Genomic DNA, 70,365 nt, shown 5'->3' on the forward strand with positions numbered 1-70,365 from the left:
CAATCATCCCTTCTCCTTCCTCATATTCTTCCTCTTCAACAATGTCATCATTCGCAAACGAAGATCCAACATTCATTGCCTCCATGAAAGCCGCGTCATCGACTCTACATTGCAGTCAAATTCATGGCTATCTGGCAATGTATGCATCTAAACTAAGATATAGATAAAAAGAAATGTCCTTTACCTCTCCGGCACTTCATCGAACACCATGTGCGCGCCGAAAGGGTTGGCGGACGGTGGCGGCGTATGATTGATTGATGGAGCCGGCAGCGGATGCTGCTGCATGCGCCGAGTAGCGGTCGCCTTCACTTTCTTCGGCGGCGACTTGTCTGCACCCGCCGCAGGCGACGGGCGTTTGGCCGCGGGCACCTTCCTATTGGGCGACGGCCACGCCTTGTGTAATGTCCCGAAAAATATTCCATATTAGATTTGTTGTTTTGTTTCTCGCGTCATCGTGACGTCATCATGCATATTTTTCTGGCATATTTTCAACCGCGAAAATTATTTTCCGAAAAACCCTAATTTGTTTTATTAAAATACCCGACGAATTATAAAGCCATCCCGCTCTTTTCTTAATTTCGAAAAATCAAATCCAAATCTATTTTCCGGTCCATTACTTTAACTAAAATGTTTTGCTAAAATTGTTTTATCGTTTGCTAAATAAAAGACGGCGAAAGCTGACAAAGTTTTGGCCCAAAACTAGCCCAAACCCACCTAACCCTTTGGCCTATTTAAGGGCAGCTCTCCCCTTCTTCCTCCTCCACAAACCCTAGCCCCTAAATCAGATCTAAGATCCCCTTCTTTTGCTCCAAAAATCCCCACCCAAAATCATCCTTCTTTTTCCTCCCCAAATTCTGTCCATATTTTCGTCATTCTTTTCGTCGCCGGCCGACACGCTCGCTGCCCCGCCTCGTTTGTCGTGCGCGCCTGCCGCTCCCGACCGTGGCCGCTCGAGACGGCCCACGCGTGCGTCGCCTGCAAGCCGCCACCAGCTCGACTCCCGCCCGCGCGTGCAGCCCGCGCCCCAGCCACTCGCCCGCGCCCGCTCTCGCCTCGTCGCGCGCGCGCATGCAGCGCCTGACCGCTTCTTTTCCCGCGCGCTGCCGAGCCGCTCGCTCCAACCGCTCAGCCCGCCACCTACACCGCCCTACGCGCGCCCACGCTCGCGCCAGCCCGCGTTTTGGTCGCACGCCACCACCTGCCCACTCCACGCGCCAGCCACCAAACAGCCACGCGCGGCCACTCCTTTTTCTTTCCGTGTTGCTCCAGCACAGCACCACATCGCCCGGCTGCTCTTCTTATTTTTTTCCCCCGCAGATCAGCAACAGCACTCAGTGCCGGCCGCATTCTTTTGCTCAATTCGTGTCCCGCGTTTTGGTCATCCGCCACGATGCTCGATAAAATACCCACATGATACGTTTCAAACGTATCTATAATTTCTTATGTTTCATGCTACTTTTATGATGATACTCACATGTTTTATACACATTATATGTCATTATTACGCATTTTCTGGCACTAACCTATTCACGAGATGCCGAAGAGCCAGTTGATGTTTTCTGCTGTTTTTGGTTTCAGAAATCCTAGTAAGGAAATATTCTCGGAATTGGACGAAATCAACGCCCAGGGTCCTATTTTTCCACGAAGCTTCCAGAAGACCGGGGGAGAGACGAAGTGGGGCCACGGGGCGCCGCCACACTAGGGCGGCGCGGCCTAGGGGGGCCGCGCCGCCCTAGTGTGTGGGCCCCCCGTGAGCCCTCCGACTCCGCCCTTCCGCCTAATTAGCCCTTCGTCGAAGATAGTTCCAGTACCGAGAGCCACGATACAGAAAACCTTCCAGAGACGCCGCCGCCGCCAATCCCATCTCGGGGGATTCAGGAGATCGCCTCCGACACCATGCCGGAGAGGGGAATCATCTCCCGGAGGACTCTACACCGCCATGGTCGCCTCCGGATTGATGTGTGAGTAGTTCACCCCTGAACTATGGGTCCATAGCAGTACCTAGATGGTCGTCTTCTCCTCATTGTGCTATCATTGTTGGATCTTTTGAGCTGCCTAACATGATCAAGATCATCTATCTGTAATGCTACATGTTGCGTTTGTTGGGATCTGATGAATATGGAATACTATGCTATGTTGATTATCAATCTATTATCTATGTGTTGTTTATGATCTTGCATGCTCTCCGTTGCTAGTAGAGGCTCTGGCCAAGTCATTGCTTGCAACTCCAAGAGGGAGTAATTATGCTCGATAGTGGGTTCATGCCTCCATTAAATCTGGGGGAGTGACAGCAACACCTAAGGTTGTGGATGTGCTGTTGCCACTAGGGATAAAACATCAATACTATATCTAAGGATGTATTTGTTGATTACATTACGCACCATACTTAATGCAATCGTCTGTTGTTTGCAACTTAATACTGGAGGGGGTTCGGATGATAACCTGAAGGTGGACTTTTTAGGCATAGATGCATGCTGGATAGCGGTCTATGTACTTTGTCGTAATGCCCAATTAAATCTCACACTACTCATCATAACATGTATGTGCATTGTTATGCTCTCTTTATTTTTCAATTGTCCAACTGTAATTTGTTCACCCAACATGCTATTTATCTTATGGGAGAGACACCTCTAGTAAACTGTGGACCCTGGTCCATTCTTTTACATCGAATACAATCTACTGCAATACTCGTTCTACTGTTTTCTGCAAACATCATCATCCACACTATACATCTAATCCTTTGTTACAGCAAGCCGGTGAGATTGACAACCTCACTGTCACGTTGGGGCAAAGTAATTTGGTTGTGTTGTGCAGGTTCCACGTTGGCGCCGGAATCCCTGGTGTTGCGCCGCACTACACTCCGGCGCCATCAACCTTCAACGTGCTTCTTGGCTCCTACTGGTTCGATAAACCTTGGTTTCTTACTGAGGGAAAACTTGCTATTGTACGCATCACACCTTTCTCTTGGGGTTCCCAACGGACGTGTGTCTACACGCTATCAAGCACTTTTTCTGGCGCCGTTGCCGGGGAACGAAGGAAAGCTACACCATTTCCTCCCTCGTCAACCACGCGCCAGTCCTGGGCAGCAAATACTTTTTTTGGCGCCGTTGCCGGGGAGATCAAGACACGCTGCAAGGGGAGTCTTCCACTTCCAATCTCTTTACTTTGTTTTTGTCTTGCTTTACTTTTATTTACTACTTTGTTTGCTGCACTAAAACAAAACACAAACAAAAAATTAGTTGCTAGTTTTACTTTATTTACTATCTTGTTCTCCATATTAAAAACACAAAAAAAATTAGTTACTTGCATTTACTCTATCTAGTTTACTTTATTTACTATTGCTAAAATGAGTAATCCTGAAGTTGAAGTTCGTTCGTTTAAACAACAAGGGGGAGAATGTTTAAAAGATGCTTGGTATAGAATTAGTGATGCTCATAATAGGTGCACTAAGAAACACTCCACTATTATCCTACTCGGGAATTTTTATGTTGGTATCTCTAGCTGGAATAGGTATGTTCTTGATTGTCTCGCGGGAGGTAATTTTCTAGGCACTCCTGCTTTAGAAGCTAGTTGCATTATTGAGAGTCTATTTGGAAAACCACCTGTTAATGAAGTTAAAATTGAAATCTCTCTTGAAGATGTCATGAAAAAGATGGAGACCATAGAGCAAAATGTTCCGAGCATTGAGACTAAATTGGGAATACTATTTAATAGCACTGATAAACTTAATAAATCTCTAGGAGGAATTAATGAGAGAATTTCCGTCTTAGAAACTTGTGCTACTCATGGTAATCAAACCCATAGCATTAGTAAACTTGAAGAAGTTACGGGAATTTTGGGTTCAACTTTTTCTTCTCTTAATTATAGGGAGAAAGCTTATGTAGGTAAGGAGCAAAAGTTCATGTATGTCTCTAAGGTGCCTAAGCCAAAAAACTATTATAGGCCTAAAATTGACAAAGCTCTTAATACCACTATAGATAATGGAGCATCCAATGCTTCATCTCTTGATTACACTTGATACACACTTTCTGCGCCTAGCTGAAAGGCGTTAAAAAAAACGCTTATGGGAGACAACCCATCATTTTACTACAGTATTTTTGTTTTATATTTGAGTCTTGGAAGTTGTTACTACTGTAGCAACCTCTCCTTATCTTAGTTTTATTGCATTGTTGTGCGAAGTAAAGTCTCTAATCGAAGGATGATACTAGATTGGGATTACTGCGGAGAAACAGATTTTCTTGCTGTCACGAATTTGGGTTGAATTCTCTGTAGATAACTCAGAAAATTATGCCAATTTACGTGCGTGATCCTCAGATATGTATGCAACTTTCATTAGTTTTGAGTTTTCTCATTTGAGGAAGTCTAGTGCCCCAGAAAAATACGTCTTTACGTACTGTTCTGTTTTGACAGATTCTGCCTTTTATTTCGCATTGCCTGTTTTGCTATGCTTGATGAATTTCTTTGTTCCATTAACTTTCAGTAGCTTTGTGCAATGTCCAGACGTATTAAGAATGATTGTGTCACCTCTGAACATGTGAAATTTTTGTTTATGCACTAACCCTCTAATGAGTTTGTTTTAAGTTTGGTGTGGAGGAAGTTTTCAAGGGTCAAGAGAGGAGGATGATACAATATGATCAAGGAGAGTGAAAGCTCTAAGCTTGGGGATGCCCCGGTGGTTCACCCCTGCATATTTCAAGAAGACTCAAGCGTCTAAGCTTGGGGATGCCCAAGGCATCCCCTTCTTCATCGACAACATTATCAGGTTCCTCTAGTGAAACTATATTTTTATTTCATCACATCTTATGTGCTTTACTTGGAGCGTCTTTATGTTCCTGTTTTTGTTTTGTTTGAATAAAGTTGGATCCTAGCATTCATTGTGTGGGAGAGAGACACGCTCCGCTGTTGCATATGGACACATATGTCCTTAGGCTTTACTCATAATATTCATGGCGAAGGTTGAACTGCTTCGTTAATTGTTATATGGTTGGAAACGGGAAATGGTACATGTGGTAATTGGTATAATATCTTGAATAATGTGATACTTGGCAATTGTTGTGCTCATGTTTAAGCTCTTGCATCATGTACTTTGCACCCATTAATGAAGAAATACATAGAGCTTGCTAAAATTTGGTTTGCATAATTGGTCTCTCTAAGGTCTAGATATTTTCTAGTAAGAGTCGAACAACAAGGAAGACGGTATAGAGTCTTATAATGCTTACAATATGTCTTTTATGTGAGTTTTGTTGTACCGGTTCATACTTGTGTTTGCTTTAAACAACCTTGCTAGCCTAAACCTTGTATCGAGAGGGAATACTTCTCATGCATCCAAAATCCTTGAGCCAAACACTATGCCACTTGTGTCCACCATACCTACCTACTACATGGTATTTCTCCGCCATTCCAAAGTAAATTGCTTGAGTGCTACCTTTAAAATTTCCATTCTTTATCCTTGCAATATATAGCTCATGGGACAAATAGCTTAAAAACTATTGTGGTATTGAATATGTACTTATGTGTCTTATTTCTTATAAGTTGCTTGTTGAGCGATAACCATGTTCCTGGGGACGCCATTAACTATTTGTTTGTTGAATATCATGTGAGTTGCTATGCATGTTCGTCTTGTCTGAAGTAAGGGTGATTTATCATGATCAAATGGTTTGAGTATACATATTGTTAGAGAAGAACATTGGGCCGCTAACTAAAGCCATGATCCATGGTGGAAGTTTCAGTTTGGACAACAAACCTCAATCTCTTATGAGAATATTATCTGTTGTTGAATGCTTATGTATTAAAGAGGAGTCCATTATCTGTTGTCTATGTTGTCCCGATATGGATGTCTAAGTTGAGAATAATCAAAAGCGAGAAATCTAATGCGAGCTTTCTCCTTAGACCTTTGTACAGGCGGCATAGAGGTACCCCATTGTGACACTTGGTTAAAACATATGCTATGCTATGATAATCCATGTAAATCCAAGCTAATTAGGACAAGGTGCGGGCACTATTGGTATACTATGCATGAGGCTTGCAACTTGCAGGATATAATTTACATAACACATATGCTTTATTACTACCTTTGACAAAATTGTTTCTTGTTTTCAAAATAAAAGCTCTAGCACAAATACAGCAATCAATGCTTCCCTCTGCGAAGGGCATTTCTTCTACTTTTATTGTTGAGTCAGTTTACCCATTTCCTTCTATCTCAAAGCAAACACTTGTGCTAACTGTGCATTGATTCCTACATACTTGCATATTGCACTTATTATATTACTTTATGTTGACAATATCCATGAGATATACATGTTACAAGTTGAAAGCAACCGCTGAAACTTAATCTTCCTTTGTGTTGCTTCAATACCTTTACTATGAAATTATTGCTTTATGAGTTAACTCTTATGCAAGACTTATTGATTCTTGTCTTGAAAGTACTATTCATGAAAAGTCTTTGCTATATGATTCAGTTGTTTACTCATTACATTTACCATTGTTTCAAATCGCTGCATTCATTACATGTGCTTACAATAGTATTGATCAAGATTATGGTAGCATTGTCACTTAAGAAATTATCTTTGTTATCGTTTACCTACTCGGGACGAGTAGGAACTAAGCTTGGGGATGCTTGATACGTCTCAAACGTATCTATAATTTCTTATGTTCCATGCTACTTTTATGATGATACTCACATGTTTTATACACACTATATGTCATTATTATGCATTTTCCGGCACTAACCTATTAACGAGATGCCGAAGAGCCAGTTGCTGTTTTCTGCTGTTTTTGGTTTCAGAAATCCTAGTAAGGAAATATTCTCAGAATTGGACGAAATCAACGCCCAGGGTCCTATTTTTCTACGAAGCTTCCAGAAGACCGGGGGAGAGACGAAGTGGGGCCACGGGGCGCCGCCACAGTAGGGCGGCGCGGCCTAGGGGGGGCCGCGCGGCCCAAGTGTGTGGGCCCCCCGTGAGCCCTCCGACTCCACCCTTCCGCCTACTTAAGCCTTCATCGAAGATAGTTCCAGTACCGAGAGCCACAATACGGAAAACCTTCCAGAGACGCCGCCGCCGCCAATCCCATCTCGGGGGATTCAGGAGATCGCCTCCGGCACCCTGCCGGAGAGGGGAATCATCTCCCGGAGGACTCTACACCGCCATGGTCGCCTCCGGATTGATGTGTGAGTAGTTCACCCCTGGACTATGGGTCCATAGCAGTAGCTAGATGGTCGTCTTCTCCTCATTGTGCTATCATTGTTGGATCTTGTGAGCTGCCTAACATGATCAAGATCATCTATCTGTAATGCTACATGTTGCGTTTGTTGGGATCTGATGAATATGGAATACTATGCTATGTTGATTATCAATCTATTATCTATGTGTTGTTTATGATCTTGCATGCTCTCCGTTGCTAGTAGAGGCTTTGGCTAAGTCATTGCTTGGAACTGCAAGAGGGAGTAATTATGCTCGATAGTGGGTTCATGCCTCCATTAAATCTGGGGGAGTGACAGCAACCTCTAAGGTTGTGGATGTGATGTTGCCACTAGGGATAAAACATCAATACTATATCTAAGGATGTATTTGTTGATTACATTACGCACCATACTTAATGCAATCGTCTGTTGTTTGCAACTTAATACTGGAGGGGGTTCGGATGATAACCTGAAGGTGGACTTTTTAGGCATAGATGCATGCTGGATAGCGGTCTATGTACTTTGTCGTAATGCCCAATTAAATCTCACACTACTCATCATAACATGTATGTGCATTGTTATGCTCTCTTTATTTTTCAATTGCCCAACTGTAATTTGTTCACCCAACATGCTATTTATCTTATGGGAGAGACACCTCTAGTGAACTGTGGACCCCGGTCCATTCTTTTACATCGAATACAATCTACTGCAATACTCGTTCTACTGTTTTCTGCAAACATCATCATCCACACTATACATCTAATCCTTTGTTACAGCAAGCCGGTGAGATTGACAACCTCACTGTCACGTTGGGGCAAAGTAATTTGGTTGTGTTGTGCAGGTTCCACGTTGGCGCCGGAATCCCTGGTGTTGCGCCGCACTACACTCCGCCGCCATCAACCTTCAACGTGCTTCTTGGCTCCTACTGGTTCGATAAACCTTGGTTTCTTACTGAGAGAAAACTTGCTGCTATACGCATCACACCTTCCTCTTGGGGTTCCCAACGGACGTGTGTCTACACGCTATCACTACTTCACCGACTTCGGCGCCGAATTCAAGTTCGACATCGACAACCGCGCCGAGTCCGCCGACGCCTCACCGCCAAGGTCTACTTCCCGGCGACCGACGCATCGACTACTTCCACTTCGACACGGAGACGACGATATGGATCGAAGACCCCAACTTCGACTACTTCCTTGACGTCGGTGACTTCCCCCACTTCCACTTTTGTTCCGGTACCGTGAGACCCCGACCATAAGCCCTATTTTCTAAATGTGCTATTTTGATCTTGTGGCATGTTTCATACATGTGTGCATCGCATATCATTTTGTTGCATCGCATCGCGCATCTTGTGGTTGTTCCGGGTATATAGCGAATCACCTAAATAAATATGGAATTATGCGGGACTACTTCTCTCTTATCCCGGTTCCATTTAATTCTGCCGTAGATCACCCATGCCATGTGTTGCCATGTTAATCAACATTTAATTTGCGGGGTAGATAAACAACTCGAACCTAATAATTGTTTGCCGGAATTCCAATTCCGTTTAAATTGGATATAAGTTGCATCGCCGCATCATGTTTGCCATGTCATGCATACCATCTTGATCATGCTGGTTCTTCTTCCGTAGTATTAAGACTTGCATCCATTCGTTGTCCAGCATTTGCTTCCTCCCGGATAGGATCACGAAGTGTTGATGTGAGATACGACGAGTTCTCCGACAAGTTCTTCTGCAGCTTTCCACAGGCGAGCCCTCTCTCTTCACCTATTTTACTCTCTCCCTCGCACTGCTACCCTTATGTTGCGATTCTGTGTCGAGTCACGTGTCCTATTCCACTTGTTTACCATACAATCCTATATGCACCATCCTTAACCATAGCCGTGGCTTGATGTTTGAGCCTTGCGAGTCGTAGGCGTGTTTAGGCTCTGTTGTTTATCTCGATCTGTTATCGGGATAGGTTGGGTCGTTGGGAGGTTATCACATGCTATATCAGTTGTTGGAGATACACATGCTTTTCTTATTTGTTAACAACTAAAATTGTAAGCCTCTGTGAGCCCCTTTGCGAAAGCATCGGAACTTTGACTTGCTAATGTCCCCTAGGACCCGAGTTCTTGTTATCTGTTCCGAGATTGAGCGCTCTACCCATGCGTGGGGACGATTATCGGGACCCCCCCTCACCCATTACCTTTTCTCAAGTTAGTTGAAAAGGGGGCCACAACCTTGGTTGTATTTGGCGCATGCATGTTTATATATTGTTGCCTTCGGGTGTTTACTTCCTGTTGCCTTCGGGTGTTTATATTCTGTACTGTACCCCGCGGGACGTTTAGCGAAGCGTGTGGTTTGCACGCCTAGCCGCCGACGCAACCCCTGAGTCCGTCTCGGAGTACGGCCGGGCTTCGTCACGGGTAGCTTAGTCGGGTGGCCCCCCTAGACTTTCTTGTTGAACTGGGAACGGTCTTGTTGTGAGACATCCACCTGTCGTAAGTGGTTCGAGCATGCGTATGGTCACATTTGGGCAACCCCTGCAGGGTGTACATCTTATCGATAACCCGTGTCCGCGGTTATGGACGACTTGGAATTGTATAGCTTGATCATAGAACAACTTACACCTTATACTTGTTGTTAATAATCTGTTAATAACTTGCGTAGTAATATAGCATTACTTCAACCGATACCTAATAAAACTTGTCCACCGTTGAGTGCCTTTTACATTGCCTCTCCGCAATTGTTGAAGGGGATATGTGTAATCGGCTGGGTTATGTTTGTGTAGTATTTTACCTGTTACCTTATGCGCTCTCTTACCTTCTCTGATTAGACGGATGTTGTAGCGTGTCTCTATTGGTTATAGTTTTGCTGCCGCTAAACCTACCATATAGCCCCAGGCGATATATATTTATACTCGCCCGGCGAGCATAGCCATTTCTAGTCTCGCTAAGTACGTGTCGGAGTTCGTTCCTTGGTACTTACTCTCGCCTTTTCCCTTTCTCTTCTGCTTCCTCCCTCTTGTCGGCAACCGATGGCCCGACTTTGATAGGTACGAGATGATGACGTTAGCAAGGTTACCCTTCCGGCTTGGCCTGGGCAGGGTTATGGACGCCACTGTTTATCTTCAGGACTCTTAGTCCAATTTGTATCTTGTCCGTACTCGGATGTATTCGATCTTCTGTATGATTTGGATCTTTGTATTGTATATTTGTATCTTGACTCGTTGGAGTCGTTGTTGTAACATATGTTTCTTGTGGGCTCTATTGTAATCATGTTGTAATGTTACCGCTCGTGTTAATTCCTCTGGCGTCACGTGTGTGATTCGTCGCGCACGTCATGTCGGAGGGCGTCTCAGAATCGATATCGTGCGGATTTTGGCGGGATTGCTGGAATCCTCATGGTACCGGTTCCGGGGCGTCACACCTCGCTGGAGGCCTGCGCAGCGGCGGCGGCGCTTGTGTGCAGCGTCGGGCGCGGTGGGACGAAGAGGGCCCGGGTCGCGGTGTTCCGGCGTCGGCGCCACCGCTAGGGTTTGGCGCATGGGGCGGCGCCACGACGGAGGCGGTAGGTGGAATGGAGTATGGAGGGGTCGGAGTGGTGCCGGAGGTCGTGTCTATTGCTGGAATTGCGCCAGCAGCCGCGCGGAGGCGAGATTTGGCAGTGGGGTGGCGACGCGCGGGGGAGTTTCTTGGCGGGTTTTCTTCGCGCATGGGTGGAGTGATGCTGCGCGCTGCAGCCGGAGCCCAAAGTATAGTGCTCAGATAGTGCAAAACGGCCCGCATCCAAAAAAAATTCGGAGTTTTCTGACTCCGGCACTGCATATCAGCGTTTTTTTTTGAAACACCATATATTAGGTCAGCAAGCCGCCTCATTAAAAACCTCCTAGTCCCCGTAGGTACCCTGGTGAGGAAAAGAGTGCGTAAGAAACTTGCTGCCATGAAATCAAATGATTTTTACATCATGCGAAAGCCTATCCAAAAGAAAACTAGGGGGATCATCGTCCCAATTACAGCACAAATTATTAGAATAGCAATGCTTAGCTAGCGAGTGAGCCACTTGATTGGCTTCCCTGGAGCTATGCCTTACAGTAACTCTGGTAATGGATTGTGCTTGAAAAAGACAGTCTGCCAATATTGCCGCATATGGACTCCAAAGCTCATTGTTATCATTAAAAGCAGTGACTATTTCTAAACAAGCATATCGGCGGTTAATATAGCGCGCGGCTGATATGGCGCCTGTTGGAGATGCTATGAGTAACTGAGTATATTTGTTATTTTTCTATTTTTCCTTTCCACGGAAGAAAAGCCCGCAAATCGCAAAAAAAAGAGCCCGCAAACGTGAGAGGGCCACGTTTAATTTGTTGCTGCTCCTGAACGTCGCCTAATACACTGTCAAACGAGATCTTTTACGATGTCGTTCTCAGCCAGCTAAAACCCTAGCTATATCCTCCTTCAACTTTCCACGTTCTGACCCGTCGCATCCATGGATCTTTCCCCGGCTCCCGGCGCCTCCACGGCCGCCGAGGTCGCCGCCGCCGCGTCAGTGGACCCTTCCCTTGCTCCCGACGCCTCCTCTTCTGCCAAAGCCGAGGACGAGCGGTTCGCCCTGCTGATGAGCATCGGCGAGGAGTGCATTCAGACCGACGAGCTCAGGCTGCTGCTGCAGAACAAGGAAAAAGCCTTCCCCATCTGCTACGACGGGTTCGAGCCCTCCGGCCGCATGCACATCGCCCAGGTTCAGCCTTCCCCCGGCATCTGTATGAGCAAATTGTTTCAGATCGTAAGACCTTAATTACCAGGACTTGATGATTATAATGATAGACATTCTCGTGTACTGTATTCACAGGGTATTGTGAAGACAATCAACGTTAACAAGATGATCAGAGCAGGATGCAAGGTGAAAATCTGGATAGCAGACTGGTTTGCTCAGCTAAACAACAAGATGGGTGGCGACCTAGAAAAAATCCAGACAGTCGGACGCTACATGATTGAAATATGGAAAGCAGCTGGTATGAATCTCGATGGTGTTGAATTCTTATGGTCTTCAGAAGAAATCAACAAGCGTGCAGATGAATACTGGACACTTGTGATGGACATTGCCAGGAGAAATAAGGTCAAGAGAATAACGAGGAGGTATGCCATTTGAATTGCACATGTATTCAAATGATTCTTCTACTTCCAAACCTCAAATTCGAACATAGATTAATTAATTATCTTATTTCCCTTACTGCACAGGTGTTGTACGATCATGGGCCGTGCTGACAACGAGGAATTGACTGCTGCACAGATATTCTACCCTTGCATGCAGTGTGCTGATATATTCTTCCTGAAGGTTAGTATCTTTATATTGCCAACATCTTTGAATTATCTCCATAATGTAGATCAGGTTATGGATATATTTTTTACTTCACTTCATAATGTAACTAAGTCTCTCTGAACTGTCTCCTTGTGTAGGCTGACATATGCCAGTTGGGCATGGATCAAAGGAAGGTTAACATGTTAGCAAGGGAATATTGCGATGACATAAAAAGGAAGCACAAACCAATTATCTTGTCGCATCGTATCCTTAATTCCTTATTTGCCACGGTTGTGCTGTTAATGTTTGTTCTTATTATCGTTGATATATGTCTCAATGGTTATGGTGTTTGAACTGCTGAATAGTGGTTCATTGCCAGGTTGTACAAAATAGTTGTTCCTTAACGTGAATGACAGATATGCTCCCTGGGTTCAAAGAAGGTCAGGAGAAGATGTCAAAGAGTGATCCATCATCGGCTATCTTTATGGAAGATGACGAGGTTCTCATAATATTTTCTCTTCGGTAACAATAGTTATTTATCTGCAAAGCTTGTGTGACCTAATCAGTCCATGCAACCTCATCCGGACACGTTGGAGTATCGAAAGATATTATACAGCTAGGATATTTTTTGTTATGGATATGCCATGCAAGAAAATGAAGCCGTAGCCACTAAACTTACATGCTAGGTCTGGCTATTTCAGATATGGCTTGAAATGCACTTTCTAGTATTTAAATGTTCAGTTTGTATTTATTGTACTTATTATTTTCCTATGTTTTGCCTTTGTCTTTCAGTAGATCTTTTAGATGACATGCATTTAGCTATTTATCATTGTATCAAGCTGATAGTAAATTCGGAACTTTTGAGGAACGTCTATTTGTCTAGGTTTGGCTCTTTTTCTAAGCTGATATTGTACCACAATAAAATTTATTGCAGGCTCAGGTAAATTTAAAGATAAAGCAAGCTTTCTGCCCATCCAACATTGTCGAGGGTAATCCGTGCCTTGAGTACATCAAGTACATCGTTTTCCCTTGGTTTGAAAGGTTCGAGGTGGTTCGGAAGGAAAAAAATGGCTGTAACAAGTAATATTCTTATGACTACCAAATGTTTCTATTGTCAATTATTTAGTTATTTTTCTGTTGAAAATTGTTTACTACTGAGTTTTCAGTCTCCGATATGGAAGACTTTTTGCTTGTGGAATCTAACAATGATTGCTTTTAAACAGGACATTTTTAAGCATGGATGACCTCATTACTGATTATGCGAGTGGTGCTTTGCATCCTACCGATGTTAAACCTGCTTTGGCCAAAGCGATTAACGAAATATTGAAGGTGTTGTTTTTCATAGTTTTTAATAATGTGGTGATGTCTTTGAGGAGCCATAATTTTTGCTTGTTGTTTTTGTTCATTCCACTACTGTGTCTCTCATTATTCATTTTTTAGTCGATCGTGTTAGGATTCTCAAAGAAAAGTGCAACTCAGTCCAGTTGCACATTTCTAGCGGAAAAGTACAATTGCATTTTTTTAACAGAAAAGTGCAACTCAAGTACTTTTTTGTAAGTGACTTAGACTTAAGAAAATCTCAGTTGACTGAGACATAGCAAAACCGTTTTTATTTTTGAGTTGTCAATCTTGTGTCGTATGAATGCAATTTTGAATTAACTGTCGTGTGAACACCTATGGGTTGTTTCAATCAAGTTCACATCTTATACATATAATCTGAATGTCTCATATTTATTCATAAATAAATTTTCTTGGCCCTAATACCATTTTGCTTGTTCAGCCGGTTCGTGACCACTTCAACACTAGCAAGGAAGCTAAAAATCTCCTCAACACTGTTAAGGTAAGATATTCGTGCCCACTTCCATGGATGGATGTAAGATGAGGACTGTGGCTGTTATGTTCCCATTGTAGTTTTGTTTATGTTGCTCTCATGATAATTGTGACTTCAATATTTCAGCGTTCTAGATAAATCTTTCACTGGCTGTGAGGAACTTAATCCATATATTAACTCTTTTGCAGATGTACAGAGTAAGCAGTTGAGGAGAACTATCTTCCTGATCACTGTATGGACAAACCAACCCTGGAAGCATTCTTTCTTGGGAAGATTTCTTCTGTGTTCCTGCTCTAACTACTCCATAATTTTGTTCTATACATATAGACTAGAAATTTGTTCATGGATAATAGGATGTAAAATTATATGTAAATTAGGATGTGGGGTGATATTATTCACATCAACACACATGTGACTCCATAATTGGGTTTTTTTGTCGCATCAAGTTATATTTTAACTCATACCCACACATTTGTTTGTGTCAAATCTGGCAAATGTGACTTTTAATCTTGTTTCTGCTGAATTGTATGTCACATCTAGCGACATGTTACAAAATAGTCACCGAATTCTTTAAATCATAGCTAAATATGACTTATATATCAACTATTTCTTTCTGTCACATCTAGGATCAAGTTACAAAATGTTTGCCAAGTTGTGTAACATCTAACTAAATGTGACTTATATATCAACAGTTTCTTTCTGTCACATCTAGCGATATGCGACAAAATATCTGTTGAATTCTATAATATCTTACTATATGTGACTTATATATCGACTATTTCTTTCTGTCACATCTAGCGACATGTTACAAAACAATCCACTGAATTATGTAACACCTAGCTAAATGTGACTTATATATCAACTTTTTCTTCCTATCGCATCTAGCAGGAAGTTACAAACCGATATGCTGAATTATGTCACACCTAGCTAAATGTGACTTCTAATCTCACTTGGTTTTTTTTCTATCACATCTAGCGAGATTTTGTTAAAACTATTTGATGAGGAATTCTGTAACATCTAGCTAAATGTGACTTTAATATAAACTAATTTTTCTATCACACGTTACGAGATGTTCCAAAACTATCCGCTGACTTTTTTTTATCACATGTAGCTAGGTGTTATTTTTATTTTCACTAAACTTGTCATATTTAGGTAGTTGTGATTTCCATATCCGCAAGTTTTTGTGTCACATCTAGATGTGACTTTCCATTTTCCGCTGAACAAGTGTTATATATGTGTCAATTCCATGTGACAATTAACTTGTAGGCAGATGCTATTTTTCCATATGTTCTTTGTCCCGTAGAATCATAAATGGCCCATGTGGATAAGTATATGAGGCCAGCCTTGTTTATTTTTTGCTGGAACACCTAGGTGTTAAAGCATGCCAAGTGGATGACATGTTCATGGTCAAAACTATGTTTTGAAACACAAATATTTACGAGGCAGAACACGTGTTTAGCTATCTAGTCAGTAGGGCTTGAAATGTGTTGTCAACCAGTCTGTAGAGGCGCAACTCATCGTTAGGTGCTACATTCCCAGCGGCCCTGAGAGGTGGGGGATTAAACATAAGTTCAAACAAGTTTGCCTTCAAGAGATCTGTTTCAAGTGGTCAAATCAACATGAAAATAGAGTCCTCACTAGAGAAATTAAGTTGAGAAGTTCAAAATCATTAAAAGTGACATGGAGAGTACAACATCATCAATATGTCTGTTTATAGTGGGTACTCTGTTGGAGTTTTTTTTTTTTTTGAGCCGACTCGGTTGGAGACTTGATTCGCTTGTTGGAAGCAGATATTGGTTTTGTTGTTGGATCAAGCACAACCTTGCGAAGAGTGAGCAAACCCTCTGTTGCTTCTTTTGTTCCATTTCTCCCTGGTTTGGTAGAGATGCAAAGCGTCTGCAGAAGCAATAGGTGTCCGTTTTCAAGCCTGGTCTGGAGTTCTTCATATAGTTTCAAGAGGGTCAGAGAGGTACAATCTTTCATTATGGGAAATGATTTCAATTGATTGTTGCTGGCTGCCCTTGTCGCTCTTCTTTTTTCCATTAGCGAAGAAGACCTGTACCAGCTCATGCACACGATACGCAAGATCCCCAATTCACCGGCTATATTAATACCCCGTGTTTCGCAATGGTTTTGTTTGTAAGATCAATGTGTCATTGATCACACTCGAGTTGTCTTTACGTTTCGGATCATTTCTTATAATTTTGTGAGTGTTTCCTGTCATGACATTGCAACAGAACAAGTCACCAGGTGTAGCTGCAGAGATCCTTTTTGCCAACAATGTGCTTGCTTGTTTGTTCGGCACTCCCATGCAAGAAAACGATCGGACACATAATTTTTAATAAGATATAGAAACCATACAGATGATCGCTAAGCAAATTAGTTACCTGGTTATTATTATCTATCGGCCTTAATTTAAGGATAATGATGTAGATCGATGCACCATTTTTCTGTCGACTCGTAACCGTTAAGTTGGGAAACATGCAAGTGTCGTTATTTCCTCCTACATTCTTCCTGTTGTCAGCAGCGTGGAGGGAGCGAGAAAGGCGATACGAAGCGAGCGAAGAAGGTGACTGCTGGGTTTGTCTGTATTTCCTCAAGGGGATTTTTGCAAAATGACCCATCCAACATATTGGGTGGGACGGAAGAAGTACTAAAGATATTAAAGTAAATTCATGGATCATATGGTGATGAAGCGTCTAAATATATACTACTCCCTCCGTTCTTAAATAAGTAGATATCTAGCTCTAAACTTTGTCCACAAAAGAGACTCCTATCTTTCTAATATATTTTAATTGCTTCTCTCTCATCACATGGAAATCAACTCAATAATATTGAGTATATGTTCTCCTTGTTTTCTACATGCACTTAACTCATTAGAGGTGAAATAATTAAAGATAAGAGATGCATCTTTTCAATGCATTTTTTACTCCACTTCATAATTTGTCTTGGAAAATGAACTGACCTTCGCACCCTTGCTTATGAGCTGAGCTCTGTGGTTCTAAGCTACGACTTCCCGGATTCCCGTTGCGACCGCCTCACTAACAAACAACTCTCGAACAAAAGTGTCTATATCAATTCTTTCAGGCACCTGCAGATTGACGAGGTTGCAGAAAAGGTTTGGAGGAGTGCGGCCCCTCTAAAGTGCAAAGTTTTCGCCTGGCTCGCCTAGAGGAAGCGTCTCCCCACAAACAAATGCCGGTTCCGACACCACCTTTCTACTACGGCTGCCTGCCTATCCTGCTCCCAAGACGAAGATACAGATCACATGCTGCTTCTCTGTCCCTGCGCCCGGGAAGTCTGGAGCTTTTTCTTCCCGGATTTTAACACTAGCGGGCCCTCCCGCCTTGCTGACCTTTGGGCAATGCGATGCGGGAATTACGAGGAAACAACAATCATCACTGCTATCACCTGGAGTATCTGGAAAAGAAGAAATGTCGGGACTTTCACCAGCATTGTTGAAGAGTCCCCTTTGATCACTCGTAGGTGCATCGAAGACGTCAGGCTTTGGGCACACCGTTGTACCACCCCCTCTCGCTCCTCCTCTCTTAATAATTGGTGCAATGGGTTTGACCCGCCTTGAACCCCACCCCTCTCTCTTTCCCTCTAAAACCTTTGTAATGATCCCCTATACGTTTTGATGTTATTTAATTGTTTAGGCTGGCGTAAGCCCCGTAGCCCCGGTCAAAAAAAGTTGTCTTGGAAAACCTGTGTATACACTTATTTGTGGACGGATAGAAAACGTGTATGTTTCTACTTGTACAAAGCAGAGTATGTTCCGTACTACAATATGTGAGTCCGTTTGAATTATTCCTAAATACTCCGTATATATACAGGTCCGAGATCAATCTCCATGCAGGCGCCGCGCGCCATGGAAGTCGCGATGTGGGCGGAACTCCCGCATGACGTGCTCCGCGAGATCTTCGGCCGCCTGCACGCCGCCTCTGACTTGGTCCGCTTCCACGCCGTCTGCAAGCCATGGCGGGACACAGCGACGGCCACGACGACAAGGCAGCCGTTGCTGCCATTGCTCCTCGCACAGGACAAGATGTACTCGATCTCTGTCAGGTTGCGATGCGTCTTCTCCCGGACGAGCTACAGCGCGCGACCGCCGTTCTCGATCGGCCGGAGGAACTGGGTGGCCAGCGAAGACGGCACATCCATCTGGTACTTGGCCCAGCGCCCCAGCCCCAGCCTGCGCGACCCACTCACGGGAGCCGTGACCCTTCTCCTGCCTTCCTTCCCGCAGGAGCACGGGTGGGAGGATTCTCCAAACGGCATGGTCTACAGCGATGGGACCGTCCTTCTCTACACCCTCTCCGGCCATGGCGACACGGTGAAGTTCAAGGCGGCGCTTCTGCGTCCGGGAGACGCCATATGGACGGTCGAGAAGAGGACGTTTGAGTCCTCCGAGGAGTGCGAATTCTGCGTCGCGTACCACCGCGGAACAATCCTGATCACCGTCGACGGTCCAGTCGCCACGCTGAATGTCGAGTTTGGTGCCGTCCAAGTGCTGACATTGCCGAGGCCATTGATGCCCGGCGAGCTTGACCACGACTTCTACGTGTGCTACTACGTTCTGGAGTCCCGTGGCGAGCTTCTGTGTGTGTCCGTTTATGCCCGGCCGGATTACCCGGATGAGTTTGGCGGGACGGCGAGTGTTCCGAACCTGGTTCAGTCGCTCTCGATGTCCGTGCACGTGCTAGATCGAGGAGGCGGCGGCCGGGCCAGAAAAAATGCGGTGGGTGAGTAAGGACGGCCGGAGCCTAGCTGACCGCGTCTTCTTCCTAGGGTGGCCCAGCAACTTTGCCGTGGACGCCTCACGGATCAGTGGTGATGCTGTTAGCGGCGGATGCGCCTACTTCGTCTACAAAGATCTTGAAGCGATACCAAATCAACCGTTCTACGTGTTTAGGTATAACATGGTCAACGGCAAGGCTAAGTTCGTGGAACAACTTCCTCAAGGATGGGATGATATGTGCACCTGGCTCTTCCCGCGGCCCTCTATTGCTCCAGTCGAGGTATATATGTGCAATGGAATATTGGTTCCCAATCATTCATCCAACTTCTACAAGCTCTATATCCTCCAAAGTTAAATTTATACTGCCCACACATGCATCTATCATGAGTAGCCGGTCCTACTATGTAAATGTAGTAATTCCGCCCTTTCGACAAACCTGATTTTATTGAACCAGGAAATAATTGGGAGGCTCGAGGGTCGAAAGTGGTGGAAGATGAAGAAGAAGGTGCATATGGCTTCAACTACAAGGAGCAATATTTACATCGAGAGACCTCAGCCACCATGTTACAATCCTTACTTCAGGATGTTTGTGCGCAACATACCACGCACAGTGGATAGCTTTCAGCTACAACAGTTCTTCAGCAAGTATGGAAAAGTGGCCACTGCTAAGGTGATGCGTAAGAGGAAGAACAAGATAAGGAAAATCGGGATCGTAACCATTGCGATGGTGGAAGAGCTAGAAGATGCTCTCGCTGCTCTCGACGGACTGGTTGGTGCATGCATCTACGTACTCAATTTAACTAGTTCATTAGTTGTTTTTGATAATTTTTCGAAATGTGTAATGATGGATGAATGCCTTTTTTTGTTCATGCAGATTTTTAATGGATGTGTCCTCGAGGTGAGGTTGGTGCGGAGGTGGAAGGGGCGGCGTGTGTTTTCTTCTAGACCAAATCAGCATAGTCATGACTATCTTGTATACCTTAGATTGTTGCTATTGTTGTTTGTTATTATGATGGTGTTGTGGAATCCTATTAAAATACTGTAAATTTTATTCATGGCAAACAATATCACATATTATCCTAAGAAGAACCGGCTTCCATGTGTGAATGTCATATGCATCTTTGCTCTCGACGTCATTCAAGATATCTTTCATCTTATGTTCGGTTTTGCCTAACGCGAGCGTGAATCTAACTACATTTTAAACAAAGATAAGTTGATCTCTGGTCCTACATTTTAAACTTCCATCGGCAGATGACGGAGTTACTCATTTTCAATGCTCCACCAAGAACACACTACATACCAATGGCTAAACCATAAATAAAAATAAACTCGGTAACTTCTATTCACTTATTCTACTTAAGTTATAGTATCAGGAGACTATGACAATTCTAGATACTATTTAGTATCTAAATACATCCAATTTTAGAGAAATCTCAGACAAATTTCATGATGCGGAGGGAGTACAAAACATGGCATATTTGGCATATCTAAGATTGATTTTTTTTGAAACCTTGGACAGTAGGGTGAGAAACCCTACTGACTTAATGCATTAAAAAGGGTGAAACAAGTTACATATGTACAAAGGTGGAGAAAAGAGGGGGAGGGCTAGAATATGGTGTAACCATATTCCTAAATCACCTCACCATATATAGAATGTTGCACCAAAGAATATGAAACCAAACATACAAGATGGGATTACATTCACCATTAGAGTTTCATGTCTTCGAAACTTGGAGTCACGGTGAACTTCCGCCATTAGACATCTTTGCTTACTAACTGACTTCCCACAATGAAATAGAAAATTTTAACAACAGAGTTCAAACTTGGAAGATAGCGACGGTAACCTCAACATAAGCAAGTTGGCTACTTGACTAATATGATTTTCAAATCTATAACCAAATTTAGAAAAGTTCAAATCGTAGGTACTCCTACGAACAAAGCATGACTCTTCCAAGATGAGAAAGTTGTGCACAGCTTATCCAACCAAAAACACATCTCATGTGCACGAGCATAGCTTGCTACTGCTTGTGCTCTCTTTACATGCACATACTTATCTCTTTTGTTTCTCTCAAACAGAATAAGATCATGTTATATCCGAACTTCAACAATGTGTAGATTTTCTATTCTCGCTAGAAACAATATGTAGAGATATTCCCAGAGAGACTATTTTACACCTGTCATGTAAAATAAGTAAAACATGAAAAAATTCTTCTCATTGCTGTACAAAAAGGTAGTCCTGCACAAAGTATATGACTGCAAAACGGTGTCTCGATATCATGAAGAAAATATATATGTCCCGGTCCTAGCCAAGGAGCAAAAATAGGGTGACGACCATCATAAATATGTTTCTAAATCCACTAGTAGTTAAATGCCCATGCAGCTCCGAAATCAATCTTCATGCACGCGCCGCCATGAAAATCGCTGGTAAAACTTGGTTTATTCTTGGAATATGTAGATATAATCTAAACACCCTATTATAATAGAGAATGAAGTTCATAAACTAAAAAGATAAATGAAAACATGGTCTCCACAAACATACAACAGAAAATATGAGGATAAACTAAAATATGAGTTTCCAATGATATTACATGAAATTACTTGAAAGAAGAGGGGGATGCGTGGGCATCCCCAAGCTTGTGGTTTTGCTAGTTATTGCCCTCTACTCCATCGTCATCATATCATGTTTCATATCAAATAAATAAATAGTTTCATCTCGATGACACTTTAATGCCTATAAAATGGTTACTTCTCTAAAACAAATAATGGTTTCTACCAACATGCAAGCTCTAATAATTATTGGGAAACCATTTTGTTCAAGAAGCAAGTATCATCAAAAGAAACACTCTTTTTTTGTATGAAAGGTTATAACGATATAGACTTTGCAATGGTTCCATTGGCATGAGCAACACATGCTCAAGATCGATCCCAACTTTTATTTTCTTTAAAATTAGAAAATAATTATTAGGTAACAATAGATAAACTTATTTTACATGTTATAATGATACAAAGGTATGCTCAAACTGAATAGTACATGAGAGCATAAGGAGCACACCACAAAATATACAACAATTAACTGTTAAGTCAAACTCTCTTCCTATGCAATGGTATTTTATATATAAATAAATAACAACAGCTTTGTGATGTCCAATGCATATAATGATCAGTAGCTTGCATTTTTAATAAAGAGGCTCTTATCTCTTCCTTATTCATAGTATTTGCAAGCATCAAAAGAAAACCTAACCACATGATTTTGAATAAAATCACCACATAAAGACCAATCATCTAATGATCTAATGGCATCATCTATTTCTTTTATATCAGTTTCATCCTCCCATATATTAGATTCAATTGTTCCATATGGAGGACTACTAGGCAATGAAGGATCAGCATTACTTGAAATAGTATAAGAAGGGTTTTTCATGGGAATTTATGTGTTACCATTGTCGGGAGTAGAAGATGGGTAGCTACTCCATTCTTCCTCCACTTGTTCTTCTTTATCATCTTCTTGGGGTTAAGTGTGCATCCCCTATCATCCTCTTCATCCACTTGTTCTACTTTATCCTCCTTCTTCTTTTTCTTCCTTGGCACTCTTATGGCAACAACTTTGTGTGTACCAACTCATTGGGAATCCAAGTGCATTGTGTTGTATCAAGCATATTTTCCTGGTGACTCGAGGGTTTATATCAAACTCTCGTGGAATTGGCTTAAAAGCTGAATTCTTCCTATGATCCTATCCTCTTCTAGCAACCTGCAAAATTAAGTTCTTGCCTTGTGTCCTCAACTCCACCGTGTGGTTTTCAAGCGCAAGGTTTCGTATTAGTAATCAACACTCCCTCTATCATAAGTAGAACCATTAACAAAAGAAACTTCAGTAGGGAATGATACCTCTTCATTACCTTTAATTATCAGAGTTTATAGCATGTACTTGAATAGGAAAACATGGTCCATCAGTATTAAATTTATAGCCACCTTCAGAGCGTTTCTTCAACTCAGAAATTTTCATGCCCTTCTCCTTGAGGGACTTTGAAGCTTCCTCCATAACTATATTAGATAATTTATGAATACCTCTTCCATATATAATATCTTCATCGATATGCCAATCATCGTGATTTTGTCTGATGGTATTAAGTAATTCCTTAGCTTCTTCCACAGTCCTCAGATTCCATAATTTCATCAGACATTGAGTTGCATAAATCAGGAGTAGCTTCTTTATCCTTATCAACCTCCAACAAATCTATTTCATTACTACTTGACATAATGGATAATGGAGAACTAGTATGAACAATACCTTTATTTTTAGTAGCAGGAGTAATTGCAGCTTGAGGCGAAAAATGTGGTCTAGAAAGTAAATCCGTACCTTTCCTTGTAGTGAAGGGCCTAAGATCCTTCTTAGCAGGTTCCTTATTCTTTCCCATGATGAGAAACAAGTAAGTGTAACAAGTAAATGATAACAAGTTTTCTTACCAATAAAGCTAAGCTCCCTGACAACGGTGCCAAAAAATGTCTTGATATCCACAAGTATAGGGGATCGCTGAAATCTTTGATGTGAAGTATTACCCAAATTTATAGTTCGACTCAAGGGGAACACAAGAATACCAATAAGACTTTAACAATTGAGACGTCACTCTCAACCACACATGTATATCAATAAACTCAAAAAACAACTGGTGATTTACATCAGTTGATTCAAAGCAGTAAAAGCAATCAGTAAATAAAAGCAGCATAATTCCAGTTTTCACCGGAAGTAGTAATGTAAAACTTGCAGTGCCTAATGCATAGGCATGTGGCAGCAATGGGGTGATATATGGATGATATTGATCATGTAATGTAATCCAACTAACATAGCACTCATCTATAATTCAGTTGTGTGTATGTGTGTGCTCCAAATATAGTTATGCGCACTAACTAAGAGAATTTGCATAACATATATATTGTCCAGCTTGCCCATTTCACCTGGGCCAACTTGGAACTACAATCAATTAAGGTATACCCTTCTGAATATACCGGAACAAAGCATTAAGGTACATGAACACACATAATCGTCGACATTACTACATCTTATCTTGTTTTTCCCCACCTATCACCTTAGGGATTCGCATGATCAACATAATAACAAGTGATACACCTCGTAGATAAATACCAAGCTCACATATATGATAAAGCAATATAAGTTCAGTACTGAAATCATGTCACTCGGGCCCTAGTAACAATCATTAAACATAGCAAAGGTGCACCAACACTCATACAACAATATCTTCAAGACGAACGCCTAAAATCTCGACACATACGAAGGATTACATGATCAATCTCATCCAGAACCAATCCACCTCTAAACCTATAGAGAACTACTCACTCATGGTGATGGGGAGTGAGTCCATGATGGTACGTTGGTGATGATGTCGGTGGCGGTGATTATAAAGAAGCCCTCGAAATCCCTCTCTCCAGGGTGGAGAGCAGGATCAATCTGGTCCCCGAAACAAAGATCTTGGTATCGGCGGCGCTCTGTTTCGCAAAACTTCTTGTCCTTCTAGAGGGTAGGTTTTTAGGGTATATAAGTCATCTTGCGATGGGGGGAGGCGAGACGATGATCGAGGGCCGAACGGCCACAGGTGGCGTGGCCAAGAAGTGACGATGATCGAAGTTTTCCCGATTTTATTTCCTGCAAAAATTTGATAAAAAGGAGACTTTGCTAAAAACAACATCAGATTCAGCAGTTTCTATCCAAATATGGTGAGATTCCGGACTAATTCATTGAGCAAAGTGCTTGGAAAAGTAGATACATTTGGGATGTATCACGAGCGCGGCCCAATACGGTGTCCGGTGTCCGGTGTCCCGAGCCCATCCCCGCTCCACAGGGGACGCTCCGGGCGCGCCGGACAACTCAGCTAGAAGCAAGGCGGGGAGTGGCGGCCCCGACGAGTCATTGACACGGAAGTCTAAAACCAGTCGCCTACCTCTGGTCAACCGACGTTAAAGGCGCCTAGGCTTTCCCAGGTGGCGTAGTGGAGCTTCTCGTCGCGCATGGCCGCGTGGCCATCCGCGCCGGCGTTTGTTGCGGCCAACGCCACGCTTCCGGACTTCTTCCGTGCGTAGTACGACGCCGACATGAACAACACCGACGGCCTTGTCGGCCGGAGGAACACATGGAGCAAGGAGGGGCGCGTCCTTTTCTGGAGCGTTCCCAGGCGCACCCTCTCGGCCATCGTCGACAACATCCAGAGCAACGCCCCAAGGTTAGAGATGCCACCTTCTCCGCCGCCATCTCCTCGGGCATCTGTAGAGAAGAAAATGATGAAAAGTGTATTAAAATCTAGCCAAGTCGATCTCAAAAAAATAAAGAAAATAAATCTAGCCAAGTCCAGACTCCCAGCAACAAGATGGAATGCAGCCAAACCAACCGGTCAAACAAAACCAGCCGGTTAACCCGACTCGAGATCGATCTCCCTTCTTCCTTCCTCTCCAGCAGTAGCCAGCCTCCCACTCCTCTCCGCGGCCATGGAGCCCGATCCGAGCCCCGATCCCGCCCCGGCCCCCGCCGCCGACGAAGCCCTCGCCGCCCTCTCCCTCCGCGCCGCCGCCGACCTGCCCCCGGACTTCGCCGCCCCCGAGATCGACGACGACGACGACGACGAGGGGTACGCCACGGCCGCGTCCAGGGGCGGCAGCAGCACCGCCGCCTGGAAGGAGGAGATGGAGGGGCTCGAGGAGGACGCCTACGGGGACGCCGGCCCGCCCAGCCCCAGCAGCAGCGGCTACGCCGGCGAGCGGGGCAGCAGCCTCGCCTCCAGCGGCGCCGGCGGCATCGAGGAGGAGGACGCCGCCACCCCGCCCAACGCGCCCGGCGCAGAGGACTGGGCGCGCGGCAAGAAGCATGCCGACGAGGTCGATCACAATCAAATTCGCTCCCCCTCTCTCTTTTCTTATGTTATTATTACAGTCGCACCATTGTTTTCTGTCTTGTGCCTACTTCGCTTGTCTATCTACGGAATAATTCACCGCTCGATTCATCCGTCGTCAGTCGTTAGTGTTGACATCATCAAGTAACATTACTTCTGAATCCTGATGCATATTCATGCTCACTGCTCCGTATTACTCCCAATCTGCTTCGACAATCTATGTATGCTCTCTGACATAGTGATATTATCTATGAAGTAGCATACTAGCATGTAGTTGTTTCTTTTAAAAAAGGTTTCTGTTAATTAAAGGGAAAATATGTTGCTGACATTCACCCATTGCCGCTTCCAGCATGCAGGCTGGAACCGAGCCTTGCAACACCACGTAACTCGCTGCTCTACCACTAATCTGAGCAATGTATTGCGCTATTGTCATCTCGGATGACAGCGGGCTGGACCCCTGAATTTGATTCAGAAATGTAGCTCTTCCTCTTTATTGTCTTGCCCATGAGGCTGTTGAATCTTAGCCTGCTTGATAATCTATCCCCCCTGCCAAAATCCTCCAGGTTTTCTGCATTCACCAGTGCCACCGTCTTTATGTAATTTGGCACTGATGCTCCTGCACACTGTTTAGTATCTACAGATCTAAATATTACCAAACTGGTTGTATAGAATATTCCACGACTTCGTTCTCTACTTGCCTTTTGGTATCTTTGGTGGCACTCGAGTGAATTTTGAATGTGCTGCAGCCTGTCTGCTGGAAGTGTAGGTGCTGTGTCATCCTGACTCTGTTCGTTAATGTTTTTAGGATGATGCTTCAGCTTCATGGAGGAAGAGGAAAAAACATTTCTTCATTTTGAGCAATTCTGGCAAGCCAATATACTCTAGGTAGTAAAATCTCATGGGAAACAGAAATTTATGACGTAGTTTACCAGGAACGGCGCAGTTTCTTAAGAAAAACAAATTACTCAGCATGTTATTCATAAACTTTCAGGTACGGAGATGAGCACAAGTTAGCTGGGTTTTCTGCTACACTGCAAGCGATAGTTTCCTTTGTCGAGAACAGGTATGCAGTTCGGTTTTTGGTGATTGCAGTGATTTCATTTTTCTTCCTTCACTTTCTCATGTGGGCTGTGCTGAAATTTTCCTCTTGGTGACCTTTTTGTTTTCATCCAGTGCTGACCATATCAAATTTGTTAGAGCTGGAAAACACCAGGTCAGGCGCCCTTCCTTTTCTGAAATTTACAGTGTTCTTTTTATCTTATTTCAGAAGGAGAACCTCTTTATGTGCTAACTATAATATTCTAAGTTGATTTTACACTGTCCTTTCAGATAGTTTTCCTTGTCAAAGGTCCAATTTATTTAGTTTGTATAAGCTGCACTGAGGAGTCGTTTGAAGGATTGAGGGGCCAACTAGAGCTCATGTATGGTCAGGTGCTTCCACTGTTGCATTCATCTTAACACATTTGTAGTTTGTGCAATTTTTTACTGCAGTTATAAGTACTACTTTATCCATTCTTATCCTGATTTCTCTGTTTGCAGATGTTGCTTATTTTGACAAAGTCAGTCAACAGGTGCTTTGAGAAGAATCCCAAGTTTGATATGGCACCACTGCTGGGTGGCACAGATGCAGTTTTCCTTTCCCTTATACGTGCATTCAGCTGGTCAGTTTGTTTCCTTATCGTTTCCCTGACACTCATGTATGCTGTATACGTTGTAGACTTTAGTGCTTAAACTGAAAGCTTATTGAACCGTTCTGCAGGAATCCTGCTACATTTCTTCATGCATACACATGCCTTCCCCTTGCCCAACCAACAAGACAGGCTGCTAGCGCAGTCTTGCAGGACATTGCTGATTCTGGAGTTCTATTTGCACTGTTGATGTGTGAGCACAAGGTTAGTCCAATTTCCTGTCATCGTAGTGTACTGGAATCTTGCTTCTTTGCTATGTCTCTTTTTTATTACAGTTACTTCTGAACACCTTTTAGGTGCCACTTGAACTATCTAGAGGTTGGTACAGCAAGGGCATAAAACTTAATTTATTGTTAGTCAGTCAGTTTTATCTTTTACCATATCCAAAGTGATATGCCACACCTCTGAGAAGTTTTGTATCAACCTTGCAATTTGTGTTCTTTGGTATCACCATATCATAAATTTAATGATCTCTCCAGTAATCAACAGTTTTTGTGCTCTGTAACATACTAACTTGACAAAGGGCATCAATCCCATTATAGATTGCTTCTTAATCATGCTACCATTTGCTATATGTGTTTCTGGCATCCCATCATGAGGCCCATAACTTTATCCATACCAAATATTGAACTTGTTAGTGCTAGCCTTTGGATATGTTCAACATAAATCATTTTTTTCGTTAGTCTTCTGCCTTCAATGTTTCTGAGTCACATTCTTGGTTAATTTCAGGTAATTAGTCTTGTGGGAGCACAAAAGGCAACATTACATCCTGATGATATTTTACTACTTTCAAATTTCATATTGTCCTCTGAATCTTTTAGGTAATGAAGACATGTTCTCTGAGATGAAAAGCCTTGGTCTAGAACCACTCTTCTTAAAGTTTTATCTGTTTATTGCAGGACTTCGGAGTCTTTCTCACCCATTTGCTTGCCAAGATACAATTCTATGGCCTTCCTATATGCTTACGTTCATTTCTTTGATGTGAGTAAAATATGTGCATGCAAACTCAATTCAGCGTTTCGACAATATCTTCGTTATGAGCATCATGATATGCATGTCTGACGGTCCTGATGGATACTGAAGTTTTGTATGCAGTATCAGTCAAATTAACTTCTTTATTTAGCATTGGGAAATTCTATCAGATTAACTGATCTTTTCTCCATGGCAGGAAAACACGTACGTGACTCTTCTTACTCCGAGATCAGATGCCTTTTATGACTTAAAAGATTCAAGGTGAGCTGTACAATAAAATGTCCAAGACATGCTTTAAATATTACAAGATGCTGAGTGTGTTCTTCCTAACGCATATATGGAACTGAGACAATTATTCTTGTGTGAACAATGTGTAGGGCCCGCATTCAGGATGTTCTATTGAAATCAAATGTCCTTCTTGAAGTCCAAAGGTCTTTGCATGAGAATGTACTGCGTGTCGAAGATGTCCCAATGGAACTTTCTTCTCAACCTACATCTCCGCCTGCACAGTCTTCTGAAATGGCAATTGGTGGACCAGCTGGACTTTGGCATTTTATATACAAAAGTGTCAATCTTGACCAGTATGTATCGTCCGAGTTTGCGTTGCCCATAAGGAGTCCAAAGGAACAGAAGCGGTATTGTATATTGATGACCATACAGTATTTATTTCTGTATTAGTGAACTATCTTTGAGACAAAACCTGTTGTTTACAGATTGTACAAGGCTTATCAAAAGTTCTATGCTTCAATGCATGATAAGGCAACTGGCCCCCACAGGACTCAATTCAGACGAGATGAAGATTATGGTGAGTTGCCCACGGGTAGCAGCGCTCAACGACTCATTTGTCGTGTTCTAAAAAACATTGACATATGAAATAGTTTTAGTCAGTTCCCTCTGTGAGCTATTATGCTTATTTAGTTTTTTTTTGTGTAGCTTTTTATAATGCATAGAATCTCTCATAGCCAATTAACCTCTAATAAATGCTGTTGGGATATCGATATGTTCTCATAAAAGTGTGAAAAAAGACTACAAAAACTATGAATTAACAGAAAGATACAAATATATTATTTGAATATTTGATTAAGTTGCACATGTGTTCCCCCAAATATGTGATATATATTGCACTATGCCACTACAGTTGAACGGGAAACCATTTTAACTTCTTATTCTGCTTGCTGTATGAGTCCTAGACCAACATAGCTTCTTATCCAAATGACATAATTGTGGGATATCAACTTCTGCAAGCATACAGAACACCGTTCTGAAACAATGCAGATTGTGCCTCTATCTGTTTGTATGACAGGATTTTAAATGTCAGTGTATACGGTAATATTTTTTGTCGTGCTTCTCTTTTGTTCATTACCGTGAAACTAGTTTGTGTAAACACCTAAAAGGACTGAGGTAGAGAATTACAACTATCAGAGAAATAGTAGTAATATCATCCATCCTGTTCATGTGCCCATGTTCATGCAAACTACTAGCTGTTATGATGCACCAGATAAGTCACTCGCTGCAGTAGTGGTTCTGTGGCATTAGTGTGCTACTAGGACTGCCCTTGTTATTAGGTTCTTGAATTTGCTAGCTTTGGGGTCATGATATTCATGAATGTGATAAGTTTACTATTTACATAATTGCCCTTCCGTTGCAGTGTTATTTTGCTGGATAACCCAAGATTTTGAGCTGTATGCGGCCTTTCACCCACTGGCTGACAAGGTTGGTGTCTTGCTACCTGCTACATTCAGTTTAGGGATGGGATTAATGCACACAGTAAATCTTACTTTGGGTACATGTATTTTTGCAGACACAAGCTATCAAGACATGCAATCGCGTATGCCAATGGATCAGGGATGTAGAAAACAAAGTGTTCGTATATGGAGAAAGCACCCTTGCCTGGTGATACTTTGATGTAAATTCATATACTCTATTGTTATCTTCTATCGAGTTTTTTCATGATTTATGTACTCATTATACCGACACAGGCAATACCATCACTGTTGGGGAGATATGTGAGGCTTTAGGTTTGTCTCTGTAACATTCTCGCAATACTTATATTTACGATCATGGTTCAGGACAATTTCAAGCCTTTAATTGTTTTTCTCTTTTTATCTCGTTGCTGTGGTTGGACCATTGGAGCCATTTCTCATTCCTTCTTATGCCCGCCCAGTAACTGGAACATGTACTCCCTCCGTGGAAAAATAGGTGTCTCAACTAAAATGCATCTACGTACATCTGTATATAAACAAAAGTGAGACACCTATATTTAGACGGAGGTACAATGAATTGGCAATACAGAGAATAATGCAGTTTCAAATGAAATCACAGAAAAATAGGTGACATTTGCTTGTGTGAGGACATTTGGTAACAATGCAGTTTCAAATGAAAATCACAGAAAATGGCAACCACCTCAACTAGTCTGAAAGCACACCAGTTTAAAATAATAGCATCATCGGTAGAGAATGTAACCTTACAATAGCATGCGCAACAACAAAAAGTTGAAGACGGATGTGAGAAACTAATGGGTCGACCATGGCAAACCCATGGAAGCTCCAGAGCCTGAGGGTGCCGATATCATGGCGTTGGTCAGCGCTTGTGCCTGTGGTGGGTTGCGCCACCTCGGCAGCGGCCCTGCCACCATCAGGTTCTGCAGCAGAGGCCCAGCCTCCATCACCGCTTGCACAAGGCGACCCCTCGGCGGCAGTGGCCTCTTGGCCGCCAGCAGGTCAAGCTGCGCCGCCACTGCACCTCTCCTATTCACCATGGCCGCAGCGTGACCCACAGAGGATGGCTGGGCTGAGTGGGAATTACCGAGGGCAACCGGCATCTTGGTCGCCAGCTGCGCCGGTGCTGCAGCGCTTGGATGCTCGTTGATGGCTGCAGCTTGAGGCACCATGGATGGCACGAACAAGGCCGCCGGGGATGAGGACGCCAGAGGGCTCCGGCCTGAGTCGCTGCTGCTTGACATCACCGCTTCCAGCTCGCGGGCGAGGAGTAGCTGGTGCTGCTCTCGGAGCAGGTCGCGCTCCTGGGCGGTGTGGCGGATGAGCTCCGCCAGCGCTTTCATGTCCTGCTCCTTGTGGCGCTCCTCCTCCCTAGCCGCCTGCAGCTCCGCCGTCGCTGCGGCTAGCCTCTGCTTGACCTCCTCCACGCTCTGCCATGGCACAACAGCACATGAAGCAAAAACAAAAAAAGGTTGAACGGAAGTGGAGAAGATTAACTAACTTGGCAGAGACGAAAAAAAACCAGGCACCATGCATGCAATTCTCGGTTGAGACCTAAGAGAGAAAACATGGAGTGCAGGTGCGGAAGAAAGAAGACGGTGGTGAACAATAACCTGGTGAGAATGGAGATCCTGCGGCGGAGGCGGCGGCCAAAGGGAGGCGAGAGACGCGTCCATGGTGATTGAGAAGTCTCCAAACCCCAGCGGCAGCGGTTCCATCGCCATTGGTCGTCTGCTCTGCTCTTCTCTTCTCCCTTAACCTGTGATGACGATCTGCGGTAGGGTGTTGCGTCGTGGCCAAGGAGTAGATAGATAGATGGCCAAGGGAAAAGCTTAGCACGGTGCTGGCGGGCAGAGAGATATATGCTGCGCGCCGAGCCAAAGGTAAATAATGCAGAGGGATTTCCTTCCTTGTTTCAAAGTTTCCAAGTTTCCGTCTAATATATGCGTAAAAAAAGGGAATGTAAATATATATATGGAATGTGCAATAATACACCTACCATTTGTGCAGCCGATTGATAGAGGAGGATGAGGCCGGCGTGCATGCATTGCATATATCCCAATTCATTTGCACGCGGAAATTAAAGAAGGGAAGATGCTGGTAGGGGAGGAGCTGATCTCTTTCCCTCTTTCTTTTCCCTTTCATGTCTCCTTGTCCTTGGGCCCCATATAAAAAAAACATGTCTCCTTAGGCCCTCACCTCAGTCTGCAAGGGCATATGACTGGTAGTCCACATCAAATGAAAACAGGCTCCGGGAAGAAAAAAGATGGATTCGATTGGTTGCCTGTTCCACGCCCACGTTGTAGCCAGTGCGTTTCAAATCACTTTTATATAACCTTCAATTTCGTGTCCATGCTTGAAGCGTTTTTACCCAATTTTGTTAAATTCATTGCACTCGGTCCATAGTTTTAAATTTGTGGAGTAGCTTCACCTCTCCATTTCACAATACTCTCATATTGTAAGTTTTTGTTTCGGTGGTATAGTAAGGTGTTCATTTGTGTTTTGTGCCTCTAATATAAAACTGAAGGTGTTTATGTGCATCTTCTTTTGTGTCTCACATCAACCTTTGTCACCTTTCTCGGCTCCCACGGCCTCGTTGGCCTGTTCCCGGAGGTGCAAACGGTCGAGGTGTTCGGGGCCGCGTGTCTATCTTCATGTTGATCCACTCGCTGCGCCAGCAACGCTCACTATGCATGTGTGGTCACCGCAGACCTGCGCAACCTTGAGCACCTCCTCGAGATCAAGTTCGGGAACTTCTCCTACATCTGAAGCACTGTGCGCGACCTCCTCGTCGACAACATCTTTGGTGCCACAATGGGAACGAAATGAAACCACAATGCAGGTCGCGCGTACATGGCACATTCATACATGCTGGCCTGTGGCGGGCCCACATGTCAAACTCATGCACGCGGCTGTGACTGCGTGCGTCGTTTGTCTGCGCGCGCCTGCCTACGTGCGACGACATGGCCACGTACTCTGTCGTTCTAACTTGTTTCGCGTGAATTATGCGTCGATCCATGCATGGACAGGACACGCAGATTTGGGCGCCGCACTGGATATGCATGTCGGCTCACGATCGTGTCTGAAACAAACAACGAACTTGCTGCTATTCCTAGCATCCTGTCCGCACCCGTGCACGTACGTACGTACAATTATTATGTTGAAAACAATTCACGCACGTACTGTACCACACAGCTAGCCGCAGCGCAGGTGTTCACACGTTCTGCACTAGTCCACCGGCCGGCCGGCAGTCGGTAAGCTCAATCACAGAAAAAAAACTCAATGCACCAAAATGAACGACACTGATAAGTGATAAGTGATAATTGTTGCTTTTTCTTAGTTCCGAAACTGAAAGTTGTTGCTACGAGGTTCAAAAAAATGTTCAGAACTTCGAAACGTATATGTTACAAGTACACTTGGAGTCTTGGACTACTCTCCCTCTATTCCTTCTTTTATGGCACCTCTTTTTTATGATTTAATTTAGACGTCGAATTGACTACTAATATTGTAGGAATGGATAATGCCACGCGGGGTGGGGTCTTGACTCTTGACTAGTCCCGCCAAATGCATGACAAAGAAATTGGGATCAATGCATACTCAGGGAAGATCGATGCTCTGAGTTTTTACCATGCTAAACAAATTAAGATAAAGAGAAGGCAAAAGAAAAAGTCAAAGAGAGGCCTAAGACAATGGAGACCCAAAGAAAGAAGAAGAGGCCTAACACAAACATTGCTAACTGTTTGGAGTGATGTAGATGGGAATAAGAAAATTCATTTAGCCTACTGGCCTTATATATGTTTGAAAAAAAGAGTTTGGGGGTTTAGGCATTCCTAACCTCCAAGATCTGAATATTTGCCTTTTAGGATCATGGGTTAAAAGGTATATTCAAGCAGAAGGGAATTTGTGGAGAAAAGCAGTAGATGCCAAATATAATACTAGGAATCCAAACATTCTTTGTTGCTAGGATGCCCACCCCTCTGTTTTCTGTAAAGGGGTGATGTTGGCAGCAGAAGCTGTTAAATTTGGGTATAAATAGCATGTATGGAATGGCAAATCCATTCGTTTCTAGGAAGATACATGGTTTGGAAATATTCCTTTAGCAGCCCAGGTCTTTGACATTTACTTTATATTTAATCAAGAAGCTAAAACCATTGATGAGTTGTGGGATGGTAATCAACTTAGATGCACTTTTAGAAGAACCTTCTCTGATGACTTGATCATCCAATGGCTAGAGATTTTAACCATTGCTGCATCAATTGTCTTATCTGAGCAGGAGGATCAAATGATCTGGATGTATGAATCCAATGGGGTTTATTCATCAAAATCTTTCTATGCTATAATCAATTTTAGAGGTGTTAAACCTATTTACCTGCCTGCTGTCTAGAAGTTGAAAATTCATCCTAGGATTCAAAATTTTCTTTGGTTACTTTCTCAGAATAAAATCATGACCAAGGACAACTTGAGACGCAGAGGTATCCCAAAATCTTTAGAATGTGGTTTGTGTAATGAATAGAATCTGTGACACACTTGTACTTTGATTGCATTGTATCTAAACTCCTTTGGAATGATGTACACATGATCTTTGATATTATGATCACTGACTATCTAGGCATTGCTTCCAAATGGTTATGTGAGTCCAGATATATGCAATTCAATGTTGTTTCATCTGCTGTCCTTTGGAGTATATGGAACAATAGGAACTCTATTGTGTTTAACAGAAAAACTTGGTTAAATATGAAGCAGGTGTGGCATCTAACCCTGGGATACTTCAGGGATTAGAAAGTGCCTTTCAAGGATCAGGAATGGGCACACCTGGATCAATTCAAACACCTGCTGATAAGGAAGCTAAATATGCCGATGGAGTTGGAGCCAAACTGAGCTGCCAGTCCTTCGGGTGGATTTCTTCCTGGAAGCCGTGTGCATCACTGGCACGGAGGGAGAGCTACTCTTGCTTACCTCTAGGAACATCCTGAATATGATGCCGTGCATATGGTGATGGGATAATCCCTCTCGGCTTCTCCAAGGACATGATCTAGGTGGTAGCTATCGAAGTATATATGAGAGTTGCCTTTTATCTGTAATAGTTTTGAGTTTACCTGGTGTGCCAAAACTAGAGTTCGGTGATCTAAAACCTTGGCAAGGACTCTTGGTTTGTGAGTGATGGCTTGCTCTCCTTGATGGCCATTTTGCTTCTCCTTTTAGTTTCATCTTAGCTTTTGGTTTGTAAAAAGCTATGGTTTCTCTGTTTCAATGAAATGAAAGGCGCCGGGGAGCGGTCCCTGTTTTTCTAAGAAAATAACTAGCGCACCATGAAAGACGGAAGAGGGAGCTATGATTACCAACATAACATATCACTATGGACTCATCCTCTCGAGAGTAGATGAACTATGTTTACCAATGTACCTGCACACTTACCACTAGCTACATGCACACTTACCACTAGCTACAGGTAAACTTTATATTTTACCAACCTGCTCAAGCTAGTAAAGGAGCCTGACCCAGAGGCATGAAATTCACCCTCACTTGAATCAAAACAAAACAAGGGCATCATAGCTCCAAGAACCATTCATTGAGCTCTATTCTTAAGTTCGAGATGTCTCGCACGACTTGGACCACCATTGTGGCAGAGAAGTTTGGAGTTAGCCTCAATGAGTCTTTGCAGGACTCAGTAAACGACCAAACCTTCCTCATATATTTTCTACATAGGACCACGTCAAGCTCTGTCGAGTCGACTGGACCTAACACTAGTGGAGAAGAGGCCTTTGGTCCCAAGCAAATGTCCCCGTTCGGAACCAAACCGGGACTAAAGGTGAGCATTGGTCCCGGTTCGTTTCGCCGTGGGCGACCCCACGCACTGGCGCCTGTCCGTTAGCGGCCTTTGGTCCCTGTTTGTACTAAAAACCGGGACTAAAGGGTCGGTGGCAGGGCGCGGCAGGCCGTGTCAGGCGTCGGAACCCTTTAGTCCCGGTTTGTGGTACAAACCGGGACCAAAGGCCCACCCTTTGGACCCGGTTTGTAATACAAACCGGGAAAAAGTCCCCAATCTGGTTATATAACCTTGCCCCTACCCAAGTGTGAGCCACACTTAGCCATTTTTTCACTTTCTTCACAAGGGTGTATTGCTCTCCTCTCTTCTTCACATGCACAAGAGGTGTTCGATGAAATGCTTAAGAGGATTTGCCACTTGAGTTTACACAAATCAAGCCACACTTAACTTGCTTTTTTCTTTTTCGTCGAGGTTAACAACTTTATCCTTTTCATCTGTAATTGATAAAATGCATGTGTATATATACATCGTGATGTTCTGTAATGGTTTTGATCAGCTTAATTATATCATGCAGATGAATCGGCAATGGATGTACATTGACCGACGGTTTGACGAGTTCACTTCGGGTCTGGATAATTTTATGGCCTTGGCGGAGGCAAACAAACATGGTGGCTTCATGTATTGTCCATGTGTTGACTGCAAGAATACCGTAAATTACGCTCACTCGAGTCTCATTCACAACCACCTTCTGCGATCCGGTTTCATGCCCAGTTACTATTGTTGGACCAAGCACGGAAAAAGAGGGGTTATGATGGAAGACAATGAAGAAGAGGAAGAGGATGATGACGGTTATCCCAATTTCCCTGAATACGATGATACTGCAGAAAGCAATGAAGACAATGAAGTAGAAGATCAAGAGGCACCAGATGAGCCTGCTGATGATGATCTTGGTCGGGCCATTGTTGATGGAAGGAGAGAATGTGAAACTGTAAAGGAAAGGTTGGCCTTCGACAAGATGATAGAAGATCACAACAAATTGTTATACCCAACTTGCGAAGATGGCCATAAAAAGCTAGGCAGCACACTGGAATTGTTGCAATGGAAGGCAGAGAACGGTGTCACTGACTCAGGATTTGGGAAGTTGCTGAAAATAATTAAGAGGAAGCTTCCAAGGGGTAACGAATTGCCCGTCAGTACGTACGAAGCGAAAAAGATTATCTGCCCTCTAGGATTAGATGTGCAAAAGATACATGCATGCATTAATGACTGCATCCTCTACCGTGGTGAGTACGGGAATTTGGATGCATGTCCGGTGTGCACTACATTGCGGCATAAGATCAGACGAGATGACCCTGGTGATGTTGAGGGCGAGCGCCCCAGGAAGAGGGTTCCTGCCAAGGTTATGTGGTATGCTCCTATAATACCACGGCTGAAACGCTTGTTCAGAAATAAAGAGCATGCTAGGTTGTTGCGATGGCACAAAGAAGACCGTAAGAAAGACGTGATGTTGAGGCACCCTGCTGATGGTTCCCAATGGAGAAAAATCGATAGAGAGTTCCCAAACTTTGCACAGGATGCAAGGAACTTAAGGTTTGGTCTAAGTACAAATGGCACGAATCCTTTTGGAGAGCAGAGCTGCAGCCATAGCACCTGGCCTGTGACTCTTTGTATATATAACCTTCCTCCTTGGTTGTGCATGAAGCGGAAGTTCATTATGATGCCAGTGCTCATACAAGGCCCGAAGCAACCCGGGAACGACATTGATGTGTACCTGAAGCCATTAGTCGAAGAACTTCTACAGCTGTGGTCCCTAGCATGTGTACGTGTGTGCGACGATCACAAGCAGGAGGAATTTGACCTAAGAGCGCTGCTTTTCGTAACCATCAATGACTGGCCTGCTCTTGGTAACATTTCAGGACAGTCAAACAAGGGATACAATGCATGCACGCACTGTTTACATGAGCTCGAAGGTGATTATTTGGAAAAATGTAAGAAGGTCGTGTACCTGGGGCATCGTCGATTTCTTAGGACTACCCATCCCGTAAGAAAGAAAGGCAAGCATTACAACGGTGAGGCTGATCACCGGAGGAAGCCTCCCCAACTTGATGGTGTTGATATATTTGGTATGGTCAAGGATCTAGATGTAATATTTGGAAAGGGTCCTGGCGGACGGTCTGTTCCGAATGACGTTGTCGGACAGCGCCCATGTGGAAGAAGAAATCTATATTTTGGGATCTACCCTATTGGGAAGTCTTAGAGGTCCGCTCTTCAATCGATGTGATGCACGTGACAAAGAATCTTTGCGTGAACCTGCTAGGCTTTCTGGGCGTGTACGGGAAGACAAAAGATACACCAGAAGCACAGGAGGACCAGCAACGTAGGAAAGACCCCAAAAAACTGCATGAGAGAGTTAAAGGACGTCATTACTCCAGCTACGCTCTTACAAAAGCAGAGAAGGAAATATTTTTTGAATGTCTGAGCAGTATCAAGGTCCCGTCTGGCTTCTCCTCCAATATAAAGGGAATAATAAATATGGAGAAGAAAACATTCCAGAACCTGAAGTCTCATGACTGTCACGTGATAATGACACAATTGCTTCCGATTGCATTGAGGGGGCTTCTACCGGAAAATGTTCGACTGCCCATTGTGAAGCTATGTGCATTCCTCAATGCAATTTCTCAGAAGGTAATAAATCCAGAAGTTCTACCGAGGTTGCAGAATGATGTGGTCCAATGTCTCGTTAGTTTTGAGCTGGTGTTCCCACCATACTTCTTCAATATTATGACACATCTCCTCGTTCACCTGGTCGATGAGATTTCCATTCTCGGTCCTGTGTTTCTACACAATATGTTCCCCTTCGAGAGGTTCATGGGAGTCTTAAAAAAATATGTTCATAACCGTGCTAGGCCAGAAGGAAGCATCTCCAAGGGCTATGGAACAGAGGAGGTCATTGAATTCTGTGTTGACTTTATTCCTGACCTTAAGTCGATTGGTGTTCCTGAATCGCGGCATGAAGGGAGACTAAGTGGAAAATGCACGCTAAGAAGGAAATCAATGATATGTAGGGACGGGATTTCTTTGACTTAAGCACACTACACAGTTCTACAAAGTTCCACCTTGGTGGCTCCGTATATCGGTGACCACAAGAACTTTCTACGCTCCCAGAACCCGGGGCAGTCGAACGATTGGATTAGACGTGAACACATGTCGACTTTCGGCGGTTGGTTGCAAAAACATCTCCTGAATAACAAAGATATTGAAGATCAAATTTGTACTTGCTGGCCCAGACACCATCTTCGACTGTAGTGACTTTCCAAGGGTACGAGATAAATGGGAATACATTTTACACGATCGCCCAAGATAAAAAGAGCACCAACCAAAACAGTGGTGTCCGATTTGATGCAATAATGAATGAAGGCCCAAATGACACATATTATGGTTACATAGAGGATATATGGGAACTTGACTATGGACCTTCTTTTAAGGTCCCTTTGTTTAGGTGCAAATGGGTCAACAAAACAGGAGGCGGGGTTCAGGTAGACAAGTTGTATGGAATGACAACAGTGGATCTCAACAATCTTGGGTATAGAGACGAACCATTCGTCCTAGCTAAGGATGTGGCCCAGGTTTTCTATGTGAAGGATATGTCTACCAAACCAAGAAAAAGGAAACATAAGGAAACAAATACATCAAACGATGAGCCAAAGCGCCACATAGTTCTTTCTGGAAAAAGAAACATCGTGGGAGTGGAGGACAAGACAGACATGTCAGAAAATTATAATAAGTTTGATGAAATTCCACCCTTCAGAGTGAACATTGATCGAGTCTGGCCATGTATCTTAATTAATTTTCAGTTGAGCTCTGTACTTTAATTCCATGTATCTGGCGGGAAACTTTTCTCATCATCAGCGTCTGCCACAACGACTTTATTGAAAATACAATTAAAATAGATAAACAACTAGTCTAGTCGATCTACTCGTCGTCGGAGGTTGTCTCGGTCCAAATGTCGTCCCACCGAGGGTCGTTGTCGGCCCAAGTTGTATTCAGGTTGTCGAGCTCGAACACGGTGACGGCCCGACGGTGGCGCCTGTTGGACCTACGATGTGCCCGGAGGTCAGCGAAGAACGCGTCGGTGTTGTCGACGTCGTTGGGGAACTGCGCCCTCCACTGGCGCATCAACTCCTCGTCGTGCTCGGTGATGGCGATCCGGCGCTGCACCTGGCGGTGGCGGCGACGGTCCTCGTCATCGATGAGGCACGACGTCGGCGCGAGGAACTCCGCCTCCTCTAGTGATTCGACGTCTGGGAAGTTCATGTCGCGCCGTGGCCGCCGAAATCGCCATGCGGCCGCGTCGTAAGTGCGCGCCGCCAGCTCCGGGGTGTTGTACGTGCCGAGGGTGAGCTGGAAGCCACCGACGCGCATCTCGGCGTAGAACCTACCGTTCGGACGCGCTCGGACGCCACGGAAGCCGGATGAGCTGCGACGGCGCGGCGGCATCCCGGCGACGAATGAACAGAGGCGACGGCGACGTGTGGTTCCGCGCGCACGTGGCGCTTTATAGCACAGCGACGCGGCAAGTTTGGCGACAGGTGGCGCGGGGAAGCGGCGGGATGTGGCACGTGGAAGCGGCATCTACACGTCGCACGCCTGCGGCGGTGGGGCGAGGCACGTGGAAGCGGCGGCGACAGGTGGCGCGGGGAAGCGGCAGGGCGTGGCACGTGGAAGCGGCATCTACACGTCGCACGGCGGTGGCGGCGGGGCGAGGCACGTGGAAGCGGCGGCGACACGTGGCATGGGGAAGGGACACGTGTGGCACGGCGGCAGCGGTGGCTAGTACATGGCGGTGGCGGTGGTGGCCAGTACACGGCGGTGGCGGCGGTGGCCAGTACATGGCGGTGGCCAGTACACGGCGGTGGTGGTGGCGGTGGTAGCCAGTACACGGCGGTGGCGGCGGTGGCCAGTACACGGCGGTGGCGGCGGTGGCCAGTACATGGCGGTGGCCAGTACACGGCGGTGGCGGCGGTGGCCAGTACATGGCGGTGGCCAGTACATGGCGGTGGCCAGTACACGGTGGTGGCGGCGGTGGCCAGTACACGGCGGTGGCGGCGGTGGCGGCGGTGGCCAGTACATGGCGGTGGCCAGTACATGGCGGTGGCCAGTACATGGCGGTGGCCAGTACACGGCGGTGGCGGTGGTGGCCAGTACACGGCGGTGGCGGCGGTGGCCAGTACATGGCGGTGGCCAGCACACGGCGGTGGCGGTGGCCAGTACACGGCGGTGGCGGTGGCGGCGGTGGCCAGTACATGGCGGTGGCGGTGGTGGCCAGTACATGGCGGTGGCGGCCAGTACATGGCGGTGGCAGTGGTGGCCAGTACATGGCGGTGGCGGCGGTGGCCAGTACACGGCGGTGGCGGCGGTGGCCAGTACATGGCGGCGGCGGCGGTGCACACGTGTGGCACGGCGGTGGCCAGTACGTGGTTTTTTTTTTAATTTGAAATAAGGCGGGAACGAATTTTTTTCAAAAAATTGGCCTTTGGTCCCGGTTTGTAATACAAACCGGGACTAAAGGCCTATTTTGCGCGCGCAGCGAAAATCGCAGCAAAATAGGCCTTTAGTCCCGTTTTGTATTACAAACCGGGACCAAAGGGGGGCCTTTGGTCCCGGTTTGTAATACGAACCGGGACCAAAGGCGGGGCCAGTATAAAAGAAAACACTTCGTTTCCGCGGAGATCAATCCCGCGGAGACGAAGCGCTAGAGCGCCGCCAGGCTGCCCAACTGCCGTGCGCCATCGCTGCCGCCGCCGCGCGCGCCATCGCCGCCGCCCTCCCGCGCGCCACCGCCTCCGCCACCGCACCGCCCGTCGCCGTCGCCACCGTGCCCGCGCCCGCCGTCGCCATCTACCGCCTCCGTCTCCGCCACCGCGCGCCCGCCGTCGCCGTCGCGCGCGCCCGAGCCGCGCCGCGCCCGCCACCGCCCGCCCCCGCAGCACGGCCGCCCCGCGGCCGCCTCTCGCCGTCCGCCGCGCCCCCGGCCGCCACCTCGATCCGCCGGTAAGCGCCGGCGCCGCCCACCCCGCTCTCCTCTTTTTTTTTATTTAATTGTTAGATTAATTAGTTAATTTGTTAGGTTAATTGTTAGATTAGTTAGTAAAATAGTTAGTTTTAGTGTTAGAAAAATTTGTTAGGTTAATTGTTTGATTAGTAAAATTGTTAGGTTAATTGTTAGATTAGTTAGTAAATAGTTAGTGTTAGTATTATAAAAATTTGTTAGGTTAATTGTTAGATTAGTAAAATTGTTAGGTTAATTGTTAGATTAGTTAGTAAATAGTTAGTGTTAGTATTAGAAAAATAGTTAGTGTTAGTGTTAGAAAAATAGTTAGTGTTTATGAGAGCCGTCGCGCCGGTAACCACTACGCTCGCGATGGCGCCCCCAAAATACGGTAGTGCCGACGCTCCTGCCGGCGCCCCCAAAATAGAGAGTATGTAGTGCCGGCGCCCCCCCAAACGGTAGTGCCGGCGCCGACTAACATAAAAGTAGTGAAGTTATTTTTTTTATGTTAACGTTGATACATATATATATATGATTTGTTTTCGTAGCTACGATGCCGCGACAGCCGCCGCGTCGTGGTAGGACTATTCTAGAGGAGACGCAGCAGATGGGGGAGGTCCGGGACTGGGCTCCGCCGGGGTGGCACTGGGAGGTCTTAGCTTCCGGGGCGCGCACCTTGGTGCGGAATCCGGGTCCCGTCGTCGACCCGGATATTCTCTGGTGGAGGTCTTATGGGCCACGGTCGTTTCAGAGGGAGCCGGCCCCCGCCGGAGGAGGTAGCTCAGCGCATTGCAGCGGAGGACGAGCACGTTCGCCGTTACATGTATGCGTTAGACACCATGTATAGGACCAGATGGTCAGTTATGCAGGGATCTCATGTTAGCTATGCTCCCGTTGTTGTTCCGTGGCTTTGGGGGTTCACCCGGCGCGGCTCAGGACCCGGTCGGCGCGTTATAGGACCCGGTCGACGCGGTTGAGAGGTTGTAGTAGTGATTGATGTATTAGGGTTAAATAAACATGAACCCGATCTATGTACGCATGTAACTGCACTATCTGCTTTCAGCACTATATTATCGATCCTTACTTAAGAACTACATATGTAACTCCATTTTGAGGTTTCTGCATTATCCTTAATTTGATCATATGATGGTTCCTATATATAGCTTGCAAGTCGTTGTAGAAAGCATGGTGGGACAGAGAGATGATACTCAAGAAAATTTCATGGCTGACCTCATAGCCAACGGTACTCTGGATGATCGCGACGACGACGTTATTCCAGATGATGGCGGTGACGATGTCACCGCAACTTTTTTGAATGACTTCGGTGAGGGAGCGGAGAATATTGAGGAAGAAGATCCTAATGGCGCCGGTGAGGAAGAAGATCATCATAATGGCTTCGGAACCGTAGTTACCCAGGTATATAAATTAATTAAGCCGCTGTTGATCGACTAGATGCATTAACTAATTAAATTGTACTGACTATGAATTATTTCTTTTTTAGCCCTCCGGATCGAGCACTTCTTCTGTAAAGTCGAAGAAGCGAGGCCCGGCCAAAAAGTTGGACGACGGTGTTAGGCACGACATCACCCATATCGCTAAGGATGGTAAACCGATTGCTCCAGAGAAAGGTGCAAAGTCATTTATAGCTCAATGCGGAGTGCTTGTTAGGGACCACGTCCCGATCGCCGTTCGAGAATGGAACAAGCCGAAGGGACTAGTGTTGTCTGCAGAGGAAGAAGCTCAAGGTCTTTATATCGATGATGTAGCCAAAGACAGCATTCTGACCAAGCTCATGTCACATTTCAACATAGTACCAGAGGGGGATGCCGCTGAAGAGGCAAAGATGGAGCAGGCCCTCCGCGACTGTGCCAAGAAGAAGATGGCCGAACTATTCAAGAACCACAAGAAAAGATTGCGCGGCTTTATCAAGAAAGACAAGATTCCGGACAGTGAGAAGGTAAAAAATCACTGGGACGAATTCGTGAAGTACATCACGGAGTCAGAAGAATTTAAGAAAAGGTCGGAAACAAATAAGGCAAATGCTGCGTTCAAGCTATATCACCAAATTCTGGGTCCAGGTGGATACAGGGCTAACCGTCCTAAGTGGCAGGCAGCTGAGGCGGAACTGACCAGTAAAGGGATCAGATTAGGGACACACGGTTGGATCGAACGGTGAAAGGAGTGGTTCTACGGGATTGGGGGAACGTTGCATCCAGAAACAGGGAAGTGCATCTATAAGAAAGCTCATCTGAAGGTTCCCATTGAAGCCCTGGAACAAGCACATAGGGAAGTGGAGGAGGGGAGGTTTCAGCCCGAAAGAGAGAACGATGAGCTGACACGCGCCCTTCGGAACAAAGAACACGGCGGACGAACACGAGGCACAGAAGGCTCCGTTCCGTGGAAGTATGGCTTTCCTGCGGAAAGAAAGAGATTTCCTGATAAAAGCCATGAGAGGAGAAAGGCAAGGGAAACAGACCGCATAGCGTCCTTAGAGGAGGGTTTTATCACCATGAAAGCCCAATTAACCATGGTAACCCAAGTACTTACATCCCAGATGGCTCAGGGGCATGCTGTAGATCCTGCATTGCTCAATGCTATCGTCCCGCTGCAATCTCAACAACACCGGAAAAGCAGCGTGGCTTCCACTCAGCAGGTGGATAATGATGATGATGACCAGGTGGTCGAGCCTCCTCGCTACCCCCCCATGGATGATCTCACTAAGAGCCGTCTTTGTGAGCTGCATGTTAAAGTTTTCAACCTATCCTTCAAGGCGGCGGTCGACATCCTCTTACCTACAAGGTCTTACCATTGCCGTCCGGTCCAAGACGACTTTGCTGTTGTGATGGTGGATGAAGTGTTGAGAGATTATGAGGGGTTGGTGCTTGAGCACCCTGCAGGTGAAGATGGGGAAATCAAAGAACTGGGAGAAGCCCGTAGAACCACCGTGCAATGGCGGAAGGAGAACATTGTGTTTCCAGGTGAGAAGCCACCAAGCAGGCCACCTCGTCCGCCTCCTCCGCCACCTGCGCAGTCTCCTCGGCGTGATGATTCTCCTCTGCGCGATGATGATTCCCCTGTGCATGAGCAGTCTCCTCCGCGTGAAAATACTCCGCTGCCTCCTCCTCCTCGTCAGGAGACTCCACCGCCTCCACCTAAGCAAAAGAGGAAGCTAACCGCGGCACCTCCTACAGCTCCGAAGAGATCATCAACTCCGATGAGGGCACAGACTCCAGAGTTGTTACCACATGAGCAGACTGAAGAGCAAAAGGAATTTCTTGCGTCAAAGAAGATGTTCATTCCACCGCATACAGTGAAGCACTTTGCCGAGACGAGAATGAAGAGACCTGAGCTGAGAGCTGATTATGACCGCTCTCTTGGACAGTCCTCTAGAGCGAGCAAAGCAAAAAAAGTCGCCCAGCTTGGACAACAGGACATTCAGGCCATACCCCACTTCGTCGTGCAGCCCTATGATGATCCAGAGACGGCATCGATGATCGAACGGGAGGCTAGAGCTCAGGGAGCATCAGTTGAGTACGAAGATTACTATCCAACGGCTCAAGTGGTAAACAAGTATAGATACAGATCTGATCTCGTCAAACCTGGCGAGCTCGCGCGTCTAGGGACTCAGATGCGAAGGTTGCATATGAATGGTACCTGAAAGCCTGTCGAAGAGGTGATCGCTACCTCACGGTGTATCTTAGAGATGAGCATTACTTCCGGGGGAACGAGGAGATAAACATTGAGTTAGAAGAACTGTTTCAGTTATTCAATCAAGACGCCCTCGACAAAGCTGTCATCAGTTGCTACTGCCTGTAAGTGATTTATTTATGTAATTAAGTCTGTAGCTCAGCTCATTCATTTGCACTAACAATTATCCTCACTATATTCTTTGTGTATGCTATACATTTAATTATGCAGAATGAAGAAGCTCGAATGCAAAAGAGGCAAGCTCCTCGAGCTGGGGTTCATTGACCCAGACACAGTTCATGAAGTTATGGTTCAACAGTACCCCAAGGACACAGACGACAACATGGTAATGTTTTTAGTGAAGCAAGCAAACAAAGAGGATATATTCTTTCCCTACAACTTCAAGTGAGTGTTATATATAACATACATTATGCTTGTGCAGCTTCCACTTTATTCTCGTAATCATTGAGCTATGCTTGTGCAGATTCCACTTTATTCTCCTAATCATTGTTCTTCACAAAGGAGTCGTAAATGTCATGGACTCGAAACGTAAAGAACATGCGGAATGGGCGGACATGGCTGCCATCCTCCAGAGGTAATTTCAATCAATTTCGTATTGGCATCTTCATCTGTTCTAATTCGACGATATCATCAACTAATCAATAACTCATTTACTTATTATTTTTTGCCGGGCTGGGCTTGGAAACGGTTCATCAATACTGTTCCGGGTAAATGGAAACTGGAGCTTACATTTCAAGATTACCCTGTAAGTAGTACTATATATATAGCTATGTCCGTGAAACTCTATATATGATATTTACTTTCAATATGATGCTTGATTATTAGTTTGATCGAACTATTTTTTCGTAAAGTGTATGAGGCAGGAACCCGGGAATAACTTATGTGGATACTACGTCTGCACCTTCATTCGTGAAATGTCCTGTCCCAAGGGTGGGGATGCCCGTATACACCACACTCGTGTACGATAACAAATTTTCACAATTAATCTTAATTAGTACCATCTATTGTATTGAATTCCATTCATATATATATATTGATCTCCTTTTTAAAATATAGATGATACGCCTGCGGGACACTCTCATAACGGAGGATCAAATACGAGCAATTCAAGAGGAAATCGCGGGATTCTTTCTTACCGAGGTCATTGCCCCAGGTGGAGAGCACTATGCGCAGGTCGTAGCTATATGTTGAGCAACTTCGTAGAAGCTAATAGATTTAGTAAAGAGATCCGACTTTATATTGTAAATATGCATGCATTACGTGTACTGTTGACGATGTCTATATATATTCACGACGATATTTTGTGGTTTCTTGAATGATATATATGCATTGCTGAAACTCTGCTGCGGCAGAGAAACGCCCTGTTTCTCTGCCGCGGCGAGCTTCGACCTAAACCTGTGCCGCGACAGAGAAATAGCAATTCTCTGCCGCGGCAGAGAACCTCCAGGCCCGGTTCGTACCACGAACCGGGACCAAAGGCCATCCACCGCGAGCGTCCTGGCCGCACCACGTGGCGCCGCCTTTAGGCCCGGTGCAACTTTAAACCGGGAATAAAGGGGGACCCTTTAGTCCCGCCTAATTGGTCCCGGTTTGGAAACCGGGACTGAAGGCCCATACGAACCGTGCCTATAGCCCCGTTTTCAACTAGTGTAATATGAAGACTCGTTGCAACAATGTTGCCAACGACACCCCAACAAATAATATGTGAGATGATATTGTCATAAAAAAACATTCAGAAAAACTATTGACTACGAGTCCAATAATATATTATTGTTTTCTTCTCGAAAGTAAGGAAATCATATTTTTCTCTCTGTACTCTCAAATGGATGCTTGCCGCTGCTGACACTATGCAAGGCCCACTAGTCAGCTGCACGCGAGGGACGGTACCACGACCGGAAATCACTTATTTGCAGAGTGGGCAAAAATACAGGGAAAAGCTAAAACACACTAGATATGCACAAAAACACGCACGTACACACTGGATATGTGCGAGACGACCGCGTGTATGATGCAAACAACAAACTAACTAGCTAGCTTCCCGTCGGCGCTGTGAGAAGCTCCATCCGGAGCCTGACGGCGCCGATATCATGGCGTTGGTCAGCGAGACTTGCACCGGCGGCGGGTTGCGCCAGCGCGGCAGCGGCCCTGCCACGAGCAGGCTCTGCAGGAGAGGCCCAGCCTCCATCACCGCCTGCAGCAGCCGCCCCTTGTGCGGCAAAGGCCTCTTTGCCGCCAGCAGCTCAAGCCGCCCCGCCGCTGCTGCAGCAGCGGTCGTAATATCCACATAGGATGGCTCGAACAAGGCTGAGGGGCGGTCGACAAGGGCCGTTGCTTCGGGAGTGCTTGGTAGCTTGAACAAGGGGGAACGATCGTCGCCCGGTGCCGGGTCCGAGTCGCTGCTGCTAGACGTCGCCGCCGCCAGCTCGTCGGCCAGCAGTAGGAGGTGCTGCTCTTGGAGAAGGTCGCGCTCCTGCGCGGTGCGGCGGATGAGCTCCATGAGCGCGGCGATATTCTGATCCTTGAGTCGCACCCCCTCCGTCGCCAGCTGCAGCTCCGCAGTCGCAGCAGCTAGCTTCTGCTTCATCTCCTCCACGCTCTGCTATTCATGAATGATAGAGCGAGAAGGTATTGGTCAAGGGCGAGAGTTGGAGGAGAAGCATATGGCAATGCAAATTAATCGACGGCAAATAACCTCCATGTGTTGGTAGCAATGGGGGGCATCATCCTGGGCGAGCGGCCAGAGGGAGGCGAGAGACGCGTCCATTGTGATGGAGAAGTCCGCGAACCCGAGCGGCAGCGGCTCCATCGCCATTACCGATCTTCCTGCTCGATCGACCGTGCGTGTCGGCAGAGGAGGAAGATGATGGAGAAGAGAAGCTGGACCGGATATATAGCGCGGCCGGAGGCGCGCGGAGGGGCAGAAGCTTCCTTTCGCAGTACGTGTTTCCATATGGAGTACAGCATGCATGCATGAGTAAACAAGGAAGGCGGAATTACTGATCACCGGTCAAACCCACAGCAGGGGCCAGCCTGCAGGCGTATCTCTACTACTTCTATACCTAATAATAAAGGAGCTAAGGTTTCTGCCAAAAAGTTTCGTCAACGTTTTTTTTGGGACTGTTTTGCCCTCCCACCAAAACACATATTATGCACTTTTACCACCTACCGGTTCATTATGTTTCTTCTTTTCTTTTTCCCATCGAACAAACGAACCCGCTTCATGCCACGTACAAGATGAAAACTCTGCGCGACACGAACGAACCCGCTTCAGGCCACGTACAAGACGAAAACTCTGCGCGACGGAAACAAGTGATTGTATCTCCCACGTTCTCCTCTCGACTATGCACCAACAGAGTCCTTTCCAAGTTTTAAAAAGAAAACACAGTTTCCTTTTCACGATGGACTCCCTTGCCCGTTCCGCAAACCGGAGTCCGGAGGCTACAAATAGCAGCCAATTCCATCGACTGGAAATCATAAAATCTCGCCGATCCAACTTTCCGACCGCCCGTGTGCATCCTTCCGTCGGCCGGCGGCGGATCGGGGCCTCGCGCTGCAGCGGCAGCCAAACTTAGCAGAGGAAAAAAGGAAACAGATGCTACCCTGATTGCGCCCTTAATTGTTGTCGAATCCTCCCCTGCCATGATGTCTTAATGGCGGTGTGTATCCATGGCGCATTGCTTGAAAAAGAATCGTGGTGGGCACCGCAGCTAACGGTCGAGGTCGCTGCAGAGGAAGAGATTTGCATCCGGCAAGGCTGCACGACCTGGTCTCCAGCTGTACGGATTCGGCATCCACGATTTGCTACTCCACCACGACCTGGCCTTGCGCTCGTCCTCAACTCCAAGGCCGCCACGACGGCAACAGGCTGCCTCCCTCGGCAGATACTTATCATCGCAGTCCTGGAGGGAGACGAATGCGGCGCCGAGGTCCCGGCTACAGGGCCTCGACAACCGGATCGACAGTGGTGGCAGGCAGCCACTCCCTGTCGCCCTTCGTTTGCATGTTCGTCCAACGTGTCGCCCACGAACTCAGTCCATGCGAACGCGCAGAGCGGCCGGTGCCCGTTGCCATGGCGACTCCGTGGTCAGGAGATTCTACTTGCTAGGCTGCAGCCGCATCGTACACTACAGCTGGCTGCTCTGAATTTTGCTGCTTACCGAAGGAGTGAGAATGAAGCGCACCCAAGGCTTCTCCTTGGCAACCAGATGCTTTCGATTTGCTAATGTTTCGCTACTAACTCTGTATGAATAAATCGTAGAACTCAGATAATAACATAGATGTTGAATTGCTGATAACAGGTGATCATGTTTGTCATTTGTGCAAGTGATGACTGATGCACGCCCTGATGTGTTGTTTGATTTAGGCTGCAGCAAACGCATGGCATGATTCAGATTCAGGTGGAGACCGACTCGGTGAAGCACTCCTCCGGTCAAAATAATGGTGTTAGCCAAGATGCTTGCTGCAACTAAATTTGCAAGTTTAGGCTTGTTGATTGAGATAAATTTCTGAAACTTCTGTTGTCCATGCAGCATTTGCAGTCAAAGGGCAAGTGAATTGGAATACTCGTTACGGGCAAGTACTGAAATATTTGAGTGTGATCGCCTGCAGTGTTAAAATCAGAGCACCACTCGTCCTCAAAAAGGAAAATAAGAGCGGAAAGTTTACTAATAATGGCGGGTCAGTGGAGAGGGTTTATATTTTGACACAATGAAAAGGTGTCCCAGATACACCTCATGCTACTTTTACCCTATAGTTGTTTGCGTTAGCTAGCCGAACGGTTTGTATACTGATTATTCTTTTAGTTACCCACAATTGACATGGGTTGCATCTTGGTTAGTTGACGAGGCACAATCTATATATGAGTATCATCGATACATTTTCTCATTGCCAATTTTTTATTAAATGTATTATTATGCTTTTTTAGTGTATAATATTAAAGTAGTGCATATGTTATGGATAAATTATATAAGGGTCGTGATGACAATCATTACAAGTTTGTGTACAAGTCAGTGCACTGAGAGCCTCGCAAGCTCATTATTTTAGGATTAATCAAAATGGGAGAAAATGTGACCATCGATGTTGATGATGGCACCGAGAAGAAGTGTTATTAGGTATGATTCACTAGAGGTTCGAGTATGAGTTTCTCCCGGTGCAACGCACGGGCACTTTTGCTAGTATATATATACTTAAAAAGAAGGAACGTGTTCCCCCTTCTCCCCTCCTTTGGTCGTCCTCTCTTTGGTCGTGCGGCTCCCTCCCTTGATCGCTCACCCGCCTGGGCTAGGCATCAACATGGGCCGACCTCAGCCCATCGCTTCAACCGCATCACCTCATTGAGAAGAAGCAAGTCCACGATACCCAGCTAGCGTTCGCTCGAGGAAAAAACACAACCGACGGAAACCCTAGCCACCCACGCTGCCTAGCTCCCCTCCGCCGCCCCATTCCTCGCCTCCCCTCCGCCGCCCCTTCGCTTCCTCCTCTCTGCCACGTCCAGCTCCCCATGAACAGGACCGAGAGGATGTAGCCCTTCCTCACCGGCGCTCGGTCCGCAGATGCGACGCGCGAGAGTGAAGGATGAGCGGCAGTGGCCCACTCCCTCCTCTTCGCTGCCGCCCTCCCTCCCCTGGCCATCGCCTCTCTTTCCCCACACCGCTTCCTCTCATTCTCCCAGCGGGCTCGTTTCTCCTCTGTGGAAGAAATCCATGGGAATCACGATCGACAGCGTGGAGGATGCGGCAGTGGCATGGGAAGTCAACGGCGCCGACGAGGATGGAGACAGAAAATCAGTGGTTCGGTTTGCATCTTATATTTGTCATGTGGCCGACGTACTGGGCTCCAGCGCCGTCGTTGGAGGCGAGGGCCATCGTGGGCGTGCAGACTGCGCACAGCTTTGCCTCGCATGGATGTCACTGCTTCGACTGCCACCCAAACGTGTAAGTGTCGTTCCTTCTCTCCCTCTCTCTCTTGTCTGATTAAAGTTTGAGGAGATTTCTTTCCCGTATGGGCTTGTAGAAGTGTTAATTGTGGAGGTTCAGTTTACGATTTGATCTGGTTGGTTCGGTAAGATCAGAAAATGAGAAGGGCTACGATCTGTACATGTTTAGGTATTATCCGGATTATTTCCTTGGTTGCCGAAAGTACACATGGTTTTGTGGGTTTGTCTCTTTATTTTGAAGTTCAGATTGTGCTTATATATAGTGTTGATAATTTAGACTATGTAGATTGCAGGTATGCCAAGAAACATCCATCGGAATATATTAAGTACTTCCATTTGTATAGATATAAAGTGAAAAATTCATATATTGTGAAGAACATTGGGTTTATTGGATTACCCTTCTTTCAGAACTAAATGGCCCCTGCCGAAGGAATGTACTGATGATGACTCTACCGCCTAAATTTACCAAGTATACTGCTATGATGCCCTGCGGTATTTTATCTATGAAGTCAGATGGGTTCAGTTACTTGATATTGCTTGAGGAGATCAATAGTCTGTAGAATATTAGTTGCTTGAGGAGATCAATAGTCTGTAGAATATATTGGTTGTAAAGTTATTTGGAGCGGTTTTGATAGGGTTTCGGTTGAGTAATAGGAAAGCAAACCAAGTTGCGCATGAGCTTGCTATGGTTTCTTTTGATTCTAGCAATTCTTGTAATTAGATCGATGAACCCCCTAGCTTTATCATTAGCAAGCTTGCAAACGATGTAACCATTTTGTAGCAGCAAGTTTCTTACGCACTTTTTGCCTTACCAGGGTATCAAGGGGACTGGAAGGTTTTTAATGAGGCGGCTTGCTTGCTTTATTTATATGAATGATGTTCAATTTTTTTTTTTGCCAACGACACTCCAACAAATAATAGGAGAGATACTGTCATAAAATACATTCCAAAAAAACTATTGACTGCAAATAATATGTTATTGAAAATGTTGTTTATTTTCTTCTCAAAAGGAAGGAAATCATATTTTTCTCTCTCTGTCATCTCAAATGGATGCTTGCCGCTGCCGACACTATGCATGGCCTACCAGTCAGCTGCACGCGAGGGACGTACCACTACCGGAAATCACTTATTTGCAGAGTGGGCAAAATACACGGAAAAGCCTAAAACACACTAGATATGTATGCACAAAAACGCGTACGTACACACTGGATATATGTGCGAGACCACCTGTCTGATACAAACAACAAACTGGCTAGCTTCCCGTCGGCGCTGTGAGAAGCTCCATCCGGAGCCTGACGGCGCCGATATCATGGCGTTGGTCAGCGAGACTTGCACCGGCGGCGGGTTGCGCCAGCGCGGCAGCGGCCCTGCCACGAGCAGGCTCTGCAGGAGAGGCCCAGCCTCCATCACCGCCTGCAGCAGCCGCCCCTTGTGCGGCAAAGGCCTCTTTGCCGCCAGCAGCTCAAGCCGCCCCGCCGCTGCTGCAGCAGCGGTCGTAATATCCACATAGGATGGCTCGAACAAGGCTGAGGGGCGGTCGACAAGGGCCGTTGCTTCGGGAGAGCTTGGCAGCTTGAACAAGGGGGAACGATCGTCGCCCGGTGCCGGGTCCGAGTCGCTGCTGCTAGACGTCGCCGCCGCCAGCTCGTGGGCCAGAAGTAGGAGGTGCTGCTCTTGGAGAAGGTCGCGCTCCTGCGCGGTGCGGCGGATGAGCTCCATGAGCGCGGCGATATTCTGATCCTTGAGCCGCACCCCCTCCGTCGCCACCTGCAGCTCCGCAGTCGCGGCAGCTAGCTTCTGCTGCATCTCCTCCACGCTCTGCTATTCATGGTAGAGCGAGAAGGATTGGTCAAGGGCGAGAGTTGGAGGAGAAGCATATGGCAATGCAAATTAATCGACGGCAAATAACCTCCATGTGTTGGTAGCAATGGGGGGCATCATCCTGGGCGAGCGGCCAGAGGGAGGCGAGAGACGCGTCCATTGTGATGGAGAAGTCCGCGAACCCGAGCGGCAGCGGCTCCATCGCCATTACCGATCTTCCTGCTCGATCGACCGTGCGTGTCGGCAGAGGAGGAAGATGATGGAGAAGAGAAGCTGGACCGGATATATAGCGCGGCCGGAGGCGCGCGGAGGGGCAGAAGCTTCCTTTCGCAGTACGTGTTTCCATATGGAGTACAGCATGCATGCATGAGTGAGTAAACAAGGAAGGCGGAATTACTGATCACCGGTCAACCCCACAGCAGGGGCCAGCCTGCAGGCGTATTAAGGTTAAACGCGTGAGAGAGGTGGTATATCCACCGACGTCGGCTGGGCAAGAGAAGGCGATGTACTGCTACCTCGTCTAGATGTACTGCCTTGCTCGCTCGTACGATTTGCACTGCTCGTGCGCGGCCTAGAGTTTTGCTATCTCTTGCCACGCATTTTCCTTCCCAAACCTTTACTATTTTCACTCCCCAACACTACCGGAGAAATGGAGAATGGTGCTTTGCAGTGTGAGCAAACACATGGCACCGATCGTAACGATAAATGCCCTTTGCCGTGTGTTTTTGACCCAAAACATGGCAAGGTTTTGCCGTTTGTAATATTCTTTGCCCTGTGTAACCCTAGGAAAGTCACGACAAATGTTGATCATGAGCGAGCATGTATAGGTGCCACATGTGCCACTTTGCCGAGCGTCGTCTTGAGGAAACACATGGCAATGTTCAAACCTTTGTTGCGTGTAAAGCCCGCAAGCGCACGGCAAATCCATGCCCACTTATTCTTGCCATGACGGTCAGCAGCTACCAAGGTATGTGGCGGCAAGTGGGGAACGACAATCGGGCAGTCGTCAACTCCAATAGCTTCGGTGCGCCTCTCCTATGTTGGGCTCAGCTGCATGCCTGGACGAAAATGTCACCGACAATACTTTCCGGATTTTTTTAAGAGAATCAAAACATAAACTAGACTCAATCTCTCAATGTTTAAATATGCTCACATAATTAAAATAGAACCTTCAGATTAAATCTATGGACTAAGCCGACTTAGGTATTAAAAGGAAGAACACCATTTGTTTTCTCAATTTTTTTGCAAAACATAATATATAGACATAGACGCTCACAAATTTATACATACACTCATCCCAATGAACGTACACACACACACGCACAAGTACACACACACACATCTTACCCGTATGAGCTCCTCCGAGAGACCGAGTCCAATAAATTAATTTGCTGGTTTTGAGATTGACGAGTGCCACTTTCCAGCAATTGAAACCTTGGCCGCTGCCGCCGTGCGACTATATGTTGTTGGACTTGTCTAGGGTGCACACACGCAAACCACATGAGGTACCACACGTAGGGTGCACCAAGCCGGCCCCAGGCCACATTCAGACACACATGCCTGTCGTCTCACGGCCGTGTCTGAAACAAATAACAAACCAGCTAGCTTCATGTACCACAGTGTGCACGACCACACTTATGTTGAAAAAACTTCACAGCCGTAGGTGTGCACGTTCGACGCTAGGTCCGGCCGGCCGACAGTCGGAGGGCTAAACAAAGCTGAATGTAACATGAAAAAGGCTTCAAATAGTTGCCAGGAAAACCAAAAAAAGAATTGCTTCTCCTATACTCATCACGGCATGGGTCATAGGACTATTTTACAATTAATGACGAATATGCAGGAGAAGAGGCAGTCCTTGTCGATCTCTAGGACGAGCCCACTCAGAAAAAGAATCGACGGAGCCCTGTCAAGTAGGCTTTCTGTTTCGACCTGACTCCATCTATTGTCGGAGAATCCTATTCTCCGCCCGCTGCCGGCAGTATGTTAGGCGCTGCCTGCAGCGGGCGTACGTGGGCTTGACCCATTTTCGAGGAGGGTGGTTTCTTTCCGGGTTTAGGCCTGGTTCTTTTTGGCTTAGGCTTGTGTAGAAATAGCTTAAGTTAGCTGCCCCAGAGAAACTGTATTGGAAAATAAGTCCTACAGAACATGCAGTCCAGTTCTTTTTGGCGTATGTCATGTGAGCTTATTTTTCAGTTGTATGATAATAAATCTATTATACCCTTAAATCATAACAGTCAAATAATATTTATCTATGATGATAGCAAAAAAGAGAGAACATCTGAGATTAATCATTTAACAAATGATAGTACACTTCTATAAAAATAATACATGTAAAAATTGCCTTTAAATTGTTGACCATGCTCAGTTATTTGGAACATCAATCGTCAAAATCTCACGGATTCAATCATCAAAGTAACTAGCTAACAAATCCATCAGTAGAAACCGTGTTGTATACACTAGCAGCACGTAGAAAACGGGAGTTGTAAAAAAATACGATGAGCAGCCTGGCCGTCGGTAGAGATACCATGGGTCTCGGCCTCTCCGGGAGAGCTAGAGGTGGCATTAGGAGAGTTCGAGGCGAACCAAGGGAAAGAAACGTGGAGGCGTACCTGGGGAGAACTCTGGGGAGCCGGTGCTGTCCAAGGCTTGAGGGGAGCGCTGGGCGAGCTCGAGGGAGCGACATGGGGGCGAACTGGTGGGAGGCGGTTGCGGGCGAGCACGGGGAAAGGCAGTTCCGCAGGTGAGAGGCGGCGACGCAGGACCGAATTTCTGGGACGAGGTGGAGGAGTTGCTCCACCAGGGCCCGTAGAGCGGCGGCGACGGGAAGTCGCGGTCCTGTCGACAGGACGAGAACGGTTTGTTCCCAGGAAGCAGATCCTGTCGATGGTGGGGTGGCATTTTGGCCGCGATTAACGGTTCGTTTCGGGGTACTTTAGGAAAATGAAAGTTTACATAAAACGAGAAGCTCGGCAAGCTGCCGGGAAGCTGCTGCTCTCCCGTAGCTTCTTCCAACTCAACAGCAAGGGGCGGTGGCGGAAAATTTAAGCCCGGCTGAAAAATCAAGTTTTTTTTTTTTTTGCGAAAGGGATGATATATTAATTCTCCGAACTTACAGAAAGGTCCAGAAATAAAGGAAAAATTACAAGGAAGCCCTCTGGATCCCGACGACGACGACGAGCCGGAGCTGACGATGGCGCGCCGCTGCTGAAGCTCCCCAAACATTGGATCGCCGGAGCCCACCACACCGCAGACGGGAAGTCACCGAGCACCGCCTCCGAAGAGACTACTACCGGGAACGCCGGCGCCGCCGCGAAGAACCTCTGTATCATCCACTTATTAAACTGCATCCAGATCCACCGCATACCTGGATCTGGCCGTGGTGCAGGGAAAGTCGCACGCAGGTCGGTGAAGCCCCAGAGTACTCCATCGCCGGAGGGGATCTGCGCGGACAACGGACGAACCAACAGCAGCTCCGCCTCCGAAGCGCCGCCGGCCGGACACCTGCCAAGCCCTACCATGAATACACTCCGTGAGACGGGCTTCCCCCACCCTCCCGCCGCCGGAGCAGCTGACAGAGGAGAGGGAACCCACGCCTCACCGGCGGAAGAGGTGGACCGGCGGTGGACTCTCAAAATCGCCTCTCTGATCAAGTTTTTTTTAGCTTTGGTTTAAATTTGCGGCTAAGATGCTTGATAAGCTGAAAAGAACTGAACCTTACTTCTCTGTCTGGCTTTCTGTTTATTTTTCTTCAGGTTTTTTTTAAGTACGATTTTGTCGGTCTTTTATTGAACATTTTTCGATTTTGAACTTTTGGATCTTTTTCAAGTTTGAACTTTTTTCAGGTGTGAATAATTTTATTTTTTCGATTTTTTATTAGAACAAAATTTAATATTTTTTTAATATTTTTAAATTATAAAAATTTATTCGAAATCTGAATATTTTTAAATTAAAACAAAAATACAAAAAATACCTGATTATCTGGCTGCATTGGGAGCAGCCCATAATCGTGCGCTGCATGCAGAGCAAAGGTTTCCCTCCGTTGAAGGCGGAAAATAGGCGCACCCCACTGTACCGCTTATAGCAAGTTCGAGCACCACTAAACCCGCAACCGTCTCTATTGGGTGGGCTGCTTTGGTCTTGGTTACTAAGGGGCATGATTTGTTTGCTTTTTAAATCTGGAAATAATGTAATTTTTTATATAATCACTTTACTAATTAGGAGAAAATTATTGAAAATTATAAAAATGTTCTTGCACTACTAATTTCACTCGACAAAAACTATTATGTGTGCTTTAACAATGTCATGTTGTCTAAATTTTTGTGATGTATATTAAAGCTATGTTCATTTTTGATACATATGTTCACGGCTAAAAAGAATCTTCACAAGTTCGAAATACATATGGTTACGGGTTCTAAATAAGGTCCAAAATACATATGCTCATTGTTACTCGACAAGAGTAACAGGTCTACTATCCCTGTATTCTTATTTTTTGCCACCTCATTTTTATGGTTTAGTTTAATCAATCGAAGTGACTAATAATTAATACTGCAGGAATGACAAATTCCACGCTGGTTACTAGTCACTCACACCAAGTGCACGACAAAGAAATTGAGGTTCAAGGCATAAACAGTGAAGGCTCAATTAATCCCCTATTTCTTGTGGCTGTAATTCCGCCCGTACAAGTATCACGATCGAATTTCTCCGAAACCACACGAGCATGCAGGTGCCAATCGAGCAAAGGGATATCGCTAGCGAGATTTGAGAGGAGCCGCTACCTGCCCATTTTCTGAAGAAAGATTCTGTAGGCATGAGAGAGTTCAAGAAGCAACGACGCAGATCAGCACTACGGGTTGGTCCTTCGTCTAGCTGCGGCGCATATCGAGAAGAGAAGCGGACAGAGCACGATGGTTCCAGAGCAAGCCGTCGCTCTCCACCTTCTTCCTTCTGTGGCTCACACATATTTGCAGCACACCCAACCAATAATGGGTCGTGGCCTAGGCCTAGCTGACATGCAGACACATCCATCAACTAATCACGAAGAAAGATTCCGGCCAAGGTCGCCGTCGCCAGTAATCTAGCACCGTCATTAGCTAGAAAAATTGGAACCACACAACTAATAGGAGAATCTAGCAATATATCTACGCCGCCGAAGCATGCAGCGCAACGCAACCACTCCGTCCTCATCGACCAGGTCACTTGTCAGCACACGAGAATGAGTGAAAAAACAAAGGAAAAAGCTGGAGACCGCCGGGCCGGAAGCGGCCATGGACGTCCGGCGACGTCACTGGTCGGCGCCGCACCACGCTCCTCCGCCAATGGTTTCTCCACGTGGCGGGATCCTAATGGCCAGGAGGCCCGCCCTATCATCCGAGCACGGCTGGGCGGCCGGAGCAGCCGAAACGTCGACGTCCCTCTGTCGATCTCGAGGGCACAAACAGCTTGTACCAGCTCCATGTTTAAGCTTGGTGTGCTTATTTTAGCTTTAGTTATGTGTTATCCATCTCTAATCAACCATTCGTACAATCGTACCCCTTTTTTTAGATAATCTCTGCTTGCTTCGTGTTCTCTACTAATTAGTCTTGTGTATGGTTCTTGGTTTTGTTATGTCGCAAGCATCTCTAATCATCCATAAAGTTACTTTTTTTTAAAAGATTATCTCTGTTCATCCGTATGCAACAGAACAACAGTAGGTACTCACATGATTGAGTGGGAGATGATGACTCGTGGCGTGAATATGACCATGAACAATCAAGGAGTGCCTAGCTATATTATTATGGTTTGGTTAACAGTGTGACTCTTAGAATTTCCTTTTTACATTGGAACTCCCTAGCTAGCACTACATACTCACTTGCTTCACTAAACTTACAATTCTGAATTAAATTCAAAGACAAGTTCGATGGTGGTCTTGAAAATCAAACCTCTTAGCACCGATACCGCATCGAATTCGAGCATCGACCAATCAGCTAACAAAGAAGGGTGGACATTTAATTGAACATTCTGTTTCTCCAACCTTGTTTGTGTTTCTCACGTAGCTCATTTTCGATATTGGAGTAATGTATTCTTTTAGGTGGATACTGACATCGGAAAATAGCCGGATCACTTATTCTTGTTGTTCTAATGGCGAAACAGAGAGATATGAGAAATATGGAGACCAAGAAGTTGCAACTGTTGGTGAATTTTTTAGGGTTTAGGGTTTAATTAAGTTGGTGAAGGAGGATATTGACTGGTGCACACACACATGACCCCAGAGATGTAGCACCGGTACCTTAGGTTTTTTATCGTTCTTAACTCAGCACTAGCGGCACATAGAGCCTAGCTATCTCGGCTTGTAATTTACATTGTTTTCTATCTAATCGAATGGAAGCTTGACTGCCCCTTTTCCAAAAATAGAAGAAGTTCCAACATAGGAAAACAAATGAAGAAGACAATTAAGTTCCAATGAAAAGTTTAGCCGCAATTCAAATTACTTAGGGTTTCTAGAAATAAAATGCAAATAATGAAACATGTAGCTTTACGATGCAAAATTGGTGAATTAGTTTGATAAAATGTTCATAAATGGGATTTGCTAGCGCCCGTGTCAGGTGGCATCAAATGTAAGTGGCTTCTCTTCATTGTCATCCTCTTTTGACCGAGCCTTCCACCTTCTAGCTTATAAAACCTCGTACTCTGAGTATCGTGGTCACGTAAGTCGTCATGGAATGATTTTCTGCCAAACTTTACGGGTTTTGATTTTGAAATACTAGCTCGAAGTGAATGTTAAAGAAACAAAAAAGAAACAATGCCAGATAAAAAAATTGAAGTCGCTTTTATTGTTTTCTGGACATACAAAAAGATATAATTGCGAATTTGGTAAAACAAAAAAGAAGCAAAAGCGTACAACAACTACTCTGATCATTGCCATCTAAATGAAACCAATCCCGTGACCTAGATTATTGCCGCCCAAAAGAAAAACAATCGTGTTCGTGATGCGCAAACATCCGTAGAGAAAAAAAAAAGAATGGCCGTCTATGTGTGATCTGATCCCAATCCCATACTTGTTTGAAGCGGTCGTGACTGGCTCTAGCAAGTTCCCCGGCCAGCCTCACATCCATTCCTGGACTATATATAAGGCCCGTAACTAACTGACTGACACCACAACCACAACACCATATCCAGAGCAGAGTGTCCGAACAGAGTCTAGAGCAGTCTGTCGAGACAGAGTCCCCAAGAAAGCAAATCGAAAATGCCGGTGAGCAGGATCGCCATCGGCTCTCCGGGGGAGCTCTCCCACCCCGACACCTTCCGGGCCGGCGTTGCCGAGTTCATCTCCATGCTCATCTTCGTCTTCGCCGGCTCAGGCTCCGGCATGGCCTTCGGTACGTACGAAACTAGTCCACACATCGACCATCTCGTTCTTGGCGTGTGTATCATCATGCCATCCATCGTGCACACATCTACTGACCACCATGCCCGCATCTTGTTGCAGCCAAGCTATCTGACGGCGGCCCGACGACGCCGGCGGGGCTGATCGCGGCGGCGCTGGCGCACGCTCTGGCCCTGTTCGTCGCGGTGTCAGTGGGCGCCAACATCTCCGGCGGGCACGTGAACCCGGCGGTCACATTCGGCGCCTTCGTGGGCGGCAACATCAGCCTCCTCAAGGCCGTCGTCTACTGGGTCGCCCAGCTGCTCGGCTCCGTGGTCGCCTGCCTCCTCCTCAAGATCGCCACCGGCGGCGAGGCCGTGGGCGCCTTCTCCCTCTCCGCCGGCGTCGGGGTCTGGAACGCGGTGGTGTTCGAGATCGTCATGACCTTCGGCCTCGTCTACACGGTGTACGCCACCGCGGTGGACCCCAAGAAGGGGGACCTCGGCACCATCGCGCCCATCGCCATTGGCTTCATCGTCGGCGCCAACATCCTCGCCGGGGGCGCCTTCGACGGCGCCTCCATGAACCCGGCCGTGTCCTTCGGCCCTGCTGTCGTGAGCGGCGTGTGGGAGAACCACTGGGTGTACTGGCTCGGCCCATTCGCCGGCGCCGCCATCGCCGCCCTCATCTACGACATCATCTTCATCGGCCAGCGCCCGCACGAGCAGCTCCCCACCGCAGACTACTGAAGAACCTGAACCAGTTCCATCCATCGCAATGATCATGATCGAGAGATTAGGATCGCTTTCAAGAATCAAGCAAGTGTCGTCGTGCGCGCGTGTCAGCACCAAGAATCAAGCAAGTGTCGTCAGTAAGATTGCTTCAAGAATGAGGCAGGTTTATTAGTTTCTGTGTCTCTGTTTCTCTCGTGTCTTGAGAAGCTCAACGTGAACAGTGTCAGTCAGAAATAATGAGTACGCCGTCTTCTCTTGTAATCCTCAATTATCCTTCCGTTCCATGATCAAGGCCAGTGTCATTTTGTACAAACCGATCATCTGCTGTCTGTCTATCTGTCTAGCGACTTTATGTCTTGCTAGTCTTGTGTAATTATTTCATTTTCAAGGCATTCTCCATTTTCCTATGGTGTTCCATAATTTTCATTGTGACACTATGGAGAGGCTACTGATTGTGTGGTGTGACTTGTGAGTGCGACGAGGTCGCAAAATATTAACCCTTGTTACATTGAAATTGTATCTATGAACTTCGGTGATTATGATATATTTGATATAATATTATACGATATTTGCATAATATATGACGCTCCCTAGCTCCTCTACGTTGATTTATGGTGATTTACCCTTGGTTTTTAATTTCGCAGTGTAGAAAAACCTTGTTTTGCTTGTTTTTACGTTTAGGGTCTTTACAGATATCGAATTGAGATAGGATATTTGCCACGTCATTTTTTTTTCGGGAAATACAAGAAGATAACCACAAGGCAGAAGGAAAAGGCCAGTGTAAAGCCCAGAAGCCCCCCACGGTTCCTCCAGCCCCTTGAGACCCTCCATGGGTGGGATCTGGACCCCTCACGATCTTTATGGCTCGGTTTTAACGCCATCCGATGAATTTTGCCCTAAAACTATCTATATGTATGACATTTGTGGTTTAGTCACGAAGAGGCGGCCGTCACGAGAGAAATACACGAAACAAAGAGTTTTTGTGAAAATTATTACATTGAAATATTAACCCTTGATAACCTTGATGGCTTGCCAGTCTTGTGTAATTATTTTATTTTCAACTCCATTTTGCTATGGTATTCCACAATTCTCACTGTGACACTATGGAGACAAGCATAGATGATGTGTGATCGCCACAATGAAGTTGGCTACTGATTGTGTGGTGTGACTTGTGAGTGCGACGAGGTCACAAAATATTAACCCTTGATACATTGAAATTGTATCTATGAACTTCGGTGATTATGATATATATGATATAATACTATATGATATTTGCATAATATATGAGGCTCCCTAGCTGCTCTACGTTGATGAGGCTCCCTAGCTCTACGTTAATTTGTGGTGATTTGCCCTTGGTTTTTAATTTCCCAGTGTAGAAAAACCTTGTTTTGCTTGTTTTTAAGTTTAGGATCCTTACAGACATCGAACTGAGATAGGATATTTTCCACGTTCAGTTGTTTTGGGAAATACAAGAAGATAAGCGCAAGGTAGAAGGAAAAGGCCAGTGGGAAGCCTAGAAGCCCCCCACGGCGCATCCAGCCCCTTGAGCCCCTCCATGGGTGGGATCTGGACCCTGATAACCCTTTTGGCTCAGTTTTAACGCTATCCGATGAGTTTTGCCCTAAAAATATCTATATGTATGACCTTTAACGCTATCCGAATTTATACTGAATATACTATATTTGCGGGTTCTAGCCCCCGAGTGTTTTTGCTCTGTTTTCATTGCTATTTTGTGTCTTCTTTTTATCTGGCGAGGTATTCAGTACCAAGGCGAGATAATTTTATCAGTTAAATTCATCTATATTGCAGCTTCGAGGCGTAAGCCCCTGATCGTGTCGAAGAAAATATATATATATTTCCACTATCTTTATTTTATTGCAGCACCGCGAGCCCGTCTCATTAAAAACCTTTCCCGGCCCCACTCGGTGCCCCGAAAAAGGAAAAGAGTGCGTCTGAAAACTCGCGGGCGTTTCAGTACATTGTATTTTTTACAAGGGGGACTATCTTTCGACACTAAGCGTAAAAACGCCTTAGCTGTGCCACGTTCCAGGGGTTCTTCTCGGGATTCCCTGTCTTCTTGTCCTTGATCCTGTACGCTCCTCCTTCGATGACTTCTGTGACGACGTAAGGGCCAATCCATGGCGACTCAAGTTTTTCAGTACGCTCTTGATTGAGTCGCAAAACTAGGTCTCCAACCTGAAAGGATCTTGGTCGCAGTCGTCGACTGTGGTAGTTTTTCAGGTCCTGCTGATATTTAGTTACCCTTGACAATACTTCGTCTCGAGCTTCGTCGAGTGCATCAACGTCGTCTTCCAATGCTTTCCTGGAGACTTCTTCATTGTACTCCGTGACTCTGGGAGAGTCGTGCTCTATTTCTATCGGCAGTACTGCTTCTGCTCCTTGGACCAGGAAGAACGGAGTCTCCTGTGTCGCTGTATTTGGTGTTGTTCGGATGCTCCATAACACACTCGGCAGCTCCTCTGGCCAAGTATGTCGAGCTTTTTCCAATGGCCCTAACAAGCGTTTCTTGATACCATTGTAAATGATACCATTGGCTTTCTCGACTTGCCCGTTGGTTTGAGGATGCGCAACTGACGCGAAGTAAAATTTAATGCCTACCTCTGCACAGTACGCCTTGAATTTCTTGGATGTGAAGTTACTGCCGTTGTCCGTGACGATGCTATGAGGTACTCCAAACCGAAAAACGATGCCCTTCATGAATTTTATTGCTGACGCTGCATCCGGTGAATTTATAGGCTTCGCTTCTATCCACTTGGTAAATTTGTCGACCGCAACGAGCATATACTCGTATCCTCCTGGCGAAGCTTTGTGTAACTTTCCCACCATATCGAGACCCCACTGAGCAAAGGGCCAAGATAAGGGTATAGGCATCAATTCCGCTGCAGGAGAGTGCGGTTTTGCGGCAAATCTCTGGCACGCATCGCAAGTGCGCACTATTTCTTTCGCGTCCTCAATTGCTGTCAACCAGTAAAATCCAGCTCGAAAAACCTTGGCTGCAATAGCTCGACTATTTGCGTGATGACCACATACTCCTTCGTGCACGTCCTTCAGAATTATCCTTCCTTCTTCGGGTGTGACGCACCTTTGTAACACACCCGAAATACTTCGTTTGTACAACTCCCCTTTAACTACCGTGAAAGCTTTAGATCGTCTGATAACTCGCCTTGCTTCAACTGGATCATCGGGTATTGTTTTCCTTAGGATGTATGATATGTACGCCTGCATCCATGGGATTTGCACCATTAGTACTAAATCCTGTTCCTCGTCTTCTTCTTCTAATGTTTCTTTCGCAGCCCCCGAGGGTTTATCGTTCTTCTCCTTCTTTGTTGATTTCCTCGGCTTTGTGGATCTCTCTGTTATCTCCTCCCAGAACACGCCTGGAGGGATTGCGAGGCATTGTGATCCGATGTTTGCAAGAACGTCGGCTTCATCATTACTGAACCTGCTGATGTGGTTTACTTCGCATCCATCAAACAGTTTCTCCAGCTCATTATACACTTCTTTGTACGCCACCATGCTATCATTGACTGCATCACACTGGTTCATGACTTGCTGAGCCACCAATTGTGAGTCGCCAAATATTTTTAATCGAGTTGCGCCGCAAGCTTTCGCCATCTTCATCCCATGTATAAGAGCTTCATATTCTGCCTCATTGTTAGATGCGTTTGGGAACGTCATCTGTAAGACATATTTCAATTTGTCGCCTTCAGGCGATATAAGTATCACGCCTGCTCCAGCTCCTTCTAACCTTTTGGACCCGTCAAAGTTCATAGTCCAGGTTCTCGATAAATCCGGAGGTCCTATGTTTTGCAAATCCATCCACTCTGCGATGAAGTCTGGTAAAATTTGACTTTATTGCCTTTCTTTTTTATACGTGATGTCCCGAGGAGAAAGTTCTATTCCCCAAAGGAAGACACGGCCTGTAGCTTCTGGATTGTTGAGTATATTGGATAAAGGCGCCTCATTGACCACTATTATCGGATGCGCCGAAAAATAGTGCCGCAATTTTCTTGCGGTTGTGAATACTCCATATGCGAGTTTTTGATACTGCGGGTACCTCTGTTTTGAAGGCGATAATACTTCACTAATGAAATATACTGGCCTCTGCACTCCATGGAGTTTCCCTTCTTCTTCTCTTTCGACAACTAATGTCGTGCTGACTACCTGGGGTGTAGCCGCAATGTATAGCAGGAGGGGTTCCTTCTCTTTTGGCGCCACCAAGATTGGGGGTGTCGAGATTGCGCGTTTAAGGTCCTCAAAGGCTCTATCTGCCTCTTCGTTCCACTGAAACTTATCTCCTTGTTTGATTAGGGCGTAGAACGGTAACGCCTTTTCTCTCAGCCTGGCGACGAATCTGCTTAAAGCTGCGACTCGCCCAGTTAGCTGTTGTATTTCTTTCAGCTTTGTTGGCTTCCTCATTGTTACGATAGCTTGGATTTTTTCGGGATTAGCTTCGATCCCCCTTGCTGAGACTAGGAACCCGAGAAGTTCTCCTGCAGGGACGCTGAAAGAGCACTTGGTCGGATTCAATTTGAGACAAAATTTGTCGAGGTTGTCGAAAGTTTCCTTCAAGTCCTCGATTAATGTTGCCCCCTTTTTTGACGTTATGACGACATCATCAATGTACACTTGTACTTTTTTCCCAATCTGTGTTGCTAAGCATTTCTGCATCATCCGCTGATATGTTGCTCCCGCGTTTTTCAGACCAAAAGGCATTGTTCTATAGCAAAACACGCCGTAAGGTGTGATGAACGCTGTTTTGACCTCGTCCTCTTCTTTCAATCTGATCTGGTTATAACCGGAGTAAGCATCTAGGAAGGAAAGACGTTCACATCTTGCCGTGGAGTCGATAATTTGATCGATCCTTGGGAGGGGAAAGTGATCCTTTGGACAATGTTTATTAAGGCACGTAAAGTCGACGCACATGCGAAGGACTTTCGTGTTTTTCTTCGGCACCATTACTGGGTTAGCTACCCAAGTGGCCTCTGTAGATATCTCTTTGATGAAACCAGCTTCTCTGAGTCGATCGATTTCTGACAGCATGGCTTTGCGGTTTGGTTCCGAAAAACGCCGCAAAGGTTGTTTGATTGGTCTCGCTATTGGATCCAAGTTTAGGTGGTGCTCGGCAAGTTCCCTGGGTACTCCTGGCATGTCAGCTGGACACCATGCGAAGATTTTCCAGTGCTCACGGAGAAACTCGACGAGCGCGCTTTCCTATGCGAGGTCCATATTTGTTGCAATGGACGTCGTTTTCTTCGGATCTGTCGGGTGAATCTGCACTTGCTTAGAATCTTTTGCGGTATTGAAATTTGATTCCTTGTTGGGTCTCCCTACATCTGGCAGCACATCATAATCAGTCATGAGCCTTGACGCTGCATACTCCGCTTGCATCCCGAAGGTTTCTGATAGTCGATGAAAATCCTTGTCACATTTATCGGCTAGCGCGCAGCTTCCTTTAACTGTGATTGGTCCCTTGGGCCCAGGCAACCTCCAAAGCAGGTATGTGTAGTGTGGCACCGCCATAAACCTGGCATACGCTGGTCGGCCTAACAAAGCGTGATACTGCGACGGGAAATCCACAACTTCGAATTTCAGCCTTTCTATCCTGTAATTTTCTCGGGTCCCGAACTGAACATCGAGATTGATTCTTCCCAGCGGATAACTCGGCTTCTCTGGCGTGATTCCATGGAAACGCGTGTCGGTTGGTTTTAGATTTGCCAGGGATATGTTCATTTTCCTCAGTGTATCTGCGTACATGAGGTTTAGGCTGCTGCCTCCATCTATAAACACTCGAGATACGTCGAATCCTGCAATTACTGCTGGTAAGATAAGTGTCGATTGCCCTGGTCGAGGAACTTGCTGCGGGTGATCTGCTATTATGAAGCCAACGTCTTGCCCTGACCAATTTAGGTACTCAACCGTTGGTGGAGGCATCTTCTCTGCCATAAACACTTGCCGCGAGATTACTTTCTGAGCCCTGTTAGATGGCCTAGCCTTCTGAATCATCGAGACCGCGCCATTGTTGTTAGGATCAACATATGGAGGTGGTTGCGGTGCTGCCGCTATTCTAAGCTGATGTCGATTTTCGTCCGTGATTGCGGGAGGAGGTGGTAAGTGGATCTCACTCCTGGGCCCCTGGGGGTTTCTATTTGCTGCTTGAGCATTGGCCATTCCTGCGACTCGCAACATTGCTTGAAAATTGCGACAGTCCTTCTGCAGATGTCCTGACTGCCTTTTCCCGTTGCTATCGAGATAAAAATGCATCTGGCACGGCCCGTTCATCATATCTTCGGGAGTTACGAAAGATCTTTGAAATCTTGACCCGCTATTTTGCCTGTTATCTCTATTGTCGCCTTGCTGTGCACTACTTCTTTGGTAGTCATCTCTATTGTTTCCTCCATTGTCTCCCGAAAGCCAGCCGATATTTGGCCAGGTGCATCGTAACTCAAGAATTGTCGAGGAAATCGGCGTCTATTTTGAAAATTTCGACTACGGTCCTCCTCTGGGGACCTATGTCGTTTGTTATGTACCGCATCTTCACCATCTGCCCATCTGTTTGCTATTTCCATTAATGCTGATACTGTCCTTGGGTTTGTCCTTCCTAAGTCCTCCACAAAATCTCCTCGCCGAACTCCTGCTACAAACGCATCTATCGCTCTCTCGTCAGATATATTTTCTGCCGAGTTTTTGATGATGTTCCACCTTTGGATGTACTTCCTCATTGATTCATCATGCTTTTGTCGACATGACCTCAACTCCTCTAGTGTCGCAGGTTTCTTGCAGGTTGATCGATTTTTTTTGATAAACACATCCTCAAAACTCTCCCAGCTGTCGATAGACCCTGGGGGAAGCTTCTTTATCCACGATCTGGCGGCTCCGCTCTGGTGTATTTGAATGCTTTGCATGGCTGCTGCTCTGGTTCCACCTATCAATTTTACTGTCTCGAGGTAATCGACTAACCAATCCTTGGGATCTTGCAGGCCATCGAATTTCTTGAAACTATCGGGTAGTTTGAATCCTGACGGGACCCAAGTTTTTCGGACCCGTCGTGTGAAACACGGGAGTCCACACATATCCTCTTCAGCAAGTTCTGGTGAATGCCGACGTTCCCTTCTTTCTTGTCGCGCTCTAGCCACTCTGGCCTGAGTCATTGTGTCTCTGGCTCCACTCGCTCTCGGTGGATCTTGCACTGCTGCGGTAGGTCTCAGACTATTTTGCCTTGCAGTTCCTTCGGGAGGTGTAGCTGCGAACGCTGCTCCCATGGCTCCACATCCTGCCATGGCCATGTTATACAACGCTTCTCTTGGATCTCCTGGAGGTGGCCTGGACGGTAGGATGAAAGCTTGTGTCGCCATGTATCCTGCTTCCGGTGTTTTTGGGATAATATTCCCCCTCGTGTCGATTGACATGAAGGACATGTTGAGGTTTTGGATTAGAGTCTCTCTTTCGGCCTCCGGTATATTTTGCAGCCGAGATCTTGCTCTCCTCCGAGCTTCTCTATGACTATCTCCCGAAGTTCCTGATTGTCGACTTAACTCCGCTCTTCGCCTGCTTGACGCTGAAGCTGCCTCCTTTCTTCTATTCAGAGCAGCTGTCTCTTTTTCCAGTTCTCTTCCAGCTCGAGCAAGCCTATATTGGTAAGCCTGCAATTCTTCGACCGTAGCAGTTATCTCCATAGGTTCAGAACCATCCATAGCTCTTGCTGCTCTATCCCATGCTGCTTGTGGAAGTTGAATCCTAACGCGTGGTGTAGGCCCGACATATTTAGTGCCCAAACCTCGCCTTAGGTCAGAGGGATCGACATATGGATTTCCCAATTCGTCGAAAGCCTCTGACGTCTCCTCCTGATTGCGACTTGTTTCTCCGATGGCGTAGATCTGATGATATTTTGAATTTTGAACTTCACTTGGTTTGGTGACACTATCATAGAGATTGGTGAAGACCTTTCCAATAGATATGGACTTGTCGATGAAGTCGAAGCTGTCGGTGTCGCTCGAATCATCGCTTATATAGGAGTCCGCGGATGACTCGAAAGACATGTCGCTGAAGATCTTGACGAGTTTTTCGCTTGCCTTGGTGCCGATGAAGCGTGGTGACGAAATCTCTTCGTCGCCTAACTCGATGGATGATGCTGAGCTTGAGAAGTCAGGATCAACCGCCGATAATCCCGACGAGATCGGAACTTCGAGACGATACGCTCCTTCTTTCTCGACGCGGAAGTGGAACTTTCCAAACGTCATCTCCTTGGGCTCCTCCAGATACGCATATGCATCCAAACGGAGGGCGGGTGAGGTAGAAAATCAACTAGACTAGTTTCGATCTGTTTACCTTTGTCCATGATGTTGCTTGCCACCGATGAAGTCGACGATCTTGAACGTGCCATCGAGATCAGCTCCTTGTCGCCTCTAAATCCCACAGACGGTGCCAATTGACAAGGTATTAACTTGTCAATGCCTACAAATAGTAGACTAGGGTTTCGTTGGATGTAGAGGGCAAGTAGATCTCAAAGGTTTCAGCCGAAAAGTACTCGACGAATATGAACCTAGGGTTGTGTTGACAGTCAATTCGATCCTTTCTTTGTCCCTCGACTCCCCCTTATATAGGAGGTGGAGCCGAGGGTTTTGTAATACACAAGTTTACAGAGTCCGGGAGGGTTTCTAACCCGTCCCGCAAGATTACAA

The 70,365-nt window shown here is 45.9% G+C and overlaps 6 protein-coding genes across 6 annotated transcripts; 4 read left to right on the forward strand and 2 right to left on the reverse strand.

The window, feature by feature from the left end:
- Positions 1 to 11,498: 11,498 nt before the first annotated feature.
- LOC127339006 (tyrosine--tRNA ligase 1, cytoplasmic-like) lies at positions 11,499 to 14,753 on the forward strand. The gene is made up of 9 exons (XM_051364920.2): positions 11,499 to 11,900; positions 12,012 to 12,298; positions 12,401 to 12,497; positions 12,620 to 12,725; positions 12,878 to 12,960; positions 13,396 to 13,541; positions 13,685 to 13,790; positions 14,242 to 14,301; positions 14,481 to 14,753. Exons 1-9 carry the CDS (start codon positions 11,649 to 11,651, stop codon positions 14,499 to 14,501), a joined length of 1,158 nt encoding a protein of 385 aa, XP_051220880.1. The 5' UTR covers positions 11,499 to 11,648; the 3' UTR covers positions 14,502 to 14,753.
- Positions 14,754 to 18,175: 3,422 nt separating this feature from the next.
- Positions 18,176 to 20,288, forward strand: LOC139838330 (F-box protein At2g17036-like). Its single transcript, XM_071827740.1, has 5 exons — positions 18,176 to 18,946; positions 18,999 to 19,313; positions 19,488 to 19,802; positions 19,908 to 19,936; positions 20,285 to 20,288. The coding sequence occupies exons 1-5, from the start codon at positions 18,176 to 18,178 to the stop codon at positions 20,286 to 20,288; spliced, it is 1,434 nt and encodes a 477-aa protein (XP_071683841.1).
- A 5,159-nt stretch (positions 20,289 to 25,447) lies between these two features.
- On the forward strand, positions 25,448 to 30,663 carry LOC127346140 (vacuolar fusion protein MON1 homolog). The gene is made up of 15 exons (XM_051372677.2): positions 25,448 to 25,915; positions 26,735 to 26,814; positions 26,921 to 26,992; positions 27,103 to 27,142; positions 27,259 to 27,360; positions 27,469 to 27,590; positions 27,689 to 27,821; positions 28,347 to 28,438; positions 28,517 to 28,598; positions 28,786 to 28,850; positions 28,967 to 29,224; positions 29,303 to 29,394; positions 30,238 to 30,302; positions 30,391 to 30,482; positions 30,569 to 30,663. The coding sequence occupies exons 1-15, from the start codon at positions 25,529 to 25,531 to the stop codon at positions 30,597 to 30,599; spliced, it is 1,713 nt and encodes a 570-aa protein (XP_051228637.1). The 5' UTR covers positions 25,448 to 25,528; the 3' UTR covers positions 30,600 to 30,663.
- A 438-nt stretch (positions 30,664 to 31,101) lies between these two features.
- Positions 31,102 to 32,170, reverse strand: LOC127346141 (uncharacterized). Its single transcript, XM_051372678.2, has 2 exons — positions 31,921 to 32,170; positions 31,102 to 31,737 (listed from the first exon to the last, which is right to left on the reverse strand). Exons 1-2 carry the CDS (start codon positions 32,029 to 32,031, stop codon positions 31,102 to 31,104), a joined length of 747 nt encoding a protein of 248 aa, XP_051228638.1. The 5' UTR covers positions 32,032 to 32,170.
- Positions 32,171 to 47,803: 15,633 nt separating this feature from the next.
- LOC127346142 (uncharacterized) lies at positions 47,804 to 48,488 on the reverse strand. The gene has a single exon (XM_051372683.2). It carries the CDS (start codon positions 48,413 to 48,415, stop codon positions 47,858 to 47,860), a length of 558 nt encoding a protein of 185 aa, XP_051228643.2. The 5' UTR covers positions 48,416 to 48,488; the 3' UTR covers positions 47,804 to 47,857.
- A 12,212-nt stretch (positions 48,489 to 60,700) lies between these two features.
- LOC127346143 (probable aquaporin TIP1-2) lies at positions 60,701 to 62,070 on the forward strand. Its single transcript, XM_051372687.2, has 2 exons — positions 60,701 to 60,942; positions 61,053 to 62,070. The coding sequence occupies exons 1-2, from the start codon at positions 60,810 to 60,812 to the stop codon at positions 61,676 to 61,678; spliced, it is 759 nt and encodes a 252-aa protein (XP_051228647.1). The 5' UTR covers positions 60,701 to 60,809; the 3' UTR covers positions 61,679 to 62,070.
- Positions 62,071 to 70,365: the final 8,295 nt, after the last annotated feature.

The sequence above is a fragment of the Lolium perenne genome, chromosome 3, assembly GCF_019359855.2.
Source record: "Lolium perenne isolate Kyuss_39 chromosome 3, Kyuss_2.0, whole genome shotgun sequence".
In the NCBI taxonomy this organism is placed as follows: domain Eukaryota; kingdom Viridiplantae; phylum Streptophyta; class Magnoliopsida; order Poales; family Poaceae; genus Lolium; species Lolium perenne.

Coding starts and splice junctions, on each gene's coding strand:
- LOC127339006 (XM_051364920.2), top strand. CDS start 11,649: ATGGATCTTTCCCCGGCTCCCGGCGCCTCCACGGCCGCCGAGGTCGCC. Junction 12,299..12,400: donor GTCAAGAGAATAACGAGGAG/GTATGCCATTTG, acceptor CTTACTGCACAG/GTGTTGTACGATCATGGGCC. Junction 13,542..13,684: donor GAAAAAAATGGCTGTAACAA/GTAATATTCTTA, acceptor GCTTTTAAACAG/GACATTTTTAAGCATGGATG.
- LOC139838330 (XM_071827740.1), top strand. CDS start 18,176: ATGTGGGCGGAACTCCCGCATGACGTGCTCCGCGAGATCTTCGGCCGC. Junction 18,947..18,998: donor CGGATGAGTTTGGCGGGACG/GCGAGTGTTCCG, acceptor TGCACGTGCTAG/ATCGAGGAGGCGGCGGCCGG. Junction 19,314..19,487: donor CCTCTATTGCTCCAGTCGAG/GTATATATGTGC, acceptor TTATTGAACCAG/GAAATAATTGGGAGGCTCGA.
- LOC127346140 (XM_051372677.2), top strand. CDS start 25,529: ATGGAGCCCGATCCGAGCCCCGATCCCGCCCCGGCCCCCGCCGCCGAC. Junction 25,916..26,734: donor GCAAGAAGCATGCCGACGAG/GTCGATCACAAT, acceptor TAATGTTTTTAG/GATGATGCTTCAGCTTCATG. Junction 30,303..30,390: donor TTCACCCACTGGCTGACAAG/GTTGGTGTCTTG, acceptor GTATTTTTGCAG/ACACAAGCTATCAAGACATG.
- LOC127346141 (XM_051372678.2), bottom strand. CDS start 32,031: ATGGCGATGGAACCGCTGCCGCTGGGGTTTGGAGACTTCTCAATCACC. Junction 31,738..31,920: donor AGGATCTCCATTCTCACCAG/GTTATTGTTCAC, acceptor GTGCCATGGCAG/AGCGTGGAGGAGGTCAAGCA.
- LOC127346142 (XM_051372683.2), bottom strand. CDS start 48,415: ATGAAGCAGAAGCTAGCTGCTGCGACTGCGGAGCTGCAGCTGGCGACG.
- LOC127346143 (XM_051372687.2), top strand. CDS start 60,810: ATGCCGGTGAGCAGGATCGCCATCGGCTCTCCGGGGGAGCTCTCCCAC. Junction 60,943..61,052: donor AGGCTCCGGCATGGCCTTCG/GTACGTACGAAA, acceptor ATCTTGTTGCAG/CCAAGCTATCTGACGGCGGC.